The 72089-nt window shown below is 41.7% G+C and overlaps 1 protein-coding gene and 3 long non-coding RNA genes across 4 annotated transcripts; 2 read left to right on the top strand and 2 right to left on the bottom strand.

Annotated features, from left to right (window-relative positions):
- Positions 1-2771: 2771 nt before the first annotated feature.
- TEX36 (testis expressed 36) lies at positions 2772-8768 on the top strand. The gene is made up of 4 exons (XM_074236294.1): positions 2772-3391; positions 6714-6845; positions 7497-7577; positions 8404-8768. The coding sequence occupies exons 1-4, from the start codon at positions 2879-2881 to the stop codon at positions 8608-8610; spliced, it is 933 nt and encodes a 310-aa protein (XP_074092395.1). The 5' UTR covers positions 2772-2878; the 3' UTR covers positions 8611-8768.
- LOC141522959 (uncharacterized) lies at positions 4290-8175 on the bottom strand. Its single transcript, XR_012478270.1, has 3 exons — positions 8124-8175; positions 7472-7643; positions 4290-4480 (listed from the first exon to the last, which is right to left on the bottom strand). It is a non-coding gene; the product is annotated as an uncharacterized LOC141522959 (long non-coding RNA).
- Positions 8769-10956: 2188 nt separating the features above from the next.
- On the bottom strand, positions 10957-17181 carry LOC141522960 (uncharacterized). Its single transcript, XR_012478271.1, has 4 exons — positions 17124-17181; positions 16553-16717; positions 13935-14056; positions 10957-11114 (listed from the first exon to the last, which is right to left on the bottom strand). It is a non-coding gene; the product is annotated as an uncharacterized LOC141522960 (long non-coding RNA).
- Positions 17182-17329: 148 nt separating this feature from the next.
- LOC141522961 (uncharacterized) lies at positions 17330-33376 on the top strand. The gene is made up of 3 exons (XR_012478272.1): positions 17330-17522; positions 17806-17896; positions 33216-33376. It is a non-coding gene; the product is annotated as an uncharacterized LOC141522961 (long non-coding RNA).
- The last annotated feature ends 38713 nt before the right edge of the window (positions 33377-72089 follow it).

Genomic DNA, 72089 nt, shown 5'->3' on the forward strand with positions numbered 1-72089 from the left:
GCACTCTATTGAAATGTTGATGATTCTCATGGATTTACTTTTGTCCCTAGCTACTGAACTGAAACTATCCATCATCTCAATTAGTTTTTCAACTATACCGTCACATCATCTGCCAACAAGGATAATTTTTGTCTTGATTTTGCCCATGTTTATGGAAGATTTCTCCCCCTCTTCCCCCTCAATGAGTTAGAATCAATGAACCCAGAATGTAATTCTCAAGTGAGGTGTTAAGTTTTCGTAGTCTCACAACAAAATCGTCATACATGTTAGCTTTTAAAGGTTTAAGCATGATTGCTCCCTAATGCCTTTTCTAGGTAGACTCTCCTCTTTGGGTCAATCATTGAGCTGGAGTGATTGGCTGGGAAGATGTGCCAGACAAACCTCTAGGGGTTTTAAACAGCTGTAGGGATTATAGCAATTTGTCGATCCATCACAGAAGAGTACCAGGTTCAGGAGTTGGAGTCAAAAGGGAAGAAAAGTCAGAGTCCTGAAAGAGTGGAGGAGCAGTAGAGGAAATGATAACTTCCTCTACCTTTCCTTTCCTTGACTGTGTCATCAGAGAGTTAGAAATATCTATCTCTTCCCAGTTGTACTTTTGGAAGACTAACTAACCCAGATTTTGGATCTGGGGAGAATGCTTTGTACTAACTGTTCTCTTTCTACTATCTTAACACTAAATGCCTTTGCAAAAAGTTGCTTAAGTCTGCTATGCGGATGATAATAGGAAGCACACAGGTGATGGGATCTTAGGGGTTACAGTATTAGAAGTGTGTTTGTTCAGTTGCTTTTCTGTTGTATTTGATTCTTGTGCTGACCCCATTTGGGAATTTTCTTGGCAAAGATACCACAGTGTTCTCAATTTCCTTCACTAGCTCATTTTACAGATAAGAAAACTGAGGCAAACAGGGTTAAGTGACTTACTCGGGCCACACGGCTATTAAGTATCCGAAACCAGATTTGAATTCAGAAAGATGAGCCTTCTTGACTTTAGGTTTGACGATCTATTCACTGTACCACCCAGATGCCCAAAACACAGTCCCACAGGAAAACCAAGACAGCTAGCCTATCTCCATCACTAGTTATGTTACCATAAACGAGCTACTCAGACTTCTAAACTTGTTTCCTCATTTGTACAGTAGGGATAACAATACCTGTAAAACTTGCCCACAAGATATACGAAAATGAGGCAATGTATGTAATAGACTCTATCAGTTTTCTATACCTTTTTGGGGGGTAACTTTGGAATCAAGGGTACGTGGAAAGGGCTTAGCTTTGGTTATGGGTAGAGGGGCTGCTACCTCTTCCCCCCCTCTGGGACAAAGCAGGAACTCTTGAGTGAAGAAGATCTTTGAGAAGGAGAAAATGAGGGTCTTCACTCCAATAATTTTCATCTTCTTAGTGCTCTAGGAGATGAAGTCAACTATTGAGAGAAAGGTGAGAAATGGGGACTTGGAGGAAAAGAGAAGTTGGCTGAATCAGAGACGAGTCAAGGGGATTCTGGACATCTCTAAGAGCACAACCAAAGGGAACTAATATCAACGTCTGATGAAGCCACTCAGCCTGGGTTTGATGAATTCCTTTAGGAGCATTCACTGGTTGGGGGAAGGAAGTAGGAGGGGAAAAGTGGTTGGAGGGTGAGCATTAGCAGGGCACAAACAGCATGTGGACATTAGAGCGAGGTATTCAAGGAGGATGGACGGTATCCTGGTGAACGGACAAACTGGAGGATCCAATTTGAGGAGGAGACAGTGAGATTAGGGTGGGGGCACCTGACTAAGAGAATGGGGAGAATAGAATAAAGAGTGAGGATGAGCAGTGATGAGAGTGAGACATGTGGAGATCTGGTACAGGAGCTTGTATTCTGAAAGGGGCACTTCAGAGATAGGGAATAACTTTGGGTGATAATGAGTATGATGAAGGTGTGTCACTGAGACAGATGAGAGATAAGAGTAGGTCAGAGGGCTGACGACTTGTGAGACCAGGAAACTGGCATATTCATACTTGAACCCTGTCATGCCCAAGTCTAAAGTTTCCTGTGAGCCAGAGACTGAACTCCATCATAGAGAATGGCTTGGAGGTCCATAGAGGATTTAAGCAGGTACTGGAAGAATTCTGGTAGATTGGAAAGGTAATGCAGCCAGAGGACCTGGATTTAAATCCAAGTTCTACCACCTTAGCCTCAGTTTCTTCATCTGTATGAAAGGGGGCAGAGTTTGAAGTGGATAGACCTCAAACTTGAACTTTGAATAACTGATCCCCCCATCTTGGCTGAGGCAGGACTATAGTCAGAGGCAATCAGCCATGGTAATTGTGTATCTGGGTATGTCGAGGTTCTAAGGTGGGGAAATAGGGTCCTCCCTGTCTACAAGGAGTAGATCAGCCTGTTTGTGCCAGGGGACGTGAGAGGGGCATCTGCTATGAATAGGGAGGTAAGGGATCAGGAGAAACTCAGGTTTCCATTATGTCTGGAAGATGGAGGACATGTGAAAGGGAGAGATTAAACAAGAAGATACCGGAGGAGGACTCAGGGGCAGTGGGGGGTGTGAAGGATGACAAGCAGCTGAGGAGGAATAGGGTTAAGCAGGAAGTGTGGAAAAGAAGAGCTTCTGCTTTGGTGGGCATGTTTATTTTAGTTGTACTATTGCTTGGTTCCCAGGCAAGCAGAACCTGGCCCTTTTCCATTCACCTAGGGAACCCTCGATCACAAACACCAGGGAACGAGGAGGTCCAAATGTGCATTCAGCTAAGCTTTCTTCTTCTTCTATGACAGCCCTGGAGTTCTACCTTACATAAAGGCTCAAGATTCTGAACCAGACCCTCATGCTGAGCAAAATACATGAAGGGAAGAAGAGAACAGACTCCCTAATCCTCAGACTTCATGGAGAAGCCTAAGCCAACTAAGCCAACTAAGCCAACTAAGTCAACTAAGCCATTTAAACCAACTAATCCAACTATCCCAACTAAGCCAACTAAACCATCCAAGTCAAGCAAACCAGTCAAAACCTCCCCGGCCTCATCAGCCTCTTCAGACGCGGCCTCATCAGCCTCTTCAGACGCAGCCTCTTCTGCCACTGCAGCTGTACCAGTCTCCTTAGCCGTCTCAGGCTCCCCACACTCTTCAGCCACCCTAGGCTCACAGGCCTCTTCAGCCACCCTAGGCTCAGCAGCCTCTTCAGGGACCTTAGGCTCACGAGCCTCTTCATCCACTCCAGTCTCAGCAGCCTCTTCAACCACCTTGGTCTCCCCAGACCCTTCACCTACCCCACAACCATCAGTCTCTCCAGACACCCCAGGTGTCCAAGGCGCTCAGACACCCCTTTACTTATCTTTCTCCTATGTAAAAGAAGTGTCCAAGATCATCGCCTCCCGGAAACAGAGGGCAGGGATATGGGTAAGAAAGCTTGGATGAACCTAGATATGTTTTTCCCTAGGAGACCAGGGCTGTGGTGAAAGTCAGACCCAGAGCCCAGTTCGATTCATTCCCAGAAACATTTCTGAAGGGTCTGTTCTGTGTGAGATCCTGGTCTGAGCTGTTGCCCTCCCACTGGCTCACTCCTGTCCTCTCTCATTTATACTTATAAATTGACCTGGAGAGGGAGGGGGATCTCTGTGGTAGAGGGAGCCTCCAGGTCAAGAGCAAGGTGCTCAATGACCTTGGATGGGGACATCTCACTGCTTACACTATAATGAGGTCACAGGCTTTCCCCATCCCTTCCTCTCACTTTCTTTTTATTCATTCATTCATTTCTTTTTTAAAATGCTATTTATGTATTTTGAATTTTACAATTCCCCCCCCAATCTCACTCCCCCCCCCCCGCCGTCTCCCTTAGAAGGCAGTCTGATAGTCTTCCTATTGTTTCCATGGTATATATTGATCTAAGCTGATATGATGAGAGAGAAATCCTATCCTTAAAGAAGAAAAAATAAAGTTTAAGAGATGGCAGAATTACATAATAACAGGGTTTTTTTCCCCTAAATTGAAGGTATAATAGTTTTTGGTCTTTGTTCAAACTCCACAATTCTTTCTCTGGATACAGATGGCATTCTCCATCACAGATACCTCTCACTTTCACATTAAGGATGATTTTTAATATTTCAGTCATTCTGTGATTGGGTGACTACAGCAAAAATTGCACTGCCAATAAGTTAAAAAGCCATATTTCACGGCTATCATATTTAACAGAAGGGTTTATTTCACAGCTATCATGTTATAGCCATTAAATATATTTTTAAAAGAGTGAAATGAAAATGCCAGTAACTTTTTTTTAGTAGCAATTTAATACACGGAATCACAGAATACAAATGAACCAAAGTCAGGTTTGTCACTTAGCTGGAGGGGTGTCATTGCCACAGTCGCATGGGTAGAAGAATGTAGGCATCCTCAGCAGGCCTTTGTGTGAATGGTGGCAGGGCCTGCCCTGCTCAAGGGTCTGGAGGTGAGGAATGCAGGATTGTACAATGGAGACAGTCCAGCCTAAACCTGGGAGGGAAGCGGAGAGACTGAGGCTTCTGTTCCTTTCCATGGGCAAATCCCTTCCTGCTGTTTCCTCATCTATGAGATGAGGAAGTCAGACTTGATGTGCGATGCTGCAAGTCCCTTCTGTCATGACCATCCCTAGAAATTTTTATACATCAGACGAGAATCACAGACTGAGCCCTGGGTTGTTGACAGAGGAGGGGTAAAATGGAGAAAGACAATGTCTCTGAGACCCAAGGAGACCTCCCTTTTGGAAGCTGCCTACCCATTCCTCCAACATTCACCCAGAGGAAGCAGGTCATAGGGTAATTTGGGGTTTGCATTGATTAATTCTTCAGCAAACATTCATGTAAGTCATCTCCACAGCCCCAAAGTTGTGAAAACGAAAGACTTGTAAGGATTCACTTTCTCTTGGGGTGGAGTAGGAGGAAACTAGATGTGCACAGATAAGTAAATCCAAAGTAATATTGGGGTACTACTAACAGTGTGGGTGGGGTGGGGTGAGGGGAAATAAGCCTCCTGGAAATTTCACTTGAGCTGAATCTCAAAGGAAGCTAAGGATTTTGTGAGGTGGAAATGAGAAAGGAGAACTTTCCAGGAATAAGAGATAGCTTGGGCAAAGGCATGGAGAACAGGAGATTATAGCCCTTTTTGACTAGATCATAGAGCAAATGAAGGAGAAACTTGCTGTAAGCCTGAAAATGTGGACTCTGGGCAGGCTGTGTCAAAGAAAGGTCTGAATTTTAAAGAGGAAGAGTGGCTTGATGAACCTGTATTTGGGTAGCTGTGTATGAAGGATCAATTCAAAAGGAAAGATGATAGGAATAGGAAAACCACATGGGAGACCTGGGCCAGGGGTGGTTATATGAATGGAGAGATGGTTTATATATATATATATGTATAATATATATTATATATGTATATATATATATATATATACATATACATACATATGGTACCTGTTGTAGAGGTTGGATTGATGGGTATCTATCTATCAAGATGTTGAATTGATGTGTATCTCTCTATAAATATATATATGACCTGTTGTAGAGGTTGGATTGACAAGATGGCAGCTGACTAGAAAGATCCAAAGTGAGGAAGAAGGAAGATGCTTAAGTGTGAGCCAGGGGCACTTGGAGGGATGGCAAAAAGGCAATGGGGAAGACAGGAATGGGCTAAAGTGCTCATTCTAGGACCCTCTGATTAAGGGGGAAGCAGAATGGGAGGAGATCCAAGGGAGCACATGGAGACATTGACCTTGACCAGGAGAGGGGCCACCTCTGCTTCTGGTGAGAGAGGAAAGGAGGTGGCACTGGGAGATGAGGTCAAAGGTATTGAGATGGAGAGAGAGGGGTTAAATGAAAGTGACCTCCAAGCTCCCACCGACTCAACGGTCATGCTGCCTGTCCTTTTATCTCTCCCTTTCAGTGCGGCCATTTTCATGCTGTCTGGCCACAAGGACCCACTCTCCACATGGAATCAGAAACATTTCAGCTCATTTTTTTTATTTTTTGCAAGGCAAATGGGGTTAAGTGGCTTGCCCAAGGCCACACAGCTAGGTCATTATTAAGTGTCGGAAGCCAGATTTGAACTCAGGTACTCCTGACTCCAGGGCCAGTACTCTATCCACTGTGCCACCTAGCTACCCCTTCAGCTCACTTTAAGAGCATTTATAAAATGTCGGTGACTGTTGTTGCTGTTCTATAATTTCAGACCTGTCTGACTCTCTATGACTCCATTTGGGGTCTTCTTGCCTTTTTCTCCAGCTCATATTACAGATGAGGAAACTGAGGCAGACAGGATGAAGTGACTTGTCTAGGGTCATACAGCTAGTAAGTGTCTGAGGCTGGATTTGAATCCAAGGAGAAGAATCTCCTTGACTGGTTCTCCATGCATTCTGGAACTCCCTAGTGGTCCTGTTAAGTTCCCACTATTCACCAAATCCTATGCTAGGCATTGTAGATCCAAAAATGAAACTTTTGCTGTTCTTGGACAGCTTAAATTTACCTGGGTGCTGTGGAGGCAGGGCATGCAAACAGGGTAGCAAGGGAGTGAGCAGGGGAGGACAGCCTAAGTCTGACATAATAGCCAGTGGGAAAAACCATCCCTACCATGTCCATCTGTTGGTGGCTGTCAGGCCATGCTGGAGAACTGCAATTGCTTTTCATCATTTCTCAGAGGAAGCTGGATACAGGGTTTATCTGCTATTCTGATCCATCCCCATCCTGTCTTTCAGTTTTCTCATCTTGGCCTGATTGAAAAAACCCCTGAGTCCACCACCACTGCCATGATGAAGCAGCCTTTCCTTCCAGAAAGCAAGCGTAAAGTGGAGGCTCAGTTGCCTTTGCGCTACCAAATCCTCCAGAAGGTGAGTTGCCTAGGCCGCTGGGGCCAGAAGTGTGGGAGGCTGGGGTTGGATCCTGGGGAGGTCAAGAGCCTGGCCTCGAGCCCCCCCCCCAACACAGACCTAGCTGTGTGCCTGTAGGGACCCTCTTGGCCTGGGTTTCCTCATCTGTGAAATAGTGTATCTGTAGGACCTTCCTCATTGCACTTCTGTGCAAATCAAACGAACTAATATGTGAAACGTGCCACGTGTATATCAATGATTGGATTATTATTAATGCAATACGATCATAGCATCCTAACTCTGGAAGGGACCTCAGAGGCCATCTCTTCCAATTCCTCCATTCTATAGATGGGGAAACTGATGCCAGGAAGTGCAGTGATTTACCCAAGCTCACATGGGTGAGGGCATCAGAGATGGGATTAGATATTACTAAACACTGTGCATTGCCCACTGAATTTGGAAGAGACGTTTCCTCCATTCCTTCCAAGTGAGCCGTTTGAGGGAGGATTTCCCAATCTAAAAAGTTGGCCGTGAAAAACACGAGTCTGCCTTACTCTTCCCGGCTCTTCATTTTTGCTCCCATTGGTTCCTTCGCCTCCCTTTTAGGCCATTAAAATGGCATAGCCCATCTGAATTCTGGCACATACCTTTCTTTCAACTTTTCTTTTCCAGCAAGCTAACAGATATTACTATCCATTTTCAATGCACAATAACAAGCATAGCTTGGACTTCTGTGGCCATGGTCTGGATGAAGTAAGTATTGACTCATTCCCTGGGGAGATGGCACTGAGGCCCCCCCTGCCTGAATAGAGCGCCAACCTGAAAAGTGGAACCAATTTGAAAAGAGAACAGGACCGAAAACTCATGTAATAAATAGTTTTGTAAAGTTTGAGGTCTTTGGTTTTCCTCCTCATCTTGCTAAAGCTGCTGCTTTGGGACGGTCCCTTGCAGCCTTTGTAAGGTGCTTCTACAGTGGTCTATCAGGTGGACATTGGAATGTTCGCCCAGTGACCCTTTCCCTTCACACACCCACTGCCTCTTTTTCTTACTTCCTCAGACCAGCAGGTGAAGGTCGTTTCTGCCTGTACATTGCAGATTGAGATCTGACTAAAGGATTCCTATTTCTACAGGCAAGACAGTCCCAAAAGGACAGAGAGAGAATCTCTCCTTGTCCTTTCATGCTTGCTTCATTTTCTTGGAAGAACCTGGTAGTCCCTGAAATTCTCCCTTTGGCTGATAATTGATATAAATTAGAGAAAACATCAGGGCCTTTCAAATCCTGGATTGACACCTTCTTACCTTGTATGACTGTGGATGCAGAACATAAATTCTTAGCTGCATTTTTCTTTTCTGTAAAATGAAGGAGTTGGACTAGATCTTAATCAAAGGCCCTTCTGGTTCTAAATTCTATATACAATGACCAATGGGATGGAAAAGCCCTATGTCAAAGAGGTCTTAGGTGTACACAGGAGGGTGCAAACAGCCCAAACTCACAGAGGTTTCAGGACAGGTAGCTGGGGCAAAAGAGGGGCAGCCATACTCTTGACCTTGCTTCTTGTTTCTCTTTCTTCTTCACCAGGGTCTAGGGCGTAAGAAGCTGGACCAGGTCCAAACGCACTTCCATTCCACCAATTTCAATCGTTGGGCAAGTGGCTACATCCCCTCCCCAGATGATAGCTTAAGCACTTACCAAGCTTCATACATGCCTCAGCCAAGATCAAAAGGCCCGCTCTTTGGATTCTACCCAAAACATCACGCTGACAGGTGGAATGCTTATTTCATATGAGGATGGAGACAATTCTAATGAGAGGATGCTGGGAAGCACTGTACATTTTACATCAAACTCCTAATCTCAGGAGGTGTTCTCATCCTTTTCTGTAGGGGTATAATAAAAAAGATCCTTTTCATTCAGCACCATTTTTAAAATACAAACTTAAGACTAAAGTGTGGATACTGTATATGTTTCATAATAATAGTTTTAGGGTGTAAGTTTCTATAAATAGCAAAATGTTCAGAGAAATGATTGTACTGGGAAACGGGAATTGCCTCCCCTCCATTCCCTCCAAGCCCCCCCATTTATTACCATAATGCCATCTTCATCTATAGATTAAGAGAAATTCCTTAATTATATATTTCTAGTACAACCCAAATTACGTGAGCAAGATATATTATTACGTGATGTTATTATTTGAGTAAGTTATATTGATAAATAAAAAATTTATCGAAAGAACTCAATAAATTTTGCATTATGATCAATGCAAAAGTATGAAGTTTGTCAGCGTTTGCAACTATGGACTCCTGGAGCCCTGTGGCCTCTGCCATATTAATAATCTAAAAGAATAAAGAATGGCTTGGAAGATTTCAGGGATGGATATATCTGTTACTGCTATTAATAAAACCTGCAGTAAGGGGGGGGCGTCTTCTGCTTTTATCATCTGTGGAGTGTAATGTAAATCTGTAGGGATTGTAGTACATTGGCAAAATGGAACCCATCTAATAACTAAAGGGTTTTTTTTTAGAAAGAGGTATTTTATGAGTCTCATCCGTATGTATTCTACAGTGTAATTTTTGGTTCAGTAAGAAATATACTGTTTATCAAAAAAGTCTCCTCTATGATGAAAATTATCAATGTCTAAAGTGAAGTTTTAACTTATATCTCTATAACACGTGACTGTAAATTCCCCAGTTTCCGAAATCCTCCTGTTGATCAAATTAGGGAACAGAGAAGAGTGAACCCAAGTATTTCCTGGTAATTAAGTCAAATAGCATTTGAGAAGGGTACTTAGAGATGATTGCCTTTTAATCTCATCAGAAGCTTCTCTAGGTATATATTTGCCTTATAGGGTCTTCTAAGAGTCTCTTTCTGTTGGACTGTATCCCTGCCTCCCCTCCTCCAATCCATCCCTCCCCCAACTTTCCTCTACCTCTTTCCCACTTTGCCCCGCCTTCCTTGCCCTCTTCTTTTATTGGACAAGCCATAGTTAACATTTCAAATCTCACCTTCCCATGGGCATTGCTTATTTAAATCAGAAATTTTTAAAAAGTGAACATTAGTATGCATTCAGACTCCAGATGTGGATGACATTGTCCACAGCAGGTCTCCAGGGTTCTAGCTCTCTGAACTGCTGAGAGGAGCTGCATCCATCATACCTGATCAACTCACAATGTTATTGTTAATGTGGACAATGTTCTTTTGGTTCTGATCCCTTCTCAGTGTCAGTTCATATAATTCATTCAACACTTCTCTAAAGTCTAACCACTCATGGTTTCTTATAGAACAATAGTACTGCATAAAGTACCATCATTTGTTCAGTCATCCCCCAAATGATGGACGTTCTCTCAATTTCTAATTCTTTGCCATTACAAAAAGAGTTGCTATAAATATTTTTGAACATGTTAGACTTTTCCCTTTTTTATGATTTAAAATTTTTTTTTGTAATTTAAGGCAATGTGATTAAGTGACTTGCCAAGGTTACACAACTAGACAATTATTAAGTGTTTGAGGTCAGATTTGAACTCAGATCCTCCTGACTCCAGGGTTGGTGCTCTATCCATTATGCTATCTAGCTGGATGTTTTTCCAATTGTTTAGAACTGATTTTATTATTTTTAAATTTTTTTTTATTTTATTAGACTGATTTTATGTGAAAAATGTTTTATAATACATTTATTTCCAACAGGTCAAACTCAGCAAGGATCTCTCCTCATTTGGGGGAGATTCATCTTTTAGATGAACAACTTTAAATACTTAGTTCTGCAGAAGGATTAAAATTGATTAAACTCTATCCCTGCCCTATATTCAAAGCCTTCCCGGTTGGTAGAACTCATGGATTTTCCAACTCTAAAAGTGTAGGGTCAAGCTTCTCCTCAGCTCTGGGGAAAAGGAAGAATGGGAACAAAGGAAGAAATGTCAAGCGAATGAATTGGGGGTGGGTGGGGAAGGTCTTGGGAGTCATATCAAGGACCTACTCTGGTTACCAAGCACAGGGTAAGAGGAGAGAGTGATAGAGCAAAGTGGGAGAAATCCCCTGATGCAGTCCCGACGCTGTTCCTATGTATACAGTAGGCAGGGGCTAAGGGGCACAGATCAAGGTAAAAATTTTTGTCAGAAGCCATATTTTTCCCTTCTAGTTAAACTTTATTTTATACTCTTTGTGATGTCTTCCTTTTTCCTCATATCTGCCTCCAATGGAGGCAATGCTTATGTGTGAAGCTGCCAGCAAGGAGTCAATTTGGTCTTACTGAGCAGAACCCATGTCTTCAGTCCAGTCCACTTGATATCTTGCCTTGTCTATGATAAGAAAACAATCATCTTAATCTCTGTGACTCATTTGGAAACCAAGTAGCTGTAGAGGATATTATTCAAATAGCTACAAGGCATCCGTTATCAAACATGATCACAAGGAGCCCAGAGTTGAGCACATAGTTTTAAGGGATCAATGATTAACTAGATATTATCCAGGAAAAGAGGACTTTTATAACTTTATAACCTGTACTCCCATTGGTGGGCTGCTGATGTCTGTTATGACCATCATAAGACCAATGGGGGTTCCAGAGGAAAGGACTTCCTGGATGAATGAAAACATTAATGGTTTACTATGCACTAATCCCTGAGGATATAAATAGAAAAAAACATTTCCTGTTCAAAGAGCTAATCTTTTAAAATTTTATTTCTCCCCAGTTACATGTAAAAAGTTTCAACATGTTTTGAACTTAAATTCTGAATCCTCTCCTTTTTCACTTTACTCTCTTCCCCCCAATCCCAGTGGGAAAGGAAGTAATTTGATATGGGGTAAAAATGTGTAGTCATGCAAAACATAGATCCTTTCCCCCCCAAAAAAAACCAAACTGCTAGGAAAAAGTAAAACAGTATGCTTCAAATTGAATTCAGACACCATCCTCTGGGTCTCTGGGGACGGAGAGTATTTGTCATAAATCCTTGAATTGCCTTGGGTCACTGCACTGCTGAGAAGAGCTGCTATACACAGCTGATCATCCTACAATACTGCCATTACTTTGTATAGATAGTACATTTCCCATTGCATCTGCTCATGTAAATCCTTCCAGGTTTTATTGAGAGCATCCTGCTCAACATGTCTTAGAATAGCATTCCATCATGTTATAAATGAAAAGAAAAACCTGATAGAGTGAGAGAAAATTGTAGATTTTATTCATGAATCCTGCAGGATAGGAGTAGCTCACCTAGTGTGAGGCATGAGGTCGCATCTGAACATCAGGTAATTTATAGTCTTTGGAAACTCTTTCCCCTCGCTCTTGGATGTTCATAGGCTCTCAGAGTTTGAGTTACAATCTAAGAGGTCCACCCATTCCATGACATGTCCCTAATATGATTCCCCCATCATATGACATATGATATGCTGATGAACCCCAATTGTTACAGGGGGCATGTGGGATGATATTCAATAATTTAATTGCACAAACTCCGTTGCATTAGGTCAAGATCTCTAGGTCTCTTGACCAGTTAAGGACTAGTTTCTTCTAATCTTTGGTTTGTCATTTTTGGAATGGGATTAGGAAAACTCTCCCAGTTTTGTGATTGACTGGGACCATTCCCCCTTTATAATGGATTTCAAAGGGCCCCCTCCACCCTGTGAAGACCAACAATGCCCTACATTCCTTACACATATGATTTGTTCAGCCATTCCCCACCTGATGGGCATCCCCTCAATTTCCAATTCCTTGCCATCTAAAAAGAGCTGAAGAGCTAATATTCTTTTTTTTTTAAATTAGATTTTTCAAGGCAATGAATGGGGTTAAGTGGCTTGCCCAAGGCCATATAGCTAGGTAATTATTAAGTGTCTGAGGTCAGATTTGAACCCAGGTACTCCTGACTCCAAGGCCAGTGCTCTATTCACTGCGCCACCTAGCCGCCCCAGAGCTAATATTCTAATAGATGTTTAATGAGACTTGGGGATTTAGAATCCAAATTGAAAATATTCCCATTTCTCCAATTCTCAGTAGAGCTCTCACATTCACTTTAGTGCAATCCTACAAAGTCTGTATTGGCACATGGGAACTTGGAGTTAATCACATTAGATTATGAATGGTTTGCTTCTTCACAGCTAATTTAGGCAAATAAGGAGAGGCTCATCATCTGAAGACTGGCCAATTGAGCCTTTTGTTAGTGAGACATATGACACAGATCAAAACCCACCAGAGGCAAGGTTGGGGAAAGGACAAGATTAGGATAAGATTGTATAGGGTAGGGCAGTGAGTTGCTCCAGGGGAGTACTTGATCTTTAGCACTAATCACTGGTCTATTGAGGTCTGGAATCTAGGACAGTGTTTTAGACTGTTAACTTGAATGCTTTGTCTTTCTGCCTGGATCAAAGCTACTGTTCTTAACTTGGGGGTTGGTCCATAGACCTCCCCAAGGGGCTCCCAGATCTATTTCAGAGGTTCTGTGAACTTGGGTTAGAAGCCACATTTTTAATTCATCATAATTTATTTCCTTTGTAATCATGTATTTTATGAATTTTAAAACATGATTCTGAGAAGGGGACCTAAGCTTCATCTGATAGTCCAAGAAATCCATGACATAAAAAAGGCACCTAGCATTCCTGAATTCCCCGAGGTGGAGGGAAAATGGCAGATATCAGACTAGACACCACTCACAGACACTCCCTTGCCCCCCACCCCCAGGCCATCTCAGTACCTCCTTGACAACTCACTGGATCCCCATAACGGATCTAAAGTAATACCCAATTCAGATCTGATTAAATTTGCCTCAAACTCCTTCTGGGCCCATCACTGCCTAACTGTGGTGGCATACAGCACTTCATATGGGGAACACAAGGGCCCAGACTCTGCAGGCAATTTGAATTTAACTAACATGAAGGCCCTGCTTTGAGCCAGGCCCTCTGTTGTGTCATGGGAATTGATGAGTCTCTTCCATTCAGGGCTCAATTCCTAAGCTACCCAGACTTGGATCCACTCACTTCTTTGTCTCATTCACTGAAGCCAGAGCTCAAAGAAAATTCAGTTTAGAGGTGGGGGGATAAGGTCACTAGACCTCAGCAAAAGATCCTGGCACACCCCCCCCCCACATTCAGTACATCCTTGCCCCCTGGCACAAGATAAACCCACTTACCCTTTCCATGCCTGAAAAGATTATGTCTCTGAGCTATCTCATCTTCCTGCATCTTTGTCCCTTTTAAAGCTCACCCTCTTCTCTGTTTAGTTGCTGTCTCCCTTTGAAAGACTAGTGTGCTCCTAAGGAGAATGATCATTCAAATGTCTTCACTTGAATTGGAAGTAGTCTAAGTTTGAATTCTTTCAAAACAATCTGCAGTCCACTTCACTGAACCTCCAAAGGGACAGGGTGGAAGGCAAAGAGATTGGAAAGAAAAGATTACCCCATTCAGGTATAGTTATGATGTGGGAAACCCAGGAAGAGGCAAATGTGGGGAGGGGTCAGAGTGAGGGAGTATTAGTGGATCTGAAGGACAGATGACCCCACATAGAATGGGGCTGGAAAAAAAGGAAACTTTTTTTTTTAATGAGATGAACCCCAACTTAGAAGGCAAGACCCAAGTGGGGCAGACAGTCCTAAGGGAAAATATTGGACTTGAAATCAAGATCTGAGTTAAATCTTATTTGAGACCCTTCATAGCTATATGAACCAGGTCAGATCACCTCTCTGTATCTCAGTTTATCTATAAAATGAAGATCACAGTATCTAGTTCATATGCTTGCTGTAATGTTCATTTGAGATAACATCTATAAAACACATTGCAAACCTGATGTAAATATAAGTATTAACTATTGGTATTATCATTATTATTGCCATTCTTTTGCCCATCATTCTCCATCTGAGTTTCAACACCCCTGAACAAGACACCCCTCTGAGAAAAACTCATCACTTCTAACCTCATCACATACTGCTGAGGAAAACTGATGTTGTGCTATAATTTTTAATGACCATTATTTCTCAGTGATCCCTCCCTTTTCCTCACTTTGACAGATTCCCCCCAGCCCCCCACCTCCTTTGGAAGGGCAGGTAGTTTCTGAAGGGTGTAAGCCTCCAAAGCACCTGCTTATTAGCCAGCTTTGTTGAGACTCTTATAAACTTGCTCTTCCTCATCAAAATTAGGGGAGACCTGATCTACAATGGGGAGACTAAACTGCCTGAGTTGCCTTCTGTTTTTCTAGCCAAGATAGCTGGAGGCAGCTAGGTCACATAAAGCATCCAGCATGGGGAAGTGTCAGAGAGGAATAATCAACCATGTGTGAAGGCCAGATCACTTTCCCTAGCTACAGACTAATCCTTTCACCTAAGGATTAGTCCTGCTTCCCAACCTCAACAAAGAAGTGGTAGGGAGGAGCAGGGTACTATTAATCCATCTCCTCATTAAAATGTACACCATTTGGGATTGTCTTGTCTTTGCTGGGGAAGACCAAATGGTAGACTGTCTGGCCAATCACCAGGCAGACACACCTAGGTTTAAAAACCCCTCCCTCCAGGTCTTCTGGCACTTATGGAGACAGGCCAGACACCCTCCCCCCCCTTATAAATAGGTTCAGCACCCTATTAATAATTGGGATCTTGCTCAAAAAATTGCCTCAGTTTAACAATTTATTAAATTCTACTCTCAATCCTACTGATTCAAGGCTTGCCAGATACCACCTCCCTAGCTTCTTATCTGCTCTATTTGGAGGGCTAGAAGGTGGTTTATGAAACTCCCCTCAAGGTCTTTATAGAGGGCAAAACCTGGATATTCTGATTTTCTCCTCTCTGCATCTGCTGCTCTGCCTGATTTTAATTCGACAGAACAAGATTGTTCTAGTTTAATTAACTGGACTTTGCACCCATAACATTCTTGAGGCCATAAAATATTGACAGGATCCAGGACAATTTTAATGAGTTTTCTTTTCACTGTCCTAAGCATCACAGATTTTTTAAATGCCACTGTTTTTTTGGGGATACTGCCCGCCTACCATGAGCTCAGAAGAAACAGAATGGTGTGGGATCCAAAGGTCAATGATAAGTATCAGACTGAACTGCAGTAGTCTACGGAGTTGACAACAATGGCTTGTACATGAGAAATGACATTGGTCAAATTGGCTGGTGGTTTCCCCTCTGCACCCCTGCCCAAGTATTCCCCCATGACCAGATAGCACTTTCTTCTCATTTCCACCTTGTAGATTGTACCTCCTTTCAGAGACCAGCTCTGAAGACATTCCTTCTTCTGATCACTTGCTTCCATTTATCTGTCTCCATCTTAAAACTTGGGTATAGGCTTTGTATCTATATACTTGTGCATACATTTTATTTCCCCTATAATGTAGGATGATAGACTTAGAATCCCCCCGGGGGGGAACTTAGAGGTCACTTAGTCTACCCTCCCTCCCTCATTTTATAAGTAAGGAAACTGAGGCCCAGAGAGGGTTAAGTGACCCTAAGATAACAAATCTAGGAGGTTTCCCCACCTCAAATAAACCACATGAATGGAAACTCTTAGAGGAAAATGATAACTTTGTTTTCTGAATTTGGATCCCCAGCACCTCACATAGTGTCTGCCATATGGTAAGCACTTAATAAATGTTTATTGAATTGAATTAATATTAAAGATTGTAACTGAAAAAGTGGATGAGCTAATCATGTCCAAAGAGGAACAGATGAACATTCTAGTGTGCTCTTACAGTCAATAGGAGAGGAATAGTTCCCTCTCCCTCCTTGCCCCCCAAGACACACACACACACACACACCCCAGAAAGCAGGTCTCCTGGGCAATCAGTAGAGGACTGAAAAGAGGACATGGGCAAAAAATGTCCTGGGAAGAAGAGGCCAAGGAGCAGCTGTGATCTGCATTGAAGGAGGGAATGCACCCCTCTTTAAGATCTCCAATCCAGTGGAATAAAGAAATTTTCTTTCTACAACATAAGTAGAAAGGAGAAGTTAGTGACTAACTGGCAGACACCACAATTTCTATTTGTGCTGATCACTTAAAACTATGCAAGTTATTGGGCAAAGTGCCTTGAGAATGCTTCTACTCAGAAGGTTATTCTCTCTTCCATTGTCATTGTACTCTTTATTTTTTAAGTATTTGCCAAAAGCCTTTAACAAGAACTTATTCCAATCTGAGATCAGTGGTCTAGAAAGATAGCAGAGTTGTAGAGATTCAGAGGAATGACCACCAGTAATATGACTGAAATGATCTGTAAAAGATTTGCTGGTTTCCATGTTGGTAATTTCTATTGTATGACCCTCTGGATCTCCAGAGGTCCTACCCATAGTCAACCTCCCTCTCCCAATTCTAGGTAGTAAACCCTCTCCTACCTGGGTCTTTCTTTGGTTTGATGTGAGTTGGACCTCACCTCAATCCCAGTTTGAGCTACCCAGACCACCAACTAGTTATGACATCAGAATCAAGCTATTGTGGATGTCTCATCAACCTGCTTGGACACTATACTCATTCTTCTACCCTGTGCTCAAGGAACAATATTTGTTGCTATAAAAGTATGACAATTTATGACCCCTCTGAATCCTCTGAGAATGCCTGTGGTTTCTCCAGAAGACCCTGCATTCTTCTCTAGGACTTAATGTCCTTTCCTTTCTATCCACCGTTCCTTGTACATATACTGGACCAGGAAGAGGAATGGACATAAGACCTTCTTGCTCTCTACCATTTCCCTCCCCTTTGCAAGATCAGCAACCATGTCCTGCCCACCATGAATGGTTATGCTCCTTGTATCTGTCTTGGGCTTTCTCTTTTTCCTTGGTACACTCTCAGTAATCACAGCAATCAGGAATTCAATGATCTCTTTGGGTGGAATTCATGTCATTGTGACAAACCCTAGTCTTCTTCCTGAGCTTCTGGGCTCCTAGTAGTGCAAAACCGATTGTCTATTGGACATTTATAACAGGATGTTTCAAGGGCATCTAGGCTTCAACATAGCTAAAATAGAATTCACCTTCACCCCTAAATTCAGTCTGACTTTGAACTTTCTTATTCCTGCAGAGGGCACCACCACCCTTCCAGATACCCAGGCTCACAATTTCAGGGGAAACCTGGGCTCCTTACTCTCACCAGTACCAACCAATCTGATCAGGTGGGTATTCTACCTCCCTCTTATATCTTGCATTCATCCCCTTCTCTCTCTATACCCACACTTCCTGTTGTTCAGTCCCTCATCACCCCTTGACCAGACTACAGCCATAGTCTCCAAATATTCTCTCTGCTGCCAGTCTCTTCTGTCTCTTCAATTTCTGGCCCAGGTCAGATGCCAAATTAAGATTCCTAGAGGTCACAGCCTTTGAAATGTTTTCCTGGTTGTTCCAGTTATTTATGTCCTCCTGGTCTTGAAATCATCTGCAGAAGGAGATGCTGTAACCCCTACACTCCAGGAAAGTGTATTGACTCCTCATTGTTCCTGTGATAAAATAGAAACTCTCCTGGTTTGTCCTTCAAGTCCTTCACAGTCTATCTCCGATCTGCCTTTTGGTCATGATTAAGCGTTATTCTGTCCTATGCCTGCTACTTTCTGACCAAAGTGGCTTCCTAGCTAGTTCCCAGACACAGCAGCCCATCTCCCACTTTTGGGTTTTTGGACTGTTGCCTCCTGTTGAAATATTCTTCTTTGTCATCTCTGCCTTTCTGAAGACTCCAGGTCCCTTCAAGGCTCTGCTCAAGGTCAAAGCCCTTCAAGAGTTCTTCCTTGATTTCCCCAGTTATTAATGTTTCTCTACTGCCATGACTTGATGTTCATTTTGCATGTAATTTCTATTTCAACCCATTCTCCCTCTAGGCAGAATGTAAGCTGCCTGAGGCAGAGATTGTTTTGTTTTGTACTACTTCCCCTATAGCACACTGTCCAGCCCCCAGTGGACAGTCAATAAATGCTTGCCCATGATAGTCTCTCTGACTGAATTTCCAAGGTGGGGAAGGCTCCACCCACCTCTTCACCATATTTTTTTGTGTGAAAAGCACCATGGAGAGCAGCCAGTAGGAGTGCTTAGTGCGGAGGAGGAGGAGGAACAAACAGATGCCCCAAATGATCCAGTGAGCCCAGGCTCTCCATATGTTCTGGGAAGTTCAAGGGAGTCTGGGAGCTGTTATGGCAACAAGATCTCTCTGCTCCTCTGAGTCATTGCCTTCTCCAAGGGGATGATGCTGGGATGCAGGAACCACAGTCCTGACCCAAGCCAGAGCCCTCTTGGGCTGTCACTGATGAACTCACGATTTTCCCTGGGGACCCTGGGGTTGGCCCCCAGCAACCCCATGGAGGGACATTGGAACCCCTCACTGGCAAGCTCCTTCCGGTTCAATGTCTCCAGCAGGAGATGCAGCATTGGAAGTGTGAAATGTTATGCATTTTCTTTATGTGTACCTATCAAAACAAGAGAAAACAGCTCATTTGCCGCAGAGTGTTTAAGTAAACACATTACAGAGACACCAAAATAATCCCCCAAATATTAAAAAACAAATCAACCCCCTGTCAACGTTTGACTCACTGGAAAAATGCAATGAAGATTAAAGTAATTCACTCACTTGACTGTGGATCTGATGATTGTGAATTGCTTTGGCATCACCCAGGGTTTCTTCCAAAGAAAACTTAAAAGTGTAACCAAGAACAACTGACTCCGGAGTTGGGAGACCCTTCTAGAGTACCTGCTCTCATATTCACTGGTTGGCTGACCTTGATCAAGAGATTTTGCCTTTTTTTGGCCTCAGTTTCCTCATCTGCCAAATGAGGTTAATAAAACATGCAACATTAATTTTCCAAAATTGTTGCAAAGAAACAATTTGTCAATTTGCCCTCCCTATGAGAATGAGTGTTGTCATTTCTGCTCCCCCCCTGAAAAATATTTCCAAATCATTATTTTCTACTTCTATAAGATTTGTTCAGATTCTTAGAGTATTCATCAACTTGAACCTCAATGACTATTTCTGCCTTATAAATGTTGTCCACTTATATAGGTGAGACAGTTACGATTGTACTTCCCAGAACAGCAGTCAAATAGATTACATCCTCAAATTGGGCAGGAACCTAGGCATTTTTAAAAAAATGCAAATTGCCCCTTGACCTCAAATAGACTTACTATCTCCAGTGTGGTTGGTCATATCTGATATTCCATTGATGAAACTAATATTGGGATGAGTTATTCTATGTCTAGCTAACATATTAACCAGAAAGAGAAAGACCACCATGATTCTGATGGGTTTGGTTGGAAGAGGAACTAGCTTTGCTATGTTGGTCCCAAAGAACAGAATTAGAAGCAGGGAGAGAAAGCTGGATGGGGGGGAAATTTAGACTAATTTTAGGAAAATTCTTCTCTTTTATTTAGAAAAATAACTTCTTAATAATGAACCCTTTCCAAAGGAAAGAGTGAGATGTCTCAGGAAGGAGCAGGTTCCACCCAGATCTGGAGTTCTTTGACTTTTTTATGTCATGAACTCTTTTTTTTTTGCCAATTGAAATTTTATGTTATTTCTCCAGTTACATGCAAAGATAGTTTATCAATATTCATCCATTTGCAAGTTTCCACATTTTTCTACTACCCTCCCCTCTTCCCATGCCAGTGAAGAATCTGGTAAATGTTGTACATTTACGATCATTCTTAACCTATTTCCATATTAGTCGTGTTGTGAAAGAGGAATTAGAACTAAGGGGAAAGAAAAAAAAATCATGAGAAAGGAAGGAGAGATACAAAAGAAAATTTTTAAAAAGTGAAATAGTATGCTCTGTTCTGCATTCAGAAAGATGTTATTCTCCATAACAGATCTCTCAGGGTTGTTCTTTCTCTCTGAACTGCTGAGAGGAACTGTATCCCTTATAGCTGATCTTCTCACAATGTTTTTTTTTTAATTTAAGGCAATGGGGTTAAGTGACTTGCCCAAGGCCACACAGCTAGGTAATTATTAAGTGTCTGAGGCTGGATTTGAATTTAGGTCCTCCTGACTCCAGGGCTGGTACTCTATCTAATGAGACACCTAGCTGTCCCCTCACAATGTTTTTAATGTGTACAATGTTCTCTTGGTTCTGCTTACTTCACTCAGCATCAATTCATATAAATCTTTCCATGCTTCTCTAAAGTCCAACCAGTCATAATTTCTTTTTTCTTTTTTCTTTTTTTGTAAGGCAATGGGATTAAGTGGCTTGCCCAAGGCCACACAGCTATGTAAATTATTAAGTGTCTGAGGTTGGATTTGAACTCAGGTACTCCTAATTCCAGGGTTGGTGCTCTATCCACTGCACCACCTAGCTGCCCCCCAGTCGTGGTTTCTTAAAGACCAATAGTACTCTTTAACAATCATATATCATAACTTGTTCAGTTATTCTTCAGTTGATAGGCATCCCCTCAATTTCTAATTCTTTGTTATTATAAAAAAGAGCCGCTATTACTGTTTTCCCCATTTTTTTTTTTTTTATGATTTCTTTGGAATAATAGTAGTATTGCTGGATCAAAGGATAGAAAGAGTTATATTACACTTTAAGCATAATTCTAGATTGCTCTCCAGAATGGCTACATCAGTTCACAACTCCACTAACTGCATTAATGTCCCAATTTTCCCATATCCTCTCCAACATTGATCATTTTCCTTTTTGGTCATCTTAACCAATAGGATATGTGAGGGCTGATATCTCAGAGTTGTTTTAATTTTCATTTCTTTAGTTAATAATGATCTGGAACAGTTTTTCATATGACCATAAATAGCTTTAATTTCTTCTTCTGAAAATTGCTTGTTCATATCCTTTTATCAACTGGGGGGTTGGCCATTATCAGCTGGGGGATGACTTGTAATCTTATAAATTTTATTTCGTCCTCTATGTATTTTAGAAATTAGTCCTTTATCAGAAATACTAGATGAGAAAATTGTGTCCCAGCTTTCTGCATCCCTTCTGATCTTGACTGCATTGATTTTACTAGTGCAAAAACTTTTAAATTTGATAGAATCAAAATAATCCATTTTTCAATTTAAAATGCAATCTATTTAATGTTTGGTCATAAATTTTTCTCCTTTCTTTAGATCTGACAAATAAAGTATTTCTTGATCTCTTAATTGGTCCATGCTATTGCCCTTCACGCCTAAATCCTAGACCCATTTTGACCTTATTTTGATATAGGCTGTGAGATGTGGATCTCTGCCTAGTTTTTGTCAATCTATTTTCCAGTTTTCCCAATGTTTGTCAAATAGTGAGTTCTTCTCCAAGAAGCTAATATCTTTGGGTTTGTCAAACAGTAGATTACTGTAGTCATTTACTCCTCTAATGCACTGGTTAGAACCCTTTTTGCTGCCTGCAGACCTTTATTCAGAATAATCTTTTAAGTTGTGTAAAATAGAACCCATAGGTTTCCAAAGGAATTTTTGTCCATTGAAATAGATCAATTAAAAATCTTTTTTTTTAAGATTTATGGACTCCAGGTTAAGAATTCCTGCATAGATGGGAATCTTTTCTTTTCTTTTCTTCCTCTCCTTCATCTTCTCCTTCTCCTCCTCCTCCTCCTCCTCCTGCTTTTTGTTTTTTGCAAAGTAATGGGGTTAAGTGACTTGCCCAAGGTCACATAGCTAGCAAGTATCAAATGTCTGAGGTTGAATTTGAACTCAAGTCCTCCTGACTCCATGGTCTGAGCTCTATCTATTATACCACCCAACTGGTCCTGCCTCATATTTCTTATAGAACAATAGTAGTCCATCACACTCATATATCACAATTTATTCAGCCATTCACCAATTGATGGTCATCCTTTCAATTTCCCATTGTTTTGGAATTTGTCATTATAACACAAATCCTCTTGAGGAAAAAAGGGCTGAATTGGGGTGGAGAAAACTTCGATGCAAACCCTGCCCTCCCATTTCACCTTTGCTTGGTTCTTGGTTCTTCCTCTGTAAATGTGTGTATGTTGCGGTGGGTGGAGAGGAAGCACTGGAGTGTGTGGAGTCAATGACTTCTGAGGTTGCTCTACCTGCTCTAACATTGGAATTCTAAGATTCCCCCAAATCTGATGAATATTAAAAATTATAATGAGTCAGATGGGACTCAAGGGTAAGGAACAGCAAAGATTCTTGACTAGACATTTAAACAGAGACATGTAAAAGCCGGGGGCGACCTTTCCTTCTTTTCTCTCCCCTCATTAAGTCTTACAGATTTTATTTCTGGCACCTTGAGTTGAGTATCTGCAGGGCTTTTCCTGGATTTTCAGACTAGTTCTCATCTGCAGATTTATGAGTCTCCCTTAGCCTCCTTTCCTTTAAGTGACCGGATAGGGATAAATCCTTCTCTCAAAATGCTTTTTTTCTTCCTTCACATTTGAACCTCAAAAATGAAGGCGCTCCTTGCCAAAGGAATAGTTTAGGGCCTCCTGGAAGACCCCCTCAGAGGGAATTAATGACCCCCATAAAACATTGTCTCGCCTTATGGCTTAATTAATCAGGGACAGCTGGCCCCAGGACACTTGGACTGGCTTTTGTTTCAACTGTGCCTTCCTCTCCATGGTGGACAACTCAGGTAGAGTTGAATTCATTTATGGGAAAGTCCAAAGTTAATAAAAGAAATTTCATTTCCTGGTTCCCTGAAGTCTCTGGGGCTTAAAACACAATTTACTGATGCTTCTAGGAGCAGTATTTTTTTTTTAAAGATCATGCAAATAGCTCACTATCGTATTTCATTGTTCTTGAAAATTAATCAGGAAAACATTTTTAAAAGCACACATAAATACTATTTCCTAAGAGGGGGAAAAAACTATCTTGAAGTCTCTAACATAGATTTGGAAGGTCTTGTTTCTGAGCCCAACAGAGACATTTCCTGTCCAGTCGCAGTCTGGCTGAACCTTTGCTTCTCCATCTACAAAGTGAAAATAAAATATTTTGGGTCCATACTCTGAAGGAATATTGGGAAGTTCAACCAAGAGAATACATGGAAAAGCCCTTCGTAGATGGCAAGATGTCATGTACATGTCACTGTCACCATTCTCGTTATTATTAAATGCCTTTTCTTTCTATCTGGATGCTTGGAGGAACATAGACCCAACCCAAAGAAACAAACAGCCACTTCGCTAATTTTTTCCATCACTTAGATTGGTTTGTTCACATTAAGTAGTTTCCATACAGATGAAGTAAAATGGAGAGGTGGAGTGATTTTATTACTACCTAATCTGGGCCCTCTATTAAAAATACAGTTTTAGCTCTATTAAGGAAAACTATCAGAAGTTTCAGGTGGGCTATCTGTATCGGTCAGATCTAATGCTGGGGGAATGCTTTACTTGACCCGTGTAGACACAGCTTGGTGGGATTTAGATTCAGTGGAGCAGAGCCATCCCTAATTCGTTTCAAACATAATAAATGTTGGTTTTATTTCTGGCTACCTGAAGGAATGAATGACTGGATGGATGGATAGATGGGTAAATGAATGAATCTTAAATTATGAGTTGAACTAATCAATGTGATCTTTGCACTGAGTGGGGGATTAGAGTGATTGAAACTGTCCAGTATGTTGGAGGAGGGCTAATCTATTTGGACAGCTAATCCACTGGAAAAGGAAATGGCAAACCACTCCAACATCTTTATCAAGAAAACCCCGTGGGCAGGATGATCCTTGGATCACGAAGAGTTGGACACAACTGAACAACCCAACAGCCGTTTATTTGGCAGCAAGTGATGACTGGAGACATCTGTAGTCTTGCATGGAGATTCAAACTTAGGAGAGGGTCTCAAAAAAAAAAAACCCCAAACTTTGTTTCAATAGATGTTGTTAGAGATAATTTCTACCTGATCTTACTGAAATGTGCCACAAGATGGCAGGTGTAGACGCTGTGTACATCCAAGGAATCGGCAGCCAAACTATTTGCTCCTTTGGATGGTTTGCGATAGGATTTTGCAGACAGATCCCAGTCTCTTGTGTCAAAATCTTTTCACTTGGCTCCTATTTTTGTCTCGTCTTCTTCAGATTCCCAGTTAATCTCTGACCTTTAACTGAGTACACATTTCAGCAGCAACAATTCAAAAATCCAAGCAGCACTTCTCTCCACCCACATACACTAGGATCGACACCCCAAATCTGAGGTAATTTAGTTGTGCCATAATATTTCTATTTATCACAAAACACATTTCATAGACACACCCTCCGTTTTATTGCTAAAAATGCCATACTGCTTTTAAAAATGCTAGTGGGCTCAATGCCCCAGCCTCTTTGATCACTACCCAAGTGTTTCTCCACCACTTATCGAATCCCATTTGTTTTAGAATGGATTGAATAATGTTTCATTATTTCATAATGAGCTAAGCAAAATTGCTTTTAAAAAAGGAGACATTCTGTATCTTTTCCTGTTGCTTAGAATATTCTCATTATATTTAATGTCAGTATAAACTCTGAGGTAGAAGGGACTTGAGACATCAGTAAGTTTAGCCCCTCCATTTTAGATGAGGAAATTGAGGACCAGAGAGGGCAGGCCACTTGCCCAAAGCTGCCCAGGCAGGAAGAAGAGCTAGATTCTCATCCCATCTGCTCCCCCAAATGCTAAGTCATGGAATCCTCCGTTCCAGCATCAAGGTCAACTGGTTTGTTGATTTGTAGTTTCCAGTTCTTAGAACTGTTCCCCCAAAGACACCGACATGCTCTTTTTAAATGGGAGCTTTAACCACGACTGTGCACAATCTCCTCAAAATGTTTCCAGTAAAAAAAGGAGAGGAGGGCAGCATGTTGTAGCGGTTGCCACGCTGAGCTTAATGTTGGGCAGAATCAATTCAAGGTCTATTCTGTCAAGAATATAGCAGCTGTGAGGTGTCATCTCCCCTCTCTGAGATTCTGGCAGCCCTCTAGGACTTGACTTCTTGAAGGCGATCTGCCTGGCAGAGGGACTTTCCACAATGTGAGTTCCCCTACTCTGATGAAATCACGGAGCCTTCAATTCAGTTTAAGTCTAAAAGGATTTATTAAGTGTTTACTGTTTTACATGTGCTGAGTGAGTCACTGAGGATCAAAGATGGAGAGCTGGGAGGGGCCTCAGACCTAACTTAGCCCCCTTAGTTTATCCAGGATGAAACTGAAGCCCAGGAGGCCAAAGGACTGAGGTTTAGAAAGAAGTGATGCTGGATTACAGAGCCGAGGCTTTAGTCAGATTGAATTGTAGAGGTTCTTTGGTTCAATGTCCCCTCTCCCCCCGCTCATTTCATAGAGGAGGAAACTGGGTCCCACAGAGGGAAAGGGGCCTCTTGAAAGTTGTGTCAGCTGGTATGATCAAAATCAACAGAAGATCCTTGAATCTGGAGCCTTTCCATTGGACCACAATTACTCACAGAGCAACCCAAATGAGGTCCAGAGGTTAAACAATTTGTCTAAAGAAAATATACAGTTCACCCAAACTAACAAACTCTTCAGTTGAGTCTGACATTGAATACAAGATTCAACACCCATAATTAATAGGTAGTGAGTAGGAGAATCAAGATTTGAACTCAGGTCTTTAGATACCAGATTTAGCTTACTTTCCCCCCCCCCACCTCTTTCTTCTTATTTTTCTTGTTCCTCTTTTTTCTTCTTCTTGTTCTTGTTTCATCTCCTCCTCCTCCTCCTCCTCCTCCTCCTCCTCCTCCTCCTCCTCCTCCTCCTCCTCCTCCTCCTCTCTTCCTGCCCTCAAGGAGCCCAAACCATAAACACATTAATACCATATATTTCACAGTATGTTGCATACTTTAATGGGTTTCATTTCCAATCCTTCCTGGCCTTGTCCTTCTGGTCAAAATTTTCAATTTATCTTCTGTTTCTCCATTCAGATTTGTGCCACCTTGACTACCATCTTCTCCTTGCCACCTTTAAGGCCTGGTCACTCCTTCAGCTAACCTCCTTCACAGCCACTCCCAAACTGCCAAAGCCGGCAGTGATTGAATACACTGTAAAGTCCTGGATTGGCTTCATCCTTGTCCTAATTGTGGCATGGCAAGTCCCATTAGTCATTATTAAAAAAATGGATTTAACTTTAAACTTAACTTGTTAAAAACACATAAACTACCCACTATGTCTAAGTCACAGAACCAATCTCTTCTGTACTTGCCTTCTCTACATTATGTTGTCCCAATTTTGTGGGTCTACTTTATTGTCCCATTTGAAGATGAATTGAGCTTCCAGGTATCTTCATATTTTTCCTGTCAATCTGATTCCATTATAGTATTCCATTTTGCCAATACTGAGCCCTAAGGCCCTCCCCCTGTGCCCTCCAATCATCCTATCTTAATTCCTCCAGGAATTCTATTCCATCCTCTTTCATGCTTTGAAACAAATTTACTTATCTTTAGTGTCTACATCACCTTCATTTCCAGATATCTCCCTATCCCATTCACTTCCCAAAGCTAATGAATACTTAACCAAAAAAAGAAAAAAGAATACAAGACTCAACACCCATAATAAAATTCTAATTATAAAATGCTTAGCTCAGTGCTTGGTCCTGATCCACGTCTGACCAATGAATCGGGATGGGTCTGGAAGAGAAATTAGCACAACCCCCCCCCCCCTTCACTCAAATCCAGTTCATGTGTTTGTCATAGCATCGCCTTCCTGATGCCATGATATTCTCCATAATTGAAAGTCAAATCTCAATCAATCAAGCACCATATAAATGTTAGTAATTTTTATGATTATTAGTCTGATCTCTACAAAGAAGGGAGAGAGAATTTTTTCATCTTTTTTTTCTGAAAATGAGCCTGGTCTCCTAATTAGGCAGTGTTCAGGTTTTGTGGTTTCTCTATTTTTACTCTTCAACAGTCCATTTGAGTCTTTCCAATCTTTCTTGTGTTTGTCACATTTATCATTTCTACAGACACGGTGATATTTCATCACATTCATGTACCACACTTGCTTAACCATTTTGCAGTCAATGGACATTTATCTTGTTTCCAGAACCTTATTACCACAAAAATGTGCTGAAAAGAATATTTTGGTATTGGGGGGGGGAACTGTCTTTTTGACTTCAATCTCTTTGGGATATTTGTCTAAGGGTGGGCTGTCTGCTTCCAATAAATAGGTATTAATTAAGTACTTCCTTTGTAACTCTCTCTCTCTCTCTCTCTCTCTCTCTCTCTCTCTCTCTCTCTCCAACTTTGATTAAATGACTTGCCTGGGTTCATGTAGCTAGGCAGCGTCTAAGGCCAAATTTGAACTCAGGTCCATTTGACTCCAGAGACAATGTGCCATCTGATTGCACCATCTCATTATCTCTCTCTCTTTTTATTCTTTAATTAAAGGTTTTATTTATTTTGTGTTTTACAATTTTCCCCTCTAATCTTACTTCCCTACCCCACCCCCCACAGAAAGCAATTTGTCAGTCTTTACATCATTTCCATGTTGTACATTGATCCAAATTGAGTGTGATGCATCTCATTATCTCTTAAAGCAGTCATTCTAATTCCTTCTCCTGCAGGGCCAAAGTACCAGAAAGAATAGCTTAGATTTGATCTATATTTGCTCCTTTAAGTTCCTGTGATCTGGCTTCTATCCCCATCAACCCAAAGCAGCTGCTTTCTCATTCTTGTTCTTACAAATGACCTTATGACTAAAGTCATTGACTATTTTTTGCAATTTTCATTCACTTTGGCCTCTCTGTGGCATTGAATTCTGTGAACTAATTCCTTATGATGTTCCTTTAACAAATGTAGTTTAGAGATCCAGTTAGGATTTGTTATAGTATATGGTGTGAGAAGCCCCTCTAATCCCATTTGTTGTCGTGCTGCTATCCAATTTACCCAGCAGTTTTTATTAAATAACAATTTCCTTTCCCAGAGTTTTGTGAAGCTAGACTGATCAGATACTTGTCTATGTCTTTATTGTCATTTCTGTTTTATGGTCTCTGTACCATAAATCTAGTTCTTTTTTTTTTTTTTAGATTTTTCAAGGCAATGGGGCTAAGTGATTTGCCCAAGGCCACACAACTAGGTAATTATTAAGTGTCTGAGGTCACATTCAAACTCAGGTACTCAAGACTCCAGAGCCAGTGCTCTATCCACTGTGTCACCTAGCTGCCCCTATAAATCTAGTTCTAAAAAAAAAAACCCAGATAATTTTAGAAACTTTTCATTGTAATTTGAAATTGTACAATGGAAGTGCCCCTACTTCCTTTCCCCTACAATTCCCCTGTGTATTCTTATCCACTTATTCACCCCATAGATGTTTTAAATGACTTTACTAGCCCATTGGATTTTTTTTTATTTGTATGGCATTTAATCTTTGAATTAATTTACACCTCACTGCCATCTTTGCTTTATTGTCTTGATCTAGTTATGAACATTGGCTATGTCTCTATTATTTATTACTTTCTTTATTTTGGTTAAATTAGTTTCAAGGATTATATATTTTAGTATGTTAATCATCAAGTATCTGAATAGATTTTGTCATCAATTCAATTCAATTCAACAAGGATCTCTTAAGCATTTATTCTGCCTATAACATATGTGAACTTTTTTTTTTTCCTCTCCTCTCCAACTGGTTTCTGTTGGTGATTTATAGAAAAGCTGGTGATTTTTTTGTGGGTTTATCTTCTGTCTCACTTTGTTGCTAGAGCCATTTGTTATATTGATTCATTTTTCTCACTGAGCCTCCTGGGTTCTCTAAATATACCATAATACCACTTATAGATAAAAATGCTTCAGCTTTCTTTTTGTTTGAGCCGATTCCTTGAATTGCTCTGTCTTGGTTTATTGATCTAACTAGCATTTCTGAAACTATGCGTCGTAGAAACTCTAGAACTTGAGATGTCGGCGAAATCAGTCGAGTGTTGTATGTGAGTGTATATGTGTTTACACATGACTAAGTGTTAACTTACAAACCAAACACCCGCCAGAGCTACTCTCAAGCGGAAAATATGAAGTAACATATTCATATGAATTTAAACAACCTACAGTTTAATTCCTCATTAAAATTTGGAAAAAAGCTGTTGGTGTCAATAGCTTTCCCATCCTACTCCCTCCTCTCGCTCCCAGTCTTTTCTCCAGGTTAAATATCTCCAATTCTATATATAGTTGAGTCAACATATTTTTCTTCTGACATTTTTACTCTGTTTCTTTTAATCCATAATATATTTTTAATCACTGAGGAATTATTCCTTGGTTTATTCATTTCTTTGAATGAATGACTAAATGAATGAAAACAGATTTATTAAGAGCTTATTTATGTAGTGAGCTGAGAATGGAAACCCAAAACGTCCTATTTCTGAGTCTCAATGAGCTCACATTCAGACAGGAGACAGCACCATAGAAAGATTGCTTAGGCCAGAGAGAGGTCTTCGGGTTTGAGAAGTTACGGGGGTGATGAAGGGAATCAGAGAGGGATAAGGGATCGATTGTTACATTTTAGTTATTTTGAATCATTTGCAATTTTTCTTGTGTTTTTTTCCTTCTTTCGCTTCTTTGGGTTATTTCATTTTCCACTTATCACAGTCACTATGGTCAAGATACTCACCTGCCATTGGAGATTCAGATGCCAAAATGAAAGACCTAACCTTGAAGTAAGGGAAGGATTCTGGGAAAGACATGAAGAACCAACTTTCAGCAAGTATGGGGTTGGGAAGCAGAAGCTTGAGACTGGTGTCCTTGAAAGTCAAAGTGCTTGGAAGGTTCCATCTGAATGAAGACTGAGACAGAAGCCTGGAGTCAAGGCTGGCTGAAGAATCTGTAAAATTCTCTTGAAGATCCTAGGGAGCTACTCCCGAAGGTTCTGAGCTCATTGCTCTGGTGGGTCTTTGGCTGGCAGGAGGGATGAAGGAGATGCCTTGCCACCCCTCCCTTGATCCTCTTCCTTCCCTTTCTCTTGTTACATGATTCTCTCTTGGCTTCTGAATCAGCACTCTTGTGATTGTCCCCCCCCCCCCAACCCCAATCCCAAACTGCTATTTTCTGTCTCCTTTGTTTATTCCTCCATGTTCTGGACTGAGCTCTCTCCTCTTGTCCCCACCTGCTCCCTCCCATCAATCAATGTCTATTTCCATGATCTATTCTAGGGGAAGCTAGATGATGCAGCACCAGTCCTGGAGTCAGAAGGACCTGAGTTCAAGTCCAGGACTTGGAGCTTACTAGCTATATGACCTTGGGCAAGCCACTTAATCCTGATTGCCACTGGATGTGGTCATTCATCCTGATTCCTATCTGGTCACTGAACTCTCAGATGGCTCTGGAGGAGAAAGCAGGGCTGGTCACTTAGCAGAGCATCCCCTCACTCAAATCCAGTTCACTTGCTTATCAAGGCATCATTTCCCTAATGTCATTGTCTTCTTCAAAAATAAAGGATAAACACCATCCTCATCATCATTTCCATATAGATGACTCCCAAACCCATGATTCTACTGCCACCCTCTCCTGACTGCTCCAGGTCTATATTTTCAAGAACCTTCTGGAGACTAGAACCTCAGAATGGTCAAAACTGAACTCTTCATCTTCCCTTCCCCATCCGCATCCAGTGGACCCCTCATTCTAACTTTTATACTCTGAGCAGCTAGGTAGTATGGGTGGTACTTGGAGTCAGGAAAATCTGAGTTCAAATTATGTTTTAGACACTCACTAACTATGTGTTCCATCTCAGTTATCCTCAGTTTTCATATCTATAAAATGGAAATAATAGTAGCTCTTCAACTCCCAGACTTGTAATGCTTCTTACACATAATAGTTGAAAATAATTTAACAGAAAAAGGAAATAATAAATACTTTGAGACATATCCAGTGTTCATGGGTCAGTCAAGACAATAGAGAAAAGATGGTAGTGAAGTAATTAATTCAATGATTAATTGCAGAACCAATAAAAATCAGATAAGCTAGCTTATGCAATATGTAAATGTTAGCTATTATAATATCACCATCTTCCACCCATTCAGGTTTTTAATCATAGAGTCAAATATGACTTTTCATTCACCTCTCTCACCCTTCTTCTATTCAGTCTGTCTATGAATTCTGTCAGTTCTCCTAAGGGATTGGTCTCCCTCCCCTCTGTCTCCTCTGTTCCACCCTTACCCCACCTATCTTAGTTGAGCTCCTTGTCCATTGCTGTTTAAGCTACTTGAATGCCTTCTTAACTGCTCTTCTTGCCACTAATTTCTTCCTTTTACAATCTATCCTTTATGAACTTCCAAATGATTATTTCTAATACAGTGGGATAGAGATTTACAGCACTTATTCATTCATTCATTCAATCAATATTTCTTAAGTGCCAATGCATGCCAGACATCTGATTAAGGGATAAGGAAACAAAAAGTGGCAAAAGGGGGAGGCTAGGTGGCACAGTGGATAGAGCACCTGTGCTGGAGTCAGGAGTACCTGAGTTCAAATTCAACCTCAGACACTTAATAATGACCTAGCTGTGTGACCTTGGGCAAGTCACTTAACCCCATTGCCTAAAAATTGCCTAAAAATAAAGTGGCAAAAGACAATCCCTATCCTTAGAGAACTTTCAGTCTAATGGAAGAGATAACATACAAATATATACAAAGCAGGTTCTATACAGGTTAAATAGGAAAAAATTACCTGGAATGAAGAGGGATTTGGGAAGACTTTCTGTTGAAAGTGGGATTTTAGTTGGGACTTGAAGCCAGGGAGATAAGTGGTTAGTGCAGAGGAGGAGAGTGTTTCATTATGGGGGACAGTAGGAGAAAATGCTGAGTGCTGAGAACCAGAGTATAAATTTCTGATTCTCCTCCAACCTCCCTTTCCTGCCTTATTTCACGCTGAACCTTCTTCCCTAAACTTCTTTTTCATATGTTCAGATTCTCCCTGAAATAGCAACTGTTTCAATGTTGTTTATAAGAAATTTACTGGTTCCATGGATTCAAGTCTTGAAAGAAATTAGACTAAACAAACCTAAAAAAAAAATACCCGCTCCAAACCAAAAAAAGAAAAAGAAAGAAAAACGTCAATCTAATATAAAATGTATTCATTGTCTTTCCATTTACTGCCTTCAGAAGTATTACTCCAAAAGTCTAACCTGAGCTGATGAGCAAAAATACCAGCCTGGAGCAGTGTTCCCAAGCTGGTACCTTGCAAAAATCAATCTGCAAGGTTGCCTTAAAAAAAGGTTTCTTGGACATACCCCAAATCATGTTGACCAAAGATAATAGAAGGAATCATTGTCTCTCAGGGATGGCAGATTTCTGCCGTGTTTCCTAATCTGTGACAAACTGCTTTGGAAATGACTTTTTTAAAATAAATGTTATGAATGTCATCTCTAGTCCATTTGGCCACATGCACATTTCTGAGACATCCATAGCATTCCTCTAGCACCGATTTATACACATTTGTTCTGAATCAGAATATTTCTGAAGAGCATTTGGCAAAATCAAGTCTAGTGAAGGTGTCCTTCTCATATTTTTTTTTTGCTGACTTTCTAACACAAAAAACTAACATTGGGCTCTCTTGCAAATAGTCATCACTTCCAAACTAATTTTGCTTTGTTTCTGTTGCAGGGTCTTTAAGACATTTAGCACCATTGAGGCAGGAAGGAATACTTGGGAACATATTACTAAAGAGGCTGGATTTCCTTTTGAAGCTCCACCCCAGGACGTGGATGACTTACTCCTGACTCCTTAGCCCTCTTTGTTCCACCTTTTTGGATGGAGATCTTTACAACATCAGCCATGAGGCTGGAATACAAAATGGCAGTTGAAATTAAAAACAGGCTCACAAAGAAACTTCTCTCATCACTTTTTTTTTCGGTCTGACTTTAAATATGACAAAGATATTAACAGTCCAATGGTTTATTGATCAGTAAAACCGGAGTATTGAATAGTGAGCTGACTGAGACTGCAGAGCTCCTACTTGCCTTTAGATTATAAGCAGCTTAATTTGCTAACTGACCAGGACCCACGTGTACCCCAGGCTGACAAGACTGAGTGTTGAAGGAAAACAGACTCACGAATCAGGAAATCTGGCTTTTGTTTCCAGATTGAGATGCCCCAAGTTCATATTTATGGATGTATAACAGAGTTGCCTATATTTTTAATCTTTCCTCCTCCAGCTTCCTACTCCTATCAGAAATGGAACTGAATAATGGGCATGGGGTGGTTAGAACTCTGGACCACAGTGCCAGGATGGGGGAGGAGACTTCTTGGGAAGGAAGGGGGTGGTTTTTCCTCCTGGTGGCAACTGCCATCCCTGATCTCATTGGGTTATCTTCTGCGGATTGACTCAGCCAGTTGCACAAATCCTACACCCTCTCTTGGTTAGCCAGTTCTCTCATTAGACAAACTTTACTCATTGTTGCTTTGGTGGTCTGGCACGGAGGGGGTGCCACAGTACACAGAACATTGGACCTGGATCTGAGTTCAAATTCAGCTTCAGATGCTTACTAGCTGGGGGACCCTAAGCAAGTTGCTTAACCCCTGTCCACCTCAGTTTCCTCTTTTTAAAATGAGAATAATACCAGCTCCTACCTCTCAGGCAGGAGAGAATCTGAGAATCAGATCAGATAATAAAGTCCTTGGTGGAGTACCTATGCCCAGTAAGATATACATACATATATATATATATATATATATATATATATATATATATATATATATATATATATACTAGTCTTATTACCCCTTGGGTACCACCCTTCTCCCTAGGTCTTGTGCCTAGACAAGGGGATGCCCAGCCCCTCTATAGGCACACCTACTCATGCTGCCAGACTGTCTCTAGTATTACTGGCCTCACTCCCCCCTCTCACATTCGAATCAACCCATCTCAGGACCAACAGTTCCTTGTGATAACTATGAAGATGGCACCAAATGGAAGAAATGACTTCCTTCAACTGCATGCATACTTGTCAAAGACCAGCTGCGACCCAGAGATTAAAAAAACCAAACAGACCCTGTTCTAAGGGCACTTATACTCTCCCTGCAGTGGACCGGGAGATAACATATATGGAATATTAAATACAGACCAGAGATAAGGTAACTAAGACTTTTAGAAACTTCAAGGTCACTTGTGTTGAACTTGAATCTGAGTCCCATCTCTGATACTAGCTGCATGTTATCTTGTTCCAGGCACTTGCCCTCCTTAGGTCCCTGTTTTCTCCTTTGTAAAATGGGCAGGTTGGTCTAAATGATCCCTGATGCCCCTTCCAGTGCTGGCATCCTCTGACTACATTTGGTGAAAAATATTAATCCAAGGCAAGGTGAGGTTGGAAGAGCATGGAGGAAGCTTCACCCACTGATGCTTGGAGGTGCTCTCATTCTGCCAGTGTCCTTATTGGCTGCTCCTTCCTCCTCCTCCTCCTCCTCCTCCTCCTCTTCCTTCCTCCCTTCCCTCCCACCCAAATCCGACACTTTCAAACATAATGTGGGAAGGTGAGGGGAACCTGAGCAGGGAGGGAAGAGGGTTGGACATCCCTGGGGAGAGGTAATGCCTTCTAGTCCTTTTATCCTCCCCAAATGAACACTAGAATCAATGTGAGAAACCACATTTTCTGTAAATGTGAAATATTCATTCTTTTTTTTATTAAAAATTTTATTTATTTTGAGTTTTACAATTTCCCCCCAATCTTACTTCTCTCCCCCACCCCCCAACAGAAAGCAATCTGTCAGTCTTTACTTTGTTTTCATGTTGTACATTGATCCAAATTGAGTGTGATGAGAGAGAAATCACATCCTTAAGGAAGAAACATAAAGTGTAAGAGAGAGCAAGATCAGACAATACAATATCTGGTTTTTTTCCCCTAAATTAAAGGGAATAGTCCTTGAACTTTGTTCAAACTCCACAGTTCTTTCTCTGGACACAGATGGCATTCTCCATTGCAGACAGCCCCAAATTGTCCCTGATTGTTGCACTGATGGAATGAGCAAGTCCACCAAGGTTGATCATCGCCCCCATGTTGCTGTTAGAGTGCATGGTGTTTTTCTGGTTCTTCTCATCTCTCTCAGCATCAGTTCATGCAAATCCCTCCAGGCTTCCCTGAATTCCCATCCCTCTTGGTTTCTAATAGAACAATAGTGTTCCATGACATACATAGACCACAGTTTGCTAAGCCATTCCCCAATTGAAGGACATTTACTTGATTTCCAATTCTTTGCCACCATAAACAGGGCTGCTATGAACATTTTTTTTAGGTTTTTTTTTTTGCAAGGCAATGGGGTTAAGTGGCTTGCCCAAGGCCACACAGCTAGGTAATTATTAAGGGTCTGAGACCAGATTTGAACCCAGGCACTCCTGACTCCAGGGCTGGTGTTTTATTCACTGTGCCACCTAGCCGCCCCCTATGAATATTTTTGTACAAGTGATGTTTTTACCCTTTTTCATGATCTCTTCAGGGTATAGACCCAGTATTGGTATTGCTGGATCAAAGGGTATGCCCATTTTTATTGCCCTTTGGATGTAATTCCAAATTTCTCTCCAGAAAGGCTGGATGATTTCACAGCTCCACCAACAATGTAATAGTGTCCCAGATTTCCCACAACCCTTCCAACAATGATCATTATACTTTCTGGTCATATTGGCCAGTCCGAGACATGTGAGGTGTACTTCAGAGAAGCTTTAATTTTCATTTCTCTAATAAGTAGTGATTTGGAGCAATTTTTCATATGACTATGGATTGCTTTGATCTCCTCATCTGTAAATTGCCTTTGCAAAGCCTTTGACCATTTGTCAACTGGGGAATGGCTTCTTTTTTTTTTTTTAAAATATGACTCAGGGGCGGCTAGGTGGCGCAGTGGATAAAGCACCAGCCCTGGAGTCAGGAGTGCCTGGGTTCAAATCCGGTCTCAGACACTTAATAATTACCTAGCTGTTTCCTTGGGCAAGCCACTTAACCCCATTTGCCTTGCAACCCCCCCCCCCCCATATGACTCAGTTCTCTGTATATTTTAGAAATGAGTCCTTTGTCAGAATCATTAGTTGTAAAGATTGTTTCCCAGTTTACTACATTTGAAATATTCATTCTTTCAATCACCATCAATTGTATCTGTCCTAGGAGCTAGTAAGGAATATACAAAGATGGCTCTCATATAGTCTCTTGTCCTTAGTGGGTGTACTTTGTTGATGTAAGGGCACAAGGCAGATTCTGGTTAAATCCCAAGGATGATATAAATGAAACACCTTGGTTGGTTAGAAGTGAGAGAGATGTTTGAAGCTGAAGTGAAGAAAGGAGGCTGCCTGGAGGAGGTGGCCTTGGAATTGGTCTTGACCCTAAGCTGAGACGTTGAGGAAGGCATTCTAGGTGCAGTGACATGTTCAAGAATTCATGATTGTCCAGCTTGACCAGACCATAAAGTATATGTGATAAGATGTTCAACCCTTGGAAGCACCCTGGAATGTTGGCTCTAGGTCTGTGGGACTTGGGATGCCATTGGAAGTGTACCTATCAAGAGACATTGTCAATGGCTTTGTGAGTACCATCAAGGCGAGGACTGGGACCCCCCTAGACTCAGCATCTCCTCTAGCCCACACGGTGCCCAATCTAGAGACCCATTGCTTCACAAACACTTGTTGGTGCTTTCCCTCTTGGGTTAGAAGGTTCTGACTGGGTGATCATGAAAGAAGCAGGCATGGCCTTGGGGGGCTCCCACTTTGCTCAGGGGGGCCAGGTTCTGCTGCTCTTTTTTCCTTTATTGGGAGCTGAGGTGCTTTTGTCAGGATCCAGAAGAGGAATGACCAAAACGCTACCCAAAGGGTACCCAGAAAAAAGACAACTTTCATTCCAGGGGAGGGAATGGATAGCAACAGTGACAGCATCAGATAACGGAGGCTTGAAGGTTTATAAAACCCATTTGGCACATTTAACATTAGAAACTCAACAACCCTATGGGGTTATGGTTACAGCTATTATTACCTTTATTTTACAGAAGAAAGAACTGAGCTTTAGAGAGATGAGGTGATCTGCCTAGGGCTGCCTAGCTAATGAATGACAGAAGTGGGTTTTAGACATATCATTCTTACCAATTTTAGATCCAACACCCTATTCACATGCCACACGACATTGTACAGACTGTGAACATGTTTCTTCAAAATAATTCATGTCCAAGCCATCCTCAAAAAAAAATCTTTTAAAATCTCTGGGCAAACACTTCACAATATAGGAAATGTTATTTTTTTTAAATTTAGATCATTGATCCACTTGGAATTTACAGTTGTTCAAGGTGTGAGATATAGATTTAATCCCATTTTTACTGTGCTGCTGCTCAATTTTCCCCACAGAGTTTATCGACTGGTGGTTCTTTTACCTAAGGGTTGGTGATTCTGGATTTGTCAAACTACTTTTCCTTTGGTTTCCATCTTGCTTTTCCTTTTCCTGTTGCATTGATTTTTTTCTTTTTTCTTTTTATCCAGTCCTGCTAGTTTTTGATAATTATTGCTCTGTAATGTGATCTGCAATCTGAAGGCAAGTCCTTCACAATGTAATGCTCCTGGCGAAGGCAAGATTCTGTCCTTTAGAATACCGATACAGGTGATTTAAGGTTACTAAAAGCTCGGCCAATCTGAACTCAAAAGGGGCTCCTAGCAGTAAAGGAGGGTTTTTCTGTTTCCACTTTAAAATTTGTCAAGGTTTAACATCCATTCAAGAGTTCACTTCACCCTTCACTGGGTCATTGGTGGTGCAGTGGAGAGAGGACTGGCTTTGGAGTTGAATCCAGTCTCAGACACTTGCCGTTTACTAGCTGTGTGACCTTGGACAAGTCACTTCACCCTGACTGCCTTGCATTCAGGCACATCTCCAGTCCTCCTGATCCATATCTGGCCACTGGACCCAGATGACTCTGGAAGAGAAAGTGAGGCTGGTGACCTAGCAAGGCCCCCCTCACTCCAATCCAATTCATGTGCTTGTCATAGCAGCACCTCCTGATGACATGGTCTTCTGCAAGAACGAAGGACAGGGGCGGCTAGGTGGCACAGTGGATAAAGCACCGGCCCTGGAGTCAGGAGAACCTGGGTTCAAATCCGGTCTCAGACACTCGATAATTACCTAGCTGTGTGGCCTTGGGCAAGCCACTTAACCCCATTTGCCTTACAAAAACCTAAAAAAAAAAAAGAATGACAGACAAAGATTATTATCCAGCCCACCTGATTTCATCTTGCCCACAAAGACAACATGAAAGATTTTTATGAGATCTTTGGCTGAAATCCAGGTTGCTATTTCTAAGGCATCTCTTGGTTGACAGGTCTAGTGAGTGGCCAATCAGAGGCCACCATGCTCCAAGAGGAAGAGTGATGGAACTGGAGTTTTAAAATCCTGTCTCTGCTTTAAGAGCTGTGCCTCAGTTTCTCCATCTATAAAATAAGGATACCAATTCCTGAAATAACTGTTCCCAGGTTTATTGTAAAGTTTTGGTGTTACAATCAATATAAAGTGCCTTACAAACAAAGACTGACACAGATGTAGCAGCTGTGATGATTGCTTTTGTGGCTGTTAGAATCATTATTGATCCCTGGCCTTTGAATAGAGGCTGCCTTCCCAAATGTCTTTGGTATCCTGACTGGAGCTATCTATTTCCTTGAACAAAAGAAAACAAAACAAAATAAAAACTCAACAAAAGCAAAACTTAGACACCTTGAGCTAAGTGGGAGCCCTGAACCTCATCAATTCTGGGGGAGGTGCAAAGGCTCAGTCACTGCCCTAGTGGGGACCACCTTCTGGGGTGAGAGATGGGGGAGAGGAAGTGTGGCCAGTTCAGTGGGGAAGAGGGAAGATGGAGAAGATTTTTTTTAAGGTTTTTGCAAGGCAAATGGGGTTAAGTGGCTTGCCCAAGGCCACACAGCTAGGTAATTATCGAGTGTCTGAGACCGGATTTGAACCCAGGTACTCCTGACTCCAGGGCCGTTGCTTTATCCACTGTGCCACCTAGCTGCCCCTGAGAAGATATTTTTCAAAGCCCAAGATCCCTAAAAGGAAATGGGTTTAAAGTAGCAAAAATAAGTCCATTTTATTGCAATCATTGATGACCATCATCATCATCTGTGCCTAGCCATAGTTGGTGCTTAATAAATGTTCTTAATAAACCATCTTTTGTGGGAACCAGAATGAGTGCCTAAGGAGGTGGGGGAGAGGGGATGGGAAATGGGGGAGAGTCAGTGAGGTACAAGATTGGATACAGCAAATTGGAACCATTTGCTGGCACAAGACAGCAACTCACATATCTATTCCCTGCCCTTTTCAACTCAGATTAAGTGGAGATGGGCTAGGGGAGGGTCTAAAGTCATCTTGGATTTCTATGACATATTGAGTTTGTACAGATATCCCTACTCAGTCACTACCCATGTCTTGAATGAAAGAGGTTATTAAATTGATTTGTACCAATCAGAGAATTGGACTTGGGGCAGGGGGGGATAGGGGAAAGAGCTTAGTACTCATTTTGGTTTTGGAGTTAACCAGCTCTATGACTCTGGCAGGGGAAGGCACCAAGTTTGGGGACTTTCTGCTTCCTCATCCATGAAATGATCTCTGTCTCTAAAGCCTATAATTTCAGGGTAGGAAGAATTCTCTTTATAATACCTCTGTTCAGGTATTTGCTCAGCCTCCACTTGAGGATGATGCACCATCTCACCGAGGTGGCTCACTGAGGACCAGCTTGATCGGAATCCTGGACCTGACCCTCCTATAACTAGTTCAGAGTAAATAGAAGGGGCTAGCATCTGGGAAGACTGAGAATATAGCCTTAAAGGAAGTCAAGTGAGTTCCAAGGCCCAGGAGGGAAAGGAGAGCATTCTAATCTTGCAGGGCAGCTAATGCAATGGACTGAAGATAAGCAATGGAGGGCCCAGATAGAGACCTGGAATGGCAAGAAGCCTGGGAAGGTTGGAGGGGTCTTGATTTAAATCCCCCACAAAGGGTTAGATCTGTACTTCTGGAGGTAAGAGGAGCCCTGGGGTTGATTAAGTAGGGAGGATAAGCTGAGTGGAGGCTGGAGGGTGAGCCTGACCAAGGCCAGAGCAGAACCAGGAGGGATTGGGATGAGACACCTTGTTCCTACCTTTGCTGGAGCTACACTGGGCTTGCTCCCAAGGAGTGGACTGCTGACCTACTTTGTTCCCAGTATCTTGTTGTTGGATGTAGTGGTTGTTTATAGCTGTTGGTCTTTCATTCTTGAAGAAAGCCATGACATCAGGGAAGTGATGCCATGACATGCAAATGACTTGGATTGAAATGAGGGAGCAAAGACATGGGATCCAATGGCACGGGATCCAATGGCTAGATGCGGGTCAGGGCGCCTGGAGATGACCCTAGATGCACTGGGAGACCTTGGTCTTTTTAAGCTAAAGTCTTTATCAGGTCTCAGTTTATCTGAACCAATATCCTTCAATGATGAAGGTTCAGTGGAAGAAATGAAACAAAGAATGATCTCTTTTACCTAGTGAAAAGAAAATAAATCAATCTTGGAGGGGAAGACCCTCAGGTTTTCTGGCCAAAACAGAAACAATTGCTCTTCATACTCACTCTGAGGCAATCACAACCCAAACAATGACCCGGCAAGACTTGACCAGAGCTTATTGTTGGCCAGTCATTAAGAGCCAGAGTGATTTGGGTTTAAGTTTTAAGGCAAAGTCCTTGGTAAACCCTAAGGTAGCTGGTTAAGTTTTAACAATCAAAATTTACATTCACTCCAGAAGTTGCTGACTAAAGTGTGATAAGAAAATACAATCCCAGAACTGAGAGTGGGAAGGACCTCCGAGCACCCCAAGTTCACCCAAAGGAAGACCACTAGACTGGAAAAACTCACACACACATTATTTATCTAACCTCTGGGGGATTTAGTATAAAGACACATATTCCAAGACCATTTCTGTCCAAGTCTCCTGGAAAATGAGGCTAATGAGGTAATTAATAATTAATTATAATAGTTGAATTTATATAGGGCTTTAAAATTTGCAAAATGTTTTACATATATTATCTCATTTGAGCTTCACCCTAACCCTGTGATACAGGTGCTATTCTTCTGCCCATTTTAGAGACAAAAAGAGGTAAAGCCATTTGCCCAGGTTCACATTAGAAGGAAGTTATCTCAAGTCTTCCTATGTCTAGACTTAGAGCTGTAGCCACAGAGGAGTCCAGAGCATCAGAAGCAGAGCTGGGAGAGCAATCTGTAATGGTGGGCCTGGTGTCATGCTGGGATTTGGGCTCAGATCTCTGTCCACTGAATGATGCTTAATTATTATTACATTTTTGAGGTAGAAAAATTATCTCCATTTATTATTTCATATGCATCCATACTTTGAATTTTAATTCAAAAAGAAAAAAATAGAATCTTACAAAAAAGATGCCTTCAAATAGATTTTACTTATTTCCCTCCGATACAGAGTAAATGGCAAATTGTATGCTTTTATTCAAGGCAGCAGAGTCTGTAGTCCGTGGCCACTTAGCCCAACTTTTTTTTTTTTTTAGGGTTTTGCAAGGCAATGGGGTTAAGTGGCTTGCCCAAGGCCACACAGCTAGGTCATTATTAAGTGTCTGAGACCGGATTTGAACCCAGGTATACTCCTGACTCCCGGGCTGGTGCTTTATCCACTGTGCCACCTAGCTGCCCCACTTAGCCCAACTTTTATGCAAGCTTAATTTTTAGCTAGCATGAACAATAAACTCATGGTTGATTCCCAGTTTTTTTGGTGTATGTGTCCGTGTACATGTGTACATTGCAGCTCCTTTTTATAGAAAGAAAAGACATCTTAAGGTCTCTTGTACTTTTAACTACAGTAATTATGATAAGAAACAGAATGGATTTACATGTAACTAGGGTTTTTTTTTTTTTAAGGAAAACTAATTAGTGTCCCTTGGGGCAGCTAGGTGGCGCAGTGGATAAAGCACCGGCCTTGGAGTCAGGAGTACGTGGGTTCAAATCCGGTCTCAGACAATTATTACCTAGCTGTGTGGCCTTGGGCAAGCCACTTAACCCCATTTGCCTTGCAAAAACCTCAAGAAAAAATAATTAGCTGACAGATGAAGGCAGCAATAAAAATAGCATCTTTTCTTTTGCAAAAATAAATAAATACAGTTAAAGTTTTCTGGGTGACTTTAAACTAACTTCTTCACTGATGAGCAGGCATGGCATTTCCATGGAGTTAAAACCATTCCATTTATCGTTATTCTCATTTTTTTCTCTCTTTCAATAAACAGAGTTTTCTTGCTTCTGCCACCATATAAAACAATTTGATCTTGAAAGGAAAATAGTGCTGATTTTGTTTGCCTTTGTCTGCTGGACAAAAATAGAGCAAGAATATAATTTGACAGTTGTGACCAATAAAAACGAAGTTTCGATCAGGTCTTGTCAGGAGAAACTGACTAAGAACATCTGGCTTCTTAATGTTAAACTTTTCAGAAAACCAGACTCTCGTGTTTTGCATCAGGATAATACCTTGAAATCCAAGAAGTTGTAGACTTCTGTTTATTTTCATGAGATCTGCAGAATACAAAAAAAGGGAACAATTAAGCACCCTTCATTTTGTCACCATGTTTAATTCAAGATTGATTAGAAATTCCACACTCTCTTAGTTTTTCCATTCCCTCCCTCTCACCATTACCAAGTGTTCTAAAGCTTCCCACTTCAGGGCAGGTATTATTGTTCAGCTGATCCAAACAGTTTTTAAAGCCAAGAATTAGCTAAATAATTCAAAGAAAATGATGAACATTTTGAGAGGTGAGGTAAGTTGGGTTTTAGAGCTTGGCCAGCCACTCCTCCACCCCCAAAGTTGTTTTGGTTTTAAAGATAAAAGGGTTTTGGCAGACTTTCTTAGCCTACTCCAGAGTCTGATGGCCAAGTGTCTGTGGTTGATGTTCACAGAGTCTTCAGGATACATGTAAGCAGCGATCCTTTCTTTGGCCCAGAAAGTCAACGAGGCAAGAAAAGGACGGAGCAGCAGGCCCAAGCCTTCAGAGACTGAAGCTGACTGTGAATACAGCACGTCCTTCCACAGAACAGAAAATGGTGGTGGTCAAGTTCCATGCCAAAGTACAGAGGATTCAGGAATAAGGTTCAAAGTTCTGGGACCTCCTTCTGTCAGGGGGTGACTTCTCTGAGCTCCTCAGTTAGTAGTGCATAGTCTCTGTCTCTCCCTCTGTATATGAGTGTTTCTCTATCTGTCCCTTTCTATTCCTCTGCCCTCTCCTTATCTCTGCCTTCCTATCTCTCTTCTCTCCCTTTTAATAATTACTTTGTATTTACTCTGTAATTATTTTCTCTTTTTTAGGTGAACCTGTTGTTTTCTTCTAGAAGAATGTAAGTTCTTTGAGGGCAGGAAGTGTTTCATTCTTGTGCGCAGTAGGATCTCATAAAAGTCTTCCGTCATTGATTAGCTGTGTGACTTTGAGTATGTCACAACCTCTCTGGGCTTTAGTGTCTTCAGTCATTGAGCATCCGTTCAAAGACATGGGGCTGGACCAAATAGCAAGGTCATTGGATCAATAGCTTTAGCGTTGGGAGTGACCTTGGGTTGTGTCTTGGCATCTAGCACTGGTCCTAGAGTGTTTTCTTCCATTTCACCTGCATTATGCTTGCAAGTGGACTCAATGGGATTTATTTTGTAGTCAAGAATTAAGACGCAATGATAATAAGTCATTACCCCAAGGCTCATTGGAAGCCAGAATCATGGGACTGCAGAACCTCCAAGTCAGAAAGGACCTCAGTGACCTTTAGTGAACCATGTACCCAAACAAGGACCTTGCCTAGAACGTACCTAAAGCAGTCTTTAAGCTTCACCCATTAGGTGGCACAGACAATAAGGTTCTGGGCCTGGAGTTAAAAAATTAGGGCCTCAGACATTTATCAGCTGTGTGATCCTGTACAAGTCACTCATACTGTTTGCCTCATTTTCTTCAATGTCTGGAGAACCAGAGAAGAAAATGCAAACCACTCCAGGATCTCTGCCAAGAAAACCCCAAATGGAGTCACACGGAGTCAGAAATGACTGAACAACAATGGTCCTGGGAATGCGGAGAATAATAAAACCTACATTGCAGGGTCGTTGTGAGTATCCAATGAGATTGCATTTGTAAAATGGCCCAGTGCTTGGTACATTGTTGGTACAATAAAAATGCTGATTTCCTTATTTCATGCCCTTCTGAGATTGAAGATTTCTAATGAAGAGGGAATCCACCATTTTCTAGTCTACTTTGGTTGACTTTGGTGTCTCCTGAACTAGAATGCACACTCAAAGATGGTTCCATTCTTTGTATCTGCATCTTCAGCCTTACCCTGGAGTGGTTGGCATCCATGGGTGCTTCATAAATATTTACTAATTGACTGACTAGATACCATTCATATCCCTGATGAATAAAAGTATCCAGTCTTTCCTGCCCCATTCTGTTCACTTTTTTTTCAGTAACTTTAAAACACCACCATCCAAAATAGTCTCAGATAAATGAAACTGCCTGCTGAGGTCAGATAATATTACAAAGGGGACCCAACTGGAAGAACTCACTCATGGAATCTGGAAAGGCCACCATCTTTTTACTCATCATTCTATGCTGGTCTGAAATAAAATTCTTTGCATCTTAGAATTCTTGGCTTGATTTAAAGTTCATCTTGGCTGTCATGTTCTCCATGAGACCCATTTTGACTCCTTCCAATAGTAATGTTGCCCCTTCAGTGATTTGGAGGAGCAGAGTTGACGTTCACTAATCTGGGCCCTACCGCCTATGGAACATCAGCTTCTTGAGATCAGCAATGATTTCCTTCTTCTATCTCAAGTGGCTAGGGTACTAACTGATACACAAGAATTGTTGAACTGAATTACCTTTGGAATAATTTCAAATACAAAAATGTTTTGGAAACAATCTAAAGTAATTCCAGATTTCACTTAGCTTTCCTCCCCTACCTTCCAACACATTCAGTGTTGTCTTTTCTTTGATTAGAGATTCCTGTTAAAATTACAACAATTTTATACACTCAACACAACTGGCTGAAGAAAGCAGCCATCATATTATTTATGAGATTTGGTGTGTGAGTTTGCTCCTGTTCTCCCCCAACCCCTTAGCATATAAGCTTCTTGAGGGCAGGGAAGGCTTCATTTTTCTGTTTGCATCCCCAGTACAAAGTTTTATGTGATTGGTATTGAACAGATACTCGTTGAACTGAATGAAATTAAGAGAACAAACGTTCATATGGAGAGAAGTCTTTTATATGATTCAAAAGCTGCTGCAAAAAAATGGATAATATGCTTGGAGGTATATGACTAATGAGAATATATATATAGCTCTTTGGAGATAGCACCAGTATATAATTATTGTGAAGATTTCACAGACACATAAATATAACGATCTTGGCTAAGTAAATTGCTAGCTACCAATGAAATCAATGTAGCCCCTTCAGAATTAGAAATCATTTGGATTGGTAGGTGGTGGTAAATGATTCACCTTCACAGTTATCTCTGGAACAGTGATAGAGAAGCCAGCCTGCTAGCTCGGTTGCATTTACATCATTCTTCATATCCTGTGGAGTTTATCAGAAGATCTCTGGTCCCTGCTGATTCCCAACCCCTTATTTTGATAAGCCTCAGCCCAGCATGACTCAACGATGGGTTGGAGGAGCTAATATTGTTTACCACAGTTGGCATCCTCCACATAATATTTTTCCAAGAAACACTGATGTGTTTAAAGGTCAGGCTGATACTGATTTAACGGCATAATATGAATTTGTCTTTCTAGGAGGAAAATGGTATCCATGCCTCGGATGAAAGGTTAAACTGTTTTTGGTATACCGAATAGGTCAAAGATATAAGACTTTAATGTACAAAATATAATTATGACTTATGGACAGCTAGATGAACACAGGCCAGGCTTGCATGGAGAAGTGTTCAATCTTACAGTCTCCTCAAGGTTATTTGATGCACTTCAATCAAGGAAAATTTTGCCCCAGATGGAGAGCTTGGTTAGCAAAAGATGGCCAGGTTCTTGGTTTGACGTATAGGAGTCCAGAGGTGAGAACCATCACATGTGAACCTGTGGTTTCAGTGAAATGGAAAAAAAAAAGCTTCTCCTGGTCATAGATATTTTACATGTGATGGGAAAAGAACAAACTTTGAGCATAGTAGTTTCACCTGAAACTGTAACTGGATAAATCACTTAACTATTCTGAGACTCAGTTTACTCATTTGTAAAATGGAGCTCTATAGAACCTGCCTTAGAGAACCTGAGTATTACAGGAGAGCTTATATATAAGGGACCACATAAATGTAATTTAGAGATAGTGAGAGTGTTTAAAGAATCTAAGTCCTGTCTTTAGCACATGCTGGCTGTATGACCCTGGGAGGTCATCAGTGAATGAATGGAAAAGCATTTGCTATTTTTATCATTTATTTGATTTATTATTAAACGTACTTATTATGTGTCAAATGCTAGGGATAAAAAGCTAAAAGTTAAGATGGTACCTGACTTCAAGGAGCTTGCTTTCTAATAGAGAAGACAGCACATACAGGAACCTGGTGGCCAGGGAGGAATAATTGGATTTGGAAAGTTGGACCTGGCAGGGAGCAGATAGAATGATTGAGGCTCCAGAATTAGCAAGGGGACAAATGAAGGGGGCCCTGGTGTGGCTGCTGATGAGAAAGTATCTGGGGGACAAAGAGAAGCCTGCACCTCACTGTGGCAACTACTTGCCATCAGAGAGTCAGTGGGGGTGAGAAGATCCCATACAGGTCTTTACCTTCCCCTGAAACAACCACAACCTTGGCTTCTCTGTCTCCTTTCCCTTTTTGTCCTTTCACATCATCTCTGGGTGCTTTGCACCATCTCCTCTTTCTTCAATCTTAGGAATTTAAGAGCGGATGGCTGGGAAGTTGCTTTCAACTCACTCTAAGCAGAGAATATCACAGAAGGAGATTTATCCTTGGAATGTTGCTGAGTTCTGTGAAGGGGAAGTTGTGTAGAGGGGTAGTGGAAGGGCAAGAACTTGGCTCAGAGATCAGAGACCTGGGTTCAAATGCTGTCTGATGACTCTGGACAAGTCACGTAACTAGTCTTAGTTTTCTCATTAATGAAATGGGAGATGATTCCCTCTATCCTAAGCATCAAAGAGCAATCAAATTGTGAGTTGTAATTTTAGAGGAAATGGTCTTCCCTCAGTCCAAACACCCTGTATACTTACTAAAAATTGAGTTCATAGGGGCAGCTAGGAGGTGCAGTGGAGACTAGCCCTGGAGTCAGGAGGACCTGAGTTCAAATCCAGCCTCAATCACTTGATACTTACCTGCTGTGTGACCTTGGGCAAGTCACTTAACCCCACTGCCTCACAAAAAAAGAAAAGACAAAGAAAAAACCCTACCAAAAACCCAAACCAAAAGAAAATAAAATTGAATCCAACACTTGGTCCAGTTCCTAACACATCCCCTGAGTGACTTATCCTTCACTAAAAATAGAATCCCTCCTGATGCAGCCTCTTGGAACACAAGGGTTACCTTCTGACTCAGTCAGATGCAGCTGCTTTGGGACAGAGAGGCTTTCCCAGAAGAGGGAGCTGGGCCAGTGATGCTCAAAGCAATAGGCCATTATTACCGGGTGCATTTTTCCTTACACAAGAGAATAATAACAGTCACAATAACAATAACATTTGACATTTATGTGAGATACGGTGCCCACATATATGCCTGTGGGTTGTCTAAATATATAAATGTGGCTTGAGGGTGGCATGGAGTCTGGCTCACCCACCAGAGAGCTGGAGAACGGCCGTGTCACGTCTGAACTGAGGACATGGTAAGTGGGGGCGGTGGTGAGGAGGAACACGCAAGGTTTGGGACAGCTGAGTCAAACAATCTCTCCTCCAGTTTTCACAAGGGCCATTGGGCTAGAATTATATTTCTGATCTAGGGTAATGAGCCTAAAGGAAAGCCATTTCCCTGATTTTTTCAAGGGGAAGATAGTCCTTGTTCTCACCAGCCTACACTTCCCAGTGTAGTGGCACAAAAGACTATTTCAAAGAAAGACTAATAAGTAACCCATCTATCCAAATAAAAATATAAAGAGGAATTGTAGAAGTCCTACAGATTAGAATATGCTAGAAAATACTCAAAAGTAAATGAATTCTCTAGTTGGAAGCAAGGTAAGATCTCAGTTCATACAAGGAGAGAGAGAGAGAGAACAATCTCATCAAGGGAGCTTCTCCACAGTCTCTAGAATTTTAGACCTTGGAGGTGGATGGGCACGGATGGGGCTGGCTCCCATGCACTGCCACAACCTAGAGGGCTGTTGTCCTCCATTCAAAGCCTCTCTCTCCCCATCGCCTTCCAGGAGTTCCTTTCTTCATGCATCTCTTCTGAAGAGTATCTGGAGCCATCTCCCCTAAGTTCCCTACATAGGTACGTAGAATGGAACTCAACATTCTTTCTGTGGTCCCTCTAACCCACCAGAACACCAAAACCCTCAGGCTTGAAGGGAAACCAGAGGACATCTGGGACACATACTATTCCAACTCTCACTCCTACTGATTTCTACTGACAAAGGGAACTCTGGAGGATTGGGGGTGGGTGGGGGGGAATGACTGTTTAGTCTTACAGCTCATGAGCTCCTGACAATGTACTTTCTCTGTGATTATGAGCCCTCATGAGGCTATATAACTGGTTCTCTGATTCCATTGGCACTGGGAATTCCTGGTTGGAGAAGATCTCTGCCTAAAATGACTGGCAATTTCTCTACAAGCTATCATGTCCAAGGTTTGTCCAGAACCCTGAAAAATGAAATGATGAATCAAATACACACAGTCAGATGTATCTCAGGTGAGACTAGAACCCAAGTCTTCCTGACTTTGGAGTTGGTTTTCTGCCCATTATACCACAAATTCCAAACTGGGTCTTGGATGAATTTTAGATTTGGAAAACATTATAGGTCATCTGGGGGCAAAATCACCCCCAATAAGCCTTTATGAAGCTTCTTCTGTATATTCTGCATTATGGTAAGCACTGGGCCAATCTCTTAATTTTCAAAACGGGGCCCCTGAAAGTCAAGTGGACAAGATCAAGCAATTAGAGAGTGAGAGAGCAAGGAGTAGGACTCACACTTTCCACCTAGGACTCAGACCAACCTGCCTCAGAAATGCTCATCAAGAATCTTGACCCTGAACATGCCATAATCTCCAAGATCATGGGTATTAGTGCTCAAGAAATCTCCTTCAAGGGCATGAGGAGTGGACATTCTGGGGACATTGCTCCCCTAAATGTTCTGCTGAGAGGCAGTGGGTCCAGCATTCTCCCTGACAAAGGTGGGGAGGGCCAGGAAGATTTCCACAGTTGTGTCCATGGAAATGTGGGAGGGGGCAGAGACTATAGATGAGCCACTCTCAGGCCTTCTCAGAGGTTATTTGGACAATTCTTTTTCCAATGGCACCGCCGGATCGCTGACAGATGCCAACCATGATTCTGCCCAAGGAGGAGGCATCACGGACCACTGCCACTTGGCAGGTCCCCGCTGGCCCCTGGGCTTTCATTTATGGAGCTGGGGCAGTGATTATCAACAGAAGCAGTTACCATCTTTCTAAAGTGTTCTGGAAACCAAACAGCAAACCCGTAAGTACCATGGAGGGACATAAGTAATTATTTTGCTGGAAACAAGTGTAATAATTCACGTGTCAAGGCTAATGTCTGGCTAATATCCCCCAGCAGGGAAGAACAATTAGCAAATTCATGAATTATCCTCTGTCTATACTTCAAACAAACAAGCTAATTGTTTCTTTAGCTAACAAATTGTGTTTAGATTATAGGCCATAAGTGGGGCATTAATAAATAAAACTATGCTTAGAGTGAGAAGCAGCAGAAGGGTAGAGGACATACAACAACATGGTATGGGTGCCTGGTCTTAGAGTCAGGGAAACTGAGGTTCCAGACCTGACTCCAAGAAGGCCTGGCTCTGAGATCAGGCAACAACTCCCTGCCTCTTTCTAGAACCTCCAGAGAAATTCATGATGGGCCTGGGTGGAGTTCCCTGTCTATCCTTTCCCCCACCCTTCTAATACCAATAGGCTTGAGCTTCCAGAGCCATTCAAGTCGGTCAACACTTCCTCTGCTAGCATCCTGGACCCAAAAAGGCAAGGGGAAGCAAGCTAATGTTTAGTTTTGTAAATGAAACTCAATGTAGGATGCTCTCTTAGAGGCCATTCTATGCCATTCTTTCATAGTTGAAACCTTCTAATGATGCAGGTCCTCTTGGCATCTAATCAACCTCATTTCTGCCAAGCAGCAATTTCTCCAAAGAGAGGAATGGAACAGGGAAGGTCCAGTGGGTGTTTAAGAATTGACCCAGTTGGGTTTTCTTTCTTTGGGCACCAGGTATCAGTGACAATGTCATCTGAGAGAAAAGACAGCATTAGAATGGACCAGAGGTGTCAAACTCAATGAGAAAGGGAATCACTAACCCACATTCTAGAGTCCTTGTGGGCTTCATATAGACTTAGAAACATTATCTTTGTTCTATTGTATTCTTGTTTATTTTGTTCCATATTTCCCCTCATTTTACATAGAGGAATCACTTGCCTTGGCATGACTGGAGCAGGAGTGTCCAACCTTTTAGCTTTTCTGGACCAGATTGCCCAATAAAAGGCCCAAATCCCTCAAGGGCCACATATAGAATTCATGACTACAATGCAACCCACACCACCAACAAACCCAACATCAAATAGCACAGGGTCCCCATGAATGGGCCCTCTCTAGTGACTAGAGAGTATGGAACAGTGAGGCTTTAAAGTAGGTCTTTTCCTCATCAGACCACAGCTGACTCAGTGGTACATTAGCATTTCACCAAAGATCATTTTTTCCACTTTTCTCATAGGCTAGAGTTCAGGCACCCTGCAAATTCTAGTAGGGTGCAAGCAAGTTAAGAGTGGATTCAGTTTTTACTACTGTTCTAGGAAACTAGAAGTAGAAGGGGTCCTTGAGTCATTGGCATCTCAGACTCTAGCTCTGCCATCTCAGAAATTCAGGAGTCATCTAGGCCAGGAGTTGAGCCAAGTCCTGGTGAGACCAGATGCCTAGGTGAGTCCTGACATCAATCAGACATGTCGCCAGCTGTTTTCATTCAGCCCTCCAACTTTGGGGTGCTGTCCAGGAATTTGCATTTTGGAAATTCTCTGCTGCTCTCATCTCTGAGTGCTGGATCCCCCAGAATATTTCTTTCTGAAGAAGTTCCTCCTCCTTCCCCTCCCCCAAGCCCCACCCCAATCACAGGAATGAGGAGGGCTCTCCTGGGGTCACTGATCAGGTGTGATTTTAGTGGGAAAGTGACCTTACATCAAGGATCATGGTCTATCGTGCTCGTTTTATAGCTGAGGAAACAGTCTGGAGAGGCGAATCTTTTGTCCAAGGATGTTGATTCTAGTCCATGAGTCCATTGATTGTATTCCAGATATTGTTCTAAGAGTTGTGACATAAAGAAAAGCAAAAGACAATCTTTTCTCTTGTTGAGTCATTTCAGTCGTGGTGATTCCACTTGGAGTTTTCTTGGCAAAGATACTGGAGTGTTCGGCCGTTTTCTTCTCCAGGTCATTTTATAGATGTTGACACTGAGGCAGATGGGGCGAAATGACTTACCCAGGGTCATACAGCTAGGACGTGTCTGAGGCTAGATTTGAGTCCTTCTTCCTGTCTGATAGATCTAGCACTCTGTCTACCACACCACCAAAGCATTAAATATTCCAAGGACTTAAGGCCAAAGTTACTTGAGTAGACAATGCATCTGTAAGTGACTCAGGTCCCAGACTTATTCCCTTTAAGAACCCTCCCTCTAAACTCCCAAACCTACCCTCTCCTCCCTCCCCCCTCTTCTAATAAAGGATAGAATATTGGGGGGGTGCTCTACTCCTTTAGGTCACTCTTCTGCTTCCTTTGGTTCTCAATTATTGAAGAGACTGTTGCTGGATATCCTGAAAAGGAGTAATAGGTAGAAGTGGTGAAGCGGTAAGTTTTAGCCAGATGGCAGTTAGAATTCTCCAAAAGCAAAATGAATTCCCTTGGGAGGTCTTGGGTCTTCAAGCAAAGGAGAAATAATGTTTTTTGGGACTGATGGTGGGGTGGAAGAGCTTTGTACTTCCCTGGGGAGGTCCCTTCCATCTCTGATATTCTTGCATCCCACCACTTATTCACAGCTCACAGTGGTCATCAAATTAAGGCATAAGGCATGTTTATCTTAGAGAGGAGAGGGCTCAGAGAGGACTGCTATAGAGGGGGACTAAACTTGTCCTGTCATTTATCTACTGTGTCTCAGTAAAACGGGGATAAAATAACACCTACCTGATGGATTTGTTGTGAGATCAGATGAGTTAACAGATGCAAAACACTTTGTAAAGCTTTATGTCTAGTATAAATTTTAGCTATTATTATTATTGTGATCAATGATGTAATTAACCACCTAATTTATAATGTGACATGAAGAAGTCTCCTAAGCTTACTTCAGCCATTGGGATTGAATGGTATGGACTCTGATGAATCTTCTGTGCCCCAAAAGTTACTTAGCAATATAATCAGGTATTACTGATCTACAAATGAACGAATGAATATATGAATATATATATATATATATATATATACATTCAGAGAGAGAGAGAAAGAGAGAGAGAGAGAGAGAGAGAGAGAGAGAGAGAGAGAGAGAGAGAGAGAGAGAGAGAGAGAGAGAGAGAGAGAGAAATGTGGAAAATTCAGAGAGATGTGGGAAGATTTGTATGCACTGATGCAGAGAAAAATAAGTAGAATCAAGAGAAGGACATGGGGAGAGACTTACAGCATGATCACATTGATGTCAAGGAAAGATTTGCGGTCAATTGTGACCTCTCAGAACTGATGCTGAAAGATGCCTCCAACTTCTTGGTAGAGAGGTGGTGGCCTATGGGTGCAGAGTGAAGCACCTGACAGGCACAGGCAATAGTTCAATTGGTTTGTTGAAATGTACTTTGTCACAAGGTGATTCTATCGGTAGTGGAAATGTAGGGTGGGGAGTCACTGGAAAGTGACATCCACCTAAAGAAAAACATTTGTAAATTATTAAAAAATAAAAATGCAAAAATCTGTCTTTCATATAAAAGTAGGCAATGAATGAAAACAATAATAATGATGGTAACAATAACTTCTCATTAAGCACAGAGATCAGGGGAGGCTTCAGATTTGTTGGGAGGGGAAGCCGGCTGAGCTGTGGGGAAAGACTTCGTCCCAATCCTCAACTGTTACCTGAAGATAAAAGATGTGAAGTTTGCATTTTCAGCAATTCTTGCGGGCTCTTTACCTGAGAGGCACTAACTACTCCAATGAAGTAAGGAGGAGGTAGTTCCAGCACACAAAGCAGAATTGTAAACAATATCCTAATTTACGAATTTCTTCCCTGGTGGACTCAGCTTAGGGGATATTTATTCTAATAATGGAGATCTGAATTTCAATTGTAAGGTTCTGGTACTCCAAGGATTTCTAATTCTGAATTACCTTTTGTGATGTAGAATACAACCCCACTATTACCTGTCCATCCTACCTACCCATTTCATCCTTTATCTACCTGATTAACAGCAAATATCATCAAATCAGCCTGTGGGAGTTGGAAAGGCCAAATGTGGAATTGCAGAACTATAGAGATACAGAAACTCTAGATGTTATCTATGGCTCCCCTTCCTGGGGAGGTGGGTTATGACCTCTCCACACCTGTGTGGGCAGCTCACTGGTTACCACAGCCCAAGGAATGCATCAACTGTCGGCCAGGTCCTGCTGATGAAACTCAGAACTTAGGTGGGCTGATCATCAGGGGAGATGGGTTCCTTCAAGCCTTCATATCCAGACCTGGTGCTCCATTAGTCATACTGGCCACTCTGGGCCAAGGTGTTAACATAAGACGTTAGCGCTAAAAAAGAAAGTCTTAACCTAACATTTTGGTACAATTGTTACTATATTCTGTTGAAGAGGTTTTGACTCTTGTCTCTTTGACCATTACTGCCTGTCCTTCTGTCTCTTCTCCCACAACTTAAATAGGGAGGGCTCCCCCAAGTTCAATAATGCCAAGAGCTCTTATGTGAAGTATGAGAAATGGTTTCCTGGGAAATAATAATCATAATCATCATCATCATAATCATAATGTGGGTGTGCTCTTCTTGGAAAGGTATGACTGGGATAGGTTTGGTATTAGAATTCCTTCTTGCCCAGGGACAATGCTGATAGTGATTTCAAGACTCGGAAATTGGAATGCCCCTAATTTCCTCGTATGGGTTTGTATTTGCCTTCAGTGACTTCTCTAAATACTTTGGATTCTCTCCCCTCCTCTCTTTCCTCCTCTTTTTCTTTCCTTCTCTCTTCTCTTCCCTTTCCTTTCATTCCTCTTCCCTTAATGACTTTCAACTATATATCTCACATATAAAATCAAATAAACATCTTTAACCGCATCTATTTCTTCATTCACTTTCAATGTATCATAGATTTTGTTTTCTCAATTAATTGAACACAAAGGTCATAGACATATAGTCATTTCTCCTTCCCATTATATTTCCTACAAGAAGGATCCATCTGAAGCTGCTTTGGTTATGACTTGCCAAGTAGCTAATAGCGCCAGGTCATAACAATATTTCTTCTATTAAGTGAGGCTTTTTACATTCAACCATTCTGTCAGTAGCCTCACAAAGTACAAGCAATCCTTTTGATCTCACAGTTGTGATTTTTGAAAAAAAATAGTTTTTACTCATTAATATCATCTAGTTTACTGTGGAAAAATTCTTTTGCCTTGCCAATGTATTTTGCTTATTTATTTTCAAGATGTCATTTCAACTTTTTGTGTTCCATACTATCTGGAGCTAAAGAATTGATATAAAACAATCATGGAAATCTTTCAGTTTCTCAAGTAATAACAAATCCCAGGATAAATAGGGTTGATTGGATTTTCTGGATTTGGGCTTTTGCCTTTGGGTTTCTATATTTCTGCTGCTTAAAATGTCTTGACTGTCTTTGTACTAGAAGCCACTGCTCTGGTAGATTTTCTTCTTAGACCATTTATACATTGATCCTCCAAGGATGAAAGATTTTACTTCCAAAAGGATTTCTCTTCCAAAAAATCTGAAACAACAGATAATTTAAGATAATCAAATTTAAATGTAATAGCTGGAAATGTACAAATAATTATCTGTAACCATTTTTGAGTTATTTCAGTTTTAAAAGTTGTAGCTTTTTTTTTTTTAGGTTTTTCCAAGGCAATGGGGTTAAGTGACTTGCCCAATGCCACACAGTCAGGTACCTATTAAGTATCTGAGGCCAGATTTGAACTCAGGTCTTCTTGACTCCAGGGCTGGTGCTCTATCCACTGTGCCACCTAGCCACCTCTTAAAGCTTTTTTTAAAAAAAGAACACAATATATTGTATTATACCAAATGAATAATGTTGTGAAATGTGATTGATACAATCACATTTTTACCTTCAATATAAAAATTGTTTGACCTCAAGTTTACCCACTCTATATTCAAATACAGAAAGCAGCTCAATGACTCAATTTATATATAACTCAGTCAAAATTCAAACAGCTCCTCTTTGTCATGAGACTATCCAACTGGCTGCGACTGTGGCAGATCATACCCGCTTCAATCATACCTGGGGATCCTCACATCTGACCTTCTGTGATGCTACCTTGTTACATCTATGTGGCAGTCCCAGGAAGCTTGATTAAATTCAAATTCATTTTAGTCTCATTTTTGTCTATTTTTATTTTTCCTTTTTGTATTTAAATATTCTCTGGATGTTGCTATGTAACAGCAAAACATGCAATAGGACCATTCTCTGAAGAATTAAAAATGACTTTCAGACAAAGGTCAGTGGAGAGGTAGATGGTAGCTATGAGCAGGAGATGGCAAGTAACCCATGAGAAATTCTGACGAGGAAATGGAATCAAAGATGCTGTCAGCGAACTGCTTGATGGGAAGAGAAGATGAACTGGTCTCATGGTGGATACAAGGGATGACACATGGCCAGTCTTGAGATGTCAGATGAAAGGGAGGAAGGCCTCTAGAGTGTTGGACAGGCCCATTGTGGGGAACTTTTGAGAGGACACGAATGGGAGTTACCTGGGATGGTTTGCTATTTTCACTGTTGAAAGAAAAGTCCCAATTTGAAGGGATTCCAGATCTACTTGATGGGAATATTTCCTTCAACAAGTGGATTTATTTGAGCAGTGGCTGCTCTGGAAGTAGTTCCTATTTTGTCTACTGCTTCACACCTACCCTTACTAAGAATCTCAGCCCACTGTGCCCACCTAAGATGGGTCCCATAGTGGGAAAAACTTTAGGTTGAAACTGTTTTGTTTCTCTTTATATCACCAGAATCCTGGCATAAGAGAAATACCTAATGACTTGAACTGATTCAGTTGCTTCCATTTTATGAATGAGAAAATCAAGGTCCAGAGTGATGCCATTCATCTATTCTAAAATACATTTTCAATTTACCAGATATGAGTAAAAGATTAATTGGGAGCAGAATGAAACCTTTTACTCTAGGCACCAGCATCACCTCCAACATTTGAGACTGGTTGAAGGGTAGATGGTAAGTCACTGCTCTCCTGCACCTGATGAATAGTATTCCCTTTGAGTGGTTACAATGCTGTTTGACTGAATTTTGTTTGACCAGTTTTTTGAGGTATTTGAGCCTTTCCTATAAAAGTGTTTTCCTGAACTCCTGTTAGGATCTTTCAAAGTGTCATTGAGGGGAGTCAGAGTTTCCACAGGTCCTGCCATATTAGAAATACTTTTAAGAGTACAGGTTTGATGACAGATATTATGCCCCAAACACCCAGGACTAACCTATCAAATTTCAGAGGAGTTGTTCTTTCTGCTGCTTACACAATTATGACTTTTTGTATTTTTGAAGACAGTTGAGGTAAACCAATTAATCTGCAATGGTGGAGGGTTAGCCTCCAGTTGGAGAAATCCCAGATCCTTGGATTAAATGCCTTTTATAGAGGCAGACATGTGGTTATCTTCTCAGTAGAGAAAACAATTTATTGCTTTCTGTTTTATTCCCACTGTCAAGCCCACAATGAAAATGTTTCTAAGGCCATTTTGTTCTTGTAAATCCTTATGGTAAAATCTCACTTCTTCTTTCATTGGCAAATGTATTCATCACAGGATTCACTCTATGAGCATTTCAAAAGGTTTCCCTTGGTTATGACTCCTCAGGGCCAAGGACACTGAATGAAAACACAAAATATGCAAAGATCTTAAAACTGGAAAATGGGGCAGGAAGTTCCCAAGGTCCTTCTTTCATCCATACTAGTTTCCTATGAGTCCATTCATTTGCAATATAGGGAGAAAAAGCCTTGAGAATGTGAACCATGAGGCTTATAGCTCTAATCCCACTATCCATTGACTTCTCCGCTCTGGGTCTCAATAATCTCTTTGGTAATATGAAGGGGTTTAGTTAGATGACCTCAGAGGTCCTTTCTGACTCTGAATCCATGATCCCATGAACATGCAATCAGGCAGCAAGCATTGACCACTTTTTCCAGTCTCTTGCTAAGTGCTAGCAAAAGAAGCAAAACCAGGCCCTTCCCTCAAGGAGTTTATGTTCTAATGGTAGAGACAAACATGAAAATAACTAGGTACATTCAAAAATAAAAGCAGAATCAATTCAAGATAATCTTAGAGAGATGGTGGAGAGAGGAAGGAACTGAGAAGGGTATCTTGGAAGCTGAATCTTGAAGGAAGCCGGGAATGCTCAGGGTTAGGTTAGAGATGATGTGGAAGAGCATTCCAGGCATGGCAAAAGTGTGGAGATGCACAGTGTTAAGTTCAAGGATCCGAAGGAGGCCAGGGGCTAGATCATAGAAAATGGAGGGAGAGCAAATCATAAGAAAACTGGGTAGGTAGGAAAGGACTGGAACAGGGATGGTTGGGTTAGATGGGGAAATTTGAGATAGGGGGACCTATAAATTTATTTTATTACAATTAGCATGTACATGAGGAGAATCTGAATCAAGATGTTGGCTTTATAAGTGGAGGGATGAGAGGTGGTGGAAATAGAATCAAAGGGCAGGATAGCAAAGTGGGAACAGGGGTGAGGGAGAGAGAAGAGTCTGAGGTGACTCAAATTTGGTGACTTCCACGGGAAAAATGGTGGATTTTCAGAGATAGATAATGAGTTTCATTTTGGGTGAGTTGAGTTTGAATGAGAGGTCCATGTGAAATACGACTGGAGGTGTCCAATGGGCCAATGGGCACATGGTGATGAAGGCTAAAAAGCACAGGAGAGGGACTAGGAATGACTCTATAGACTGGAAGTTTTCTGTATACAGATGAAAATGATCTGGGGAGAAAAGAAAAGATCTTAGGACAGATTCTTGGGGGAAACATGAATGAATCATAGTTACAAAGACTTTGGGATGATTTGGACATCCCCATGTTCCCCTACTAGCAGTCATAAAAAAACAGTTAAAATGATTGTAAGCTTCTCTGGCTTCTTTCTCCTCTTCTTCCCTGGGGATAAACTGCTTGAAAATCCCTCTTTTCTGAAAGGAGAAAGCCCAGTAAAACCTCTGCCCCATGCTGGTGCTCACAGTTACAATTAGATGACTACCAGTTAATTACCTCTGAGCTAGGGGCCTTCTGCTAGGGAGTCTGCTGGTCAATCTAGAGGCAGAGAAAGAGAGTTATTTTCATTTGAAACCCAATGAAAAGCATCAGATAAAGGTGAGGACGTAGTCGAGAGAGAAAATATGTTCTTTTCAAACTCCTACAACATCAGCCCAGTAGGATCCCAAGGCTCATACACCTCCTTTCTCTGGGCTGACGTGAGTTCTTTCTCTCACCTGCAGCAATCTACCCATAATGGTAGTGATTAACTCCAGTTCAGAAGGCAGCTGGTTATTAAATAACTCCAGTTCATCACTAGGTCCTTCTCCAACACAATAGCTGGGGGGGGGGGAACTCCCAACAATGCCCTTATACAAAAAATTAAGGAGAAAATGTTTATTTCTTTGGTCTGGATCAACTTATCACCAAATGATTGACTGAATGACCATCAACAAGTCAACTTGCTCCTCTAAGTCTTACTTTCCTCCTGTGTAAAATGGGAATGCAATTCGATGTGACTCAAGAAACAAGAATGAAACAGGCCCTGGCCTAAAGGAGGTTCAATTCTGTTAGAACTCAGAGAGCAAAATGTAGACAAAGAAATCAGTTCAGAGTCTACAGAAATGAATTTATGTGTAAGGGGGAGCAGGATCAATGGGCTGAATCAGGTTCATGAAATCAGGGAAAACTGATCTTTAGCCACAAAAGAAATACTTATCTAATGTTCTAAATTTCTCTAAATTATCTAAAAATAAATCTCTAAATCTAAAACATTATCTAGATATGTACAAACATATATGGTCCTCTCTCCATCTCCCCTCCTTCCTTTTCTGCATTTGAAAAATGCCTGATAGAAGAATCATTTAACATGCCAGATGGATAATAAGCATCTATTAAGTACCTACCATTTACCTGTTCCACATCATGGGCATCCAAAGAAAGGCAAAAACAAAAAGTCCCTGCCCCTCAGGTGCAAAGTCAGTGATGAGGTGGAGGGGGGGGGGGGGTCAAGGGACAGTCTTTAAACAGAGGTTGGAGCCAGACTGTGGAAGACTCTTAATATACATCTGAGGGGAATTTGCATTTCATTCTTTAGATAAAGGGTTTGAGCAGGGAATGCTCCCAGTTTAGGAACATTCCAGTGAATGTAGCTCTAGGTAGCTCTAGGGACATCCAGACAGAGGTGTCCAGAAGGCAATCTGAGATGTTCAGCTCAGTGGAGAGATAAAGCCTGGAGAAGTAGATTTGTAAGTCATTGTCTTCCAGATAATAGTAGAAATCATGGCTGCTGAGAGAGAGAGAGAGAGAGAGAGAGAGAGACAGACAGACAGACAGACAGACAAAAAGAGACAGAGACACAGACACAGACACAGAGACAGAAACAGAGTCTCATGGTAATCTTTGTCATTATCTGATGTGAATGGTGTTTATCCTTCTCAAAGAAGACCATGACATCAGAAAGATGAGGCCATGAGAAGCACATGAATTGGATTTGAGTGAGGGGAAGAAGTGATGTGCTAAGTCACCAGCCTCACTTTCTCCTCTAGAATCATTGGGGTCCAGTGGCCAGATACGAATCAAAACGGTGGGAGATGGCCCTGGATGTGAGGCAATTAGGGTTAAGTGACTTGCCCCAAATCACACAGTTAAATAAGTGTCAGGTGGCTGAGACTGGATTTGAACTCCATCCTCCTAAGTCCAAGACTAGTGCTCTATCCACTTTTGTGAGCTGTCATCATCTACCTTGTGGGTCTTCACTGAGGAAGAGAATGTTCTGTGAACACTAAATTGCCATCAAAATGTGAGTTGTTGATGCTGCTTTATCATCCAGGGCAGCTCTCCGATGGGTCAGATATCATCAGGGAAAGGTACAGTGTTTGTGATGACCCTCGCTTCCTCTGATCCCAGTCCTAGGAAAACAATCTAATGCTAAGTAATAAATAAGAAAAACCAAGTCAACGAAAGAACAAGACTGATGAAGGCCACTGAACGAGTGCAGTCTTTCAGTCATTGGGGGAAGCCAGAAACATTCTTTTAATATTTGAGTGTACCGAAGATTAACGTCTGTTAAGGGTTCAAGGGTGAGGAAATTCTATCACTCAGGTTGAGAGGCAGAAGTTTCATTCTGGAGTCAAACACTCAAGACCTGTGTTAAACATGCCCATTTGGTTTATGGTAAAAATATCATAATGAAGAAATCATTTGATCTTAAGAGCAAGGGGAGAGGCAAAAATGATATGGTGTGGGGGCAAAGAGGGGTTATGGGAACAGCTGAGTATATGTGAGCACATTTAATGAAAGATGAAAATTTGCTCAGAGGAGTGTTGGAATAATTGGTATTTAATTATTTTTGCTTATATAAATGAAAAAATAATAGCAATGATAGGTGGCATTGATATACATACTTTATCATAAAAATATTGCAAATTACTAAGCACTCAAGATGAGATTCTCCTCCCTTCCTCCTTCCTTCCATCCATATCTCCCTTCCTTCCTTCCTTTTCTCCTTCCTTCATTTCTTTTTCTCCATCTCTTCTTTCCTTCCCTTCCTCCCTTACCTCCTTTCCTCCTTCCCTCCTTTTCTTCCTTCTTTCCTTCCTTTCTTCCCTCCCTCCCTCATTTCCTCCCTTCTTTCCCTCCTTACCCTCTCCTTTCCTTTCCTTCCACTCCCTTCCCTCCTTCCTTCTTTCTTCTTTCTTCCATCCATCCTTCCTTCCACTTTCTTTTTTATTGTTAATTCTATCATCATTAGTGATTACAAACATTACAAAATACAAAGAACAGGGAAGGGACTACAAGAAACTATCTTTCAGTCACATACAGTATTTTTTAAAAAGAAAATATATGTATATACACATGCAAAGGCAAATCTATGTATTTACAAAGGTATTATTAATTGCTCTGTGTCCCTTTCTGTATCTCCCCTCCCTTCCCTTCAAGTACCTTTTATAATATTTTACCGATGCTCTTCTTTCAAAATGTCCTTTTGTTGATATTTATTGGTGATATAAAACTTGTTAGTCTGTTCTCCTTACTTCCCTGCAGATATCCCCTGTTCTGGCGTGGTCTGTCCACTTGCCATTCCCCTGAACTCAGCATTCCAGTTCCCACCTTGCACCTTTGCACTGACAGTGTCCTCTATTTGGAATGCTGACCCCCCACCCCCCCGACCTCACCTCCACCTTTTAGATCCTCTAGTTTCCCAGTCAAAGCTGAACCACGAATGCCATCTCCCCTGGAAAGCTTTTCCTGATGTCCCAGCAGTCATTGCTATCTTGCTCCTTACAAATGCCCTTCACATGCTTAGTGGTGTCCACCCTGCAGCTGCTAGCATTGGCATTCAAGAATCCCCACCTGAGAGCCGGTCAGCTTCTTGGCTACTTGCCACTGTACCACATGCAGCTGTTTAGGTGGGTTGTGTGTCAGAAGCCCCAGGCATGGGAAGCAACTTCAGGAGAAAAGGTCCAGCTTCATTTGGGATCCAGTGACTCACAGCACATCCCAGGAAAAAAAGGCAAGATTCTTTTGTTTGTACAGAATTTCTGGACCAGAAAAGAACCCACCATTATCATCATAGTCATCCTTGTCATAATGGGAATTATTTTGGAGTTCTTTAAAGTTGGTCACGTATTTTACATAAATTAGCTAATTTAAGCCTCATGGCAGTCCTGTAAAGCTGGCATTGCTGCCTGATGGATTACCTGGGCCTCTTCCTTCCTTTTATAAAGAGGCAGCTGAGTCCAGAGGGGACAGTGACTTAGTCATCTAAGATCCCACCAGCTTGAAGGTCTGGTTCCTAGTCAGTATAGACTCTCCCTTCTTTCCCTCACCTGACTGAGGATTTGGCCTTTCCAGAGAGAAAGCCAGACCTGAGATGGACATGCCAAGGTCTAGAATCCTGTTTGTTTAAGAAATTCAAAGATCCTGGGTCCTCAGGCAGTAGTGGTGGTCATTCAAGAGAAGTCTCAGACAACTGCTTTTGCCCTCTTGGAGAAGATGACACAGGCTTGGAGCATGTGAATAGAACTGGCACATCATAAGGTTTCAAAAACAAGTTGAGATCAGGTTATGAAAAGGTTCAAATATTAATCAGAAGAGTTGATTACAGTTGATCCTAGAGGTAATAGGAGCCATTAGATTTTATTGTGTAGATTAATGGCATGGTTAGACCTGTGTGTTAAGAAAATCATTTTGGCTTCAGTGTTGAGGATATACTGGTGAAGAGAGAAGATGGATGAACAAATAACATAAGCCAAAAAAAAATAGGCTAAGAGATCACATCCCAAGTGGTAACTTGATGCTATGAATAAAAGCTTCCATCTGTGGTCCTGATTGTCCATTAATTCTTTGTGATTTTCAAAGATCCATCGTGCCACTGGAGTATTGATTACTGACTAAGTAAATGAGGGAGCTTTACGGCAGGCTCAGATGGCTGCCAGCTAATATTTTTCCTTAATTGAAAGGAAAAATTGATGAAAAATGAGGATCACAGCATTTGTTTTCTCTATAAGTCAGTGCCAGAAAAGAATTTGAGTACTCAGGTCAACTAGACAGTTTTCTGCCATCCTGAGAGCTCTAATAACTAACTTTCTAGCCCAAGAGCTTAGTGGCAAAAGAAGAAACTGGCTTTTATTAAAGAGTTTGGTTTCCTATCATGCACAGAATGCAATGACTAGTGTAAGGGCAAGTTTCCACATCTGCTCCAATGAATCAATCAACAGAATAAACTTGGTATAAAGGAATTTTCCTACAACCTCATCAACAATGTTCAGACATGCCTTTAATAGATCTGAAAGGATCCTAGCACTTTTGACCATTGCAGGAAAGGCAGATGATGCCTCATGGGAACCATCTTGGGACTGGTTGAGAAGGTCAAGTCACACCTCTTGGTATTAGTCCATCTCAGGTCAGTAATGGGCCAGTCTAAGGGTAGGAGAGCTCCAGCCAAGCTCCTTTGGAGAGTGAGTGAGCAGATCATGGACCCAGAAAACACTCTGAAGACAAACCTGGCCTTAGACAAATCTAGGAGAGTCATATAAGAAAGGAAGGAGTTTTCAGGGAGTGTGGAGAAAATGTTGATTATTTACTCTAGAAAGCCATCCATTTTTAGAACTCAGAAAGGAGTTACATCTAAGGGGAACTTCATGAGAAAGACGAGTGTGTGCCTTGTTGCCATTTATATTCCTTATACAAGTACTTCATTTTTGCTTAAATCTGAGCCCCCTCTTCCTAAAGACATTGTGTGTGTGTGTGTGTGTGTGTGTGTGTGTGTGTGTGTGTGTAGAATAAACTCCCAATTTTTGGGGGAAAGTTTAATATATGAAACTTTAAAAATCTGTATCACAATAGCAAATATACTTTTTATTATTATTTTTTTAGGTTTTTTTTTTTTTTTACAAGGCAATGGGGTTAAGTGGGCCTTACTCCAAGGGCCTGACTCCAGGGCCAGTGCTCTATCCACTGTACCACTTAGCCACCCCATGCAAATATACTTTTAAAAAGACTTGAATCTGGATGACTGATGTTAAGAGAAGCACACCAGTGGGGGCTCATGAGTAAGAGTTCTAAAAACTCAACTCTAGAATTTCCCTTAGAATGCTGAGATTTAGGTGCTGTTATTATTCCTAACCCAAGACCCTTTATCTCCAGATTCTGGGCATTTTCCCGGGCTCTCCCTGAGTTCTGTCTCTCCTCATCTCTGCCTCTTGACTCCCCTGGCTTCCTTTAAATCCCAACTAAAATCCTACCTTCTATAAGAAGCTTTTCCTGCTTCCCTGTTAATATTAAAATCTTTCCTCTGATAATTGTGCCCCAATTTATCTTGTATACAGTTGGCTTGTATACAGCTTGTAAGCTCCTTGAGAGCAGGAGTTGTCTTAAAAGACAACTTTCTTTGCATCCTCAGCACTGTTCACAATGCCTGACACACAACAGATACTTAATAAATATTTATAAATATAATTGGGATCTCTGACTGCCAAGGGGAGGGGAAGCCTGGCGACCATCCAGAGAAGGGGGAAGGGGAAATCAGACAAACATTCTGATGGGGGAGAAATAGAGGAGATGGACTACAGCAGGAAGATGGCTCCAGAGCTGCAGAGGATCTCATAGATCAACTGGTTTAACCCCTTCCCTTTGAGGATGAGAAACTGGGCCCATGACCCAGGTGAGAAGTGACAGGGCTGAAATTTGCACCTACCTCCTTAGGCAGGACTGTGTGGATTGTCCTGGGCCTCCTTTCTGAGAGTTAGACTTATAACACACTTACTTCCTCCTGCAGAGACCTTGACTCACTGAACTCACAAAGGGCTCCAGAGCCTTCCTTAAAATGGTGACATTTTTCTAATACCTTTCGTAAGATATTATCAATTTGGAGCTGAAAGGGACCTTAGCGAATCTGTGGGATAGGAGCTAACTGCGGGTCCAAGCCACTCTAATACACGGCTTCTCTCCACGAATGGGAAGGAAATCAGAATTTAGTGCCTACTCTGGATCAGACACTGTGCTCAATACGCTATAAATACTTTCTCATTTAAGCATCCCAACGACCCCAGATATGGGAGCTATTATTCTCCTCATTTGCAATTTAAAAAAAATTTATTTATTTAAGGCAATGAGATAAAGTGACTTGCCCAAGGTCACACAGCTAGGCATTTATTGTCTGAGGTCGGATTTGAACTCAGGTCCTCCTGACTCCAGGGCTGGTGCTCTATCCACTGCACCACCTAGCTGTCCCTCCCCCATTTACAACTAAGGAAACTGAGGCAGGGAGCGAGACTGAGTGACTTAACTAGGATCACCCAGTCAGTAAGTAATCTGAGGACAGATTTGAACCTATGTCTTCCTGACCTTCAGTTCAGTGTTCTATCTGCTCTTCTAGATAATGGAGTTGTTTTCATTGTAAGTCTTCAGGCAAGTAGTTGGTACAGTGAATGGAGCACTGACCCTAGAGTCAGGAGGACCTGAGTTCAAATGTGACCTCAGATATTTGATACTTACTAGCTGTGTGACCTTGGTCAAGCCACTTAACCCTGATTACCTCTCATTCAGGGACCTCTCCAGTCATCCTGGTCCATATCTGGACCACTGGACCCAGATGACTCTGGAGAAGAAAGTGAGACTAGTGACTTTGCTCAGCATCCCCTCCCTCAAATCCAATTCACTTGCATGTCAAGTCATCACCTCCTGGAGGTCATGGTCTTCTTCAACAATGGAGGACAATGTAAAGACTAACAGACTGCCTTCTGGGAGAGAAGCAAGATTAGGGGAAAAATTGTAAAACTCAAAATAAATAAATTATTTCTTAAAAAAAAAAGAATGGAGGACAAACATTATCATCATCATCCTGTCTTCAGGAAAAGACTGGATGATGGCTTGTTGTCAGGGAGATCCTGGGTCTGCTATGAGTTGGATTACATGATCCCTGAGATCTCTTCTATCTCTGGGCAATAATTCAACACTACTCAATCTCTTAATAAAATCCTCCACTGAAAATCACCCCTCCTATGGACCTAATTTCTCCAGAGGTTTCATAACCATATTTTCAATTGAGAGAGATTGAAATGGGTCTTCCATTTGCATTCTTCCAGTCTTTCAGGACCACTTTTTGGCAGCTCTTAAATCAAACCTACTTCTTGCCATCTGAAAGATCTTCAGGTTATTTCTCAGATTAATCCCAGTATAATCCATTATAACACAATGGGTGTTCACCAGCACTATTAGCATCATCCTTGGTTGCAATATAAAGTTTCCTGTCGAAGGACAGATATTATGGATGTATTTGTTGCCTACACCACTTAGGGTTTCCAGATCAGCTCCAAAGAGCCTCAATGGAAACTGGCTTGCTTTTGGTTTAATTCAAATCACTTGAATTAATTTTTCTCTTGTGTCCATAAACACATTAATTTTTCCTGCATCTATTCTGGGGATCAGAAGCATCAATAAGAATCATGTTACATTAGGTTCTCTGAGCAGCCAAAGAAGTGTCTGATCTCTTAGCCAGAGCTTATGGCTCAGTTCCAATATATCTTATGGTGGATGTTGGCCAAGGCACTCCTGGGTGTGCCCTTAATCCATTAACCAACTTACATTTGAAGGTTAATTGTTTGCATTCAGTCTTAGCAACGTTTTATGGTGCCTGTTGATGCAATCCATAGCAACGCAGGTGAGAGAGTCAATTAGCTATTTAATAACATAATGATACCCAAATGTACCAAGTTGAGAAAACATATTAACTTTTGCCCAAGATACCTCGGCATGGTGCCAGGCAGCCAGATGCAAATGGAAAGATCCCATCAAGTGTTGGGGTGTGTGTGCTATTTACCTGATGGGAAGCAGCTCCTTTCTTTGGAAATAATGGAAATAATGATTCTTTCATCTTGTCTTCACACAGATGTGGCCATCAAAGTCAGCAGAAAACCTGAGAATGACTAAGATGATGATCAGAGTCAGAAAGACGAAAGAACCAGGAGGCAGGGTTTTCTACTGGTTCAGTGGGTCTTGGGTGCCACAGCTCTGGGCATTCCCTTCAACAATGTAGATTGCAACCCATTCATATCTGACTCTTGTCTATCCTCATGTGAATTCACCCATCATTCTATCCACTTTATAAAGACTTTTTTTATTGCCTCTTTTCCCCTATATACAAAAGGAGCATTTTTTTTTGGGGGGGGGGGTAGGCCAGAAATGGAATAAGCTTGGACAATTGTTCAAGTTACATAGGAAGGGTGGAATACTCAGTGTTATACAAAGTCTAAACTTTGACTCATAAATGAAGTAGGCTACAGTGGAAAGAGGACTGGGTTTGGAATCAGGATATGTGGGTTCAAATCCTACACAGCTCTTCTGATGTATTTTTTTTTTTGCTTCTCTAGGTCTCTCTGTTTCTCCAGTTATGAAATGAAAATGCTGCTGCCAGTTAGACTCACTCTAAAGTATGATCCTATGTGACATTAACCTCCAGGACTTTGACTTGCCCATTCCTGAAAGGAGGGAGTTGCCTCTAGACATGATTTCTGAGGTTCTTTCTCATTCTAGAGCCAATATTTCAGGAATATCAATGATGACATGTTCCAATATGCCTGCAATGGAGGTGTCTTTGGGTTTGATGGATGAGATTGGAGGTGGGAAGGGATGAAGATGAGCACTGCCCATCTTTTCAGCTACCTCAATGACCTACCTTGGCACTGACTCATAAAGCTTCAACTTTGGAGTCTCAGGTCTGGAGCACAAATTACCCTCAGATCATCATAAAAATAAAGATTGTGTCATATCAAGTGGCATTTTGTTTCTTTGATCTTTGTGGAACTGAAGGTCAGACGAGCTACAGGAAGACTGAAAAATCCAGTCTCTTTGTTTTCTTTTGCTTCATCCATTCGTCAGCATATGCCATAAAGATTTTTCTTCTTCCCCTTGATGTGGATCAGAGCCAGGAAGCACTTTCCCTTTGATGCAGAGCCCCTGATGTGACATCTGAGCTTCCCTCCCCACTTAATTGTCTTAGGCACTGTGGCTGTTTTAGTGGAAAAGTTCACAGGGGTTGTGGTTTTGTTTTTGTTTTTACTCTGTTTCTGAAGCCAATATCCTAGAGAGAAAGTCAATTTCCCGTTGATGTTATAGTCCATTATCTCTGGAAACTGTGCTTAATACAAATTTTGGACATGGAACCTCCAGATACCGAAGGCTGGAGAGATGTCATGAGCACATTACATGCACACACATAAATAGGGTCACCATTCTAGAATGAGAAGGGATCTTCGAGGCCATTAAAAGACAAATCCCTCATTTTACAAAATTGTAAACTGAGGTGCAGAGAGGGAGAGTGACTTATTCAGGAGAGATATGGGCCCTGAACCTACATGGGAAATTCCTCAGGTGAGTGATCATGGATGAAATATGTGGGTCCCTGGTACCTCAACATGCTCCTTGGTATAATGGGGATAATAACTCCCCAAATCTTCACCCCATCAGTTATTGTGAAGGCCAAATGAAATCATGACAGCCAAGATCGTGGCAACCTTTGAGAGTTATGTCCTGGTCAGATGTATTAATATCATAGAGGCTCCTCTCTCCTCATCTCACCTCCCAGAATCCTTAGTGTCCTGCCCAATCTAGCCCAGTTTCCACTTCTTGCCCAGGCCCTCTGTCATTGGCACTTCCTCCTGTGGGGATGATTTTGTATATGTTTTGTATTTACTTCCTGGTGTACAGGTTCTCAGTAGATGTAAGATACTTGAGGGCAGGGATGGAGGAGGTTTTTGGGTCTTATATCTCCAGACCCTAGGATGGTGCCCCATGGCCCTTAAAAACTTATGTTGAACCTCCATGGTAAAGGCGCTTTTTCCCTCCGCCCCTCTGCCTGCCAGACTCTTCTGTGTTGTGTCCCAGTTTGGATGCCAATATGTTGAATCCCTTTCCTGGACTCTTCTGTTGAGTCCCACTTCTGGACTCCTTCAATTTTTCCCAGGTGAGCTTTGGAGGGGTGGGAGACCAGAATGACAAGGGAGACAAATACTTCATCAAGATCTCCAAGTGCTCCATTTATTCACCACAATACAAATGCTTAAATATCCTTGGCAGTCTCTAATCCACTCCCACTCCTGTGGCACTTAGTAAAATAAGGCTCTGGTGCTCAAGGATGCCAGGTGATGATAGTTTACAGTGCTCCCACACACAACAGTCCCTAACACTTCTGAGAAGCTCTGGGGCCTTCTGACCAAGGCTGGAGTGATGAGGGGGTGCATGGGGTGCTGCTTCTAATGGTCTTGCTGCCTGAGGAATAAGAACAACCTGTTCTACCATACTTTTACCATGCATTCCACCTATGAGACTTTGTCTCTCCAGCTGCATAGCATAGTGTCTGACACACAGTTGGAGCTCACTTGATTTTATTTTATTGGTTGATTGAGCTTAATTTCCCCATTAGATGATAAATTCCAAGAGAGCTAGGAAAAGTTTCTGCTCTCCTCCCCACCCCTCTCAATGATCCCAAAGGACCCAAAATATCAGAGTTGGAAGGAACTCAGAGACCCTACTCACCCACTAAGAGGTCATCCAGGCATTGCTCAAAGACACTCAGTTAAGGACAATCTACTCTCTTCTTCCTGAGGTGTTCTGATCCACTTATGGATACTGAGGCTTAGTAAAAACCTTTTCCACCTTTTTACCTTTCATTCATACTCCTAGTAGCTACTGGATAAAAGTTGGGCTTGGAGTCAGAAGGACTTGAGTTCAAATTCAACCTCAGACCATACTAGCTGGGTCACCTTGGGCAAGTCACTTTACCCAGTATACCTCAGTTTCATCTGTAAGATGAACTGGAAAAGGAAATGATAAAGCACTCCAGTATCTTTGCCAAGAAAACCCCGAAGAGAGAAGCAAACACAACTGAAATATGTGGAATGCATGATTCCTGGTTCTTTGCCCTAGTGGCCAAGTAGAACAAATCTGATCCCTCTTCCCTGGCAGTCTTTCTTTCTTTTTTTTTTTTTTTTTTAGGTTTTTGCAAGGCAAATGGGGTTAAGTGGCTTGCCCAAGGCCACACAGCTAGGTAATTATTAAGAGTCTGAGACCAGATTTGAACCCAGGTCCTCCTGACTCCAAGGCCAGTGCTCTATCCACTGCGTCACCTAGCTGCCCCCCCAGCAGTCTTTCAAAGACTTGAAGGGAGTTGTTTCCCCCTTTAGTTTCTTCATGTTAAACATTCTCAAGTCTTGATCCAGACTCAAGGCTTTTTTCTATTTTGGTGGTTCCCTCTTGAATATTCTTTAGCTCCTCAATTCCCTTCTGAAACTGTGGGGCCCAGGTTCCTGGGCAGCCTTGAGGGCAGAGAGAGCAACTTGACAGACCAACCCCCAGGACTGCCTTCAGCAGCATCAGAAATTTCAGAGAACCTGACATCTCCGAATGATGCAGCTTCACGGTCATTTGGAAGCAAGACAACAGAAAAGTTGTCATGAGTATTGTCAGTGGATGTGTCTAGCTGTGTGTGGGGTATGTGTGTGTGTGTGTGTGTGTGTGTGTGTGTGTGTGTCAGACAGACAGATAGACAGAGACACAGAGAGAGACACAGAAAGGAGAAAACAGAGAAATAGAAAGAGGAAAAGAGAGAGGGGAAAAAGACAAAGAGAAGGAAAGAGAAGAGAGACAGACACAGAGACAGAGAGACAGAGTCAGACAGAAACACGGAGAGGAGAAACAGATACAGAAACAGAAAAAGAAAGAAGTTAAGAGACATGGAGAGTGAGAGAGAGACACACACACAGAGACACAGAGAGACAGAGAGATACAGAGAGACAGAGACAGAGAGAGAGCAAAGAGAGAGAGGGAGAGAGAGAGAGAGAGAGAGAGGAGAGAGAGAGAGAGAGAGAGAGAGAGAGAGTTCTTCCTACTCTCTTTTTTTTTGCCAAATAAACCTCATTGATGTTTTTAAAACTTTAAAAAAATTCCTCCTTTGTGCTCTAATAGTCTTTGGAATGCCCGAGAAAACAAGAATGTTTTTGTTTTGAAATGAAAGGCCACGTCAGGGGCTGGAAGGTAAGCTGGAGGGGTGGCGGTCATGTGAAGGAGCAGCCTGGGAGAGAGGCCTTGGCCTCCCTGGCTCATGAATCCTTGAAGAACAAAGCCCTTGAGAATGAACAAAACCCTTGAGAATGGCCCATGACCCCCAGCCCTGCTTGGCTTTTCTGAGCTATGCTCCAAAAGAACAGGGTCAGTCTTTTCCGAGGGCCCAGACCCTTACCACTTCCACCAACCTTACCCTGTCTCCTGAATGACAGGATTTTTCAATCCCAGCTTGGGGATCAAGGAGCAGATAGATCCCTTTATGATCCTGGGTTGTGGGTTCCCTTAAAATAAACAGACAGCAATGAGAGCACTTTCTTTGTG

This window comes from Macrotis lagotis, chromosome 4 (assembly GCF_037893015.1).
Source record: "Macrotis lagotis isolate mMagLag1 chromosome 4, bilby.v1.9.chrom.fasta, whole genome shotgun sequence".
Lineage (NCBI taxonomy): Eukaryota > Metazoa > Chordata > Mammalia > Peramelemorphia > Peramelidae > Macrotis > Macrotis lagotis.

Excerpts from the sequence above, each read along its gene's own strand:
- TEX36 (XM_074236294.1), top strand. The coding sequence starts at position 2,879 with ATGGAGAAGCCTAAGCCAACTAAGCCAACTAAGCCAACTAAGTCAACT. Across the intron at positions 6,846-7,496 it reads GCTACCAAATCCTCCAGAAG|CAAGCTAACAGATATTACTA; the intron begins GTGAGTTGCCTA and ends TTTCTTTTCCAG. Across the intron at positions 7,578-8,403 it reads GTGGCCATGGTCTGGATGAA|GGTCTAGGGCGTAAGAAGCT; the intron begins GTAAGTATTGAC and ends CTTCTTCACCAG.